We start from the raw sequence: 72,089 nt of genomic DNA on the forward strand, positions 1-72,089 counted from the left end.
ATGCCAGTCTATTTTTCAGTTCCAAAGATTACAAATCTATGAAGATGATAAAACAATAAATATGTTATGTACAAAACAAATATATTAACCCTAACCCTAACGAAATATTTGTTACTGTTGTGGTTTATGAATTTTGTTATTCGAACAAAAAATATGAAACAAATTAGATATCTACATCAATTATTATAGAATTATCATTTACATTTGCAATTTTTTGGCGGCTGCACTAGGTTAATGTTATATGCCACCAGGAACGTTAATAGGAGTGGAAGGGTGATACCCCTTTAAATATTTTACTTTGACACTTTCTAAATTTGTTTATGTCCTGTCGATTGATCACAAAAAAGTGGCATTTTACAATTCGGTATTGCTTCATTAATTAAATTTGAACATCTGTCGATGAATCTAGAAATCTGACGACCAATTGTCGGCTCTTTTGTTTCTTGCAAACAATCTTTATCAAAATTACTGGTTGGTGGCAGTAAAGCAAGTGCTACAACAATATAAAACATGATGAGCAAAATATTATTTCTACATTTCTTTTCTAGGCTATACAGTGAGTGATTGGTGATAATTCGTGCAATATCATTTTAGACTCTCTTCCCATAATACGTGGGTGCGTATGGCACCAAACTTAGTTGATTTGTCTTGTCAGAAAATGGAACATGCAAGGGACGTAATTTTTTTTTACCTCAAAGAAGCAGAGAATTAGTTTTCTTCTTTTTTCTTAAACGAAATACTATTTCCTTACAGTTATAAGGAAACACAATAACAGAAAAACACTTATGATTAATTTCAAACCATAAAAATCAAATGCTCTTTGAACTACTGCTTCCTAATTGAGCAATTTTTAATTTCATAAATACGTGATTTCTAACGTTTCTGCGATGCGTGGTTTTAAATTCAGGACATAAAACATGACTTACGTTGTATATTGCTTGTCCTCTATTCAATAAAAAAGATTGGCCTTGTCGGCATTTTTTTTCTTGGAAAATTTAGAACTTTGTTCAAAATTTACCCCCTCCCCCCCCCCCCCCCTTCCCTTCGGCTAGGGACGCCTCAGTGTGCCAAGAATGTACTAAACTCTATCAAAATTACTCGTTGGTTGGATTAAAGTAAGTACTACAACAATTCTATGAGAGGAAATTAGCGAAATAGTATTCTATATTACCTTTCTAGGTTATACAGTGAGTGATTCATACAATATCTTTTTACATTTGCTTCGCATAATAAACGGGTACGTACATGTAAGGCACCAAGCTTAGTTAATTTGTGCTGAAGATTTTTTTTCTTTCTTTTCTTCTACAACACAATTTGTCTAGTCACAAGAACATGCTCATAGACGTAGATCTGTTTTACCACAAAGAACCAGAGAGTTAGTTTGACAATAAATTTTGAAGGAAACACAAAAATAAGTTTACACCCTACGATTGTTTTTAAACGATAAAACTCAAATTGCGTGTTGAATTATCGCTTCCTAATTGAGCATTTTTAAATTCGATACAGGATCTTCTACGAATTCTGCGAATTGCGGTTTTAAATTCGGGACGTAAAACGTGACTAACGTTGAATATTGCTTGTCCTCTCTGCAACCCAAAAGACTGGTATTGTCTCCACAAACGTTGCCCTAATTCTGCGCATTATTTACGTGAATATCAATTAATGTTTGTATTGGAAATGACATATATCAGCCCTGACAAATTGTCAAAGCTGCTCACAGGGGCAATAACCACATGACAGTCATAGAACACAAATGTTTAGAAATTCGAGAAAGCGTCTAGCTTTAAACCTCAACAAAGCTTGACCTCACCCAGTGTTGTGCCTGGTGTAGTACCTGTTGTAGTTCCTGATGTTGTTTCAGGTGTTTTGCCAGGTGTTGTTACCGAGGGAAAAATTAAAATATACACCTATATTCGAGAGTTATGCGCTTAATTCACGTGGTTATCAGATGTTGTTTGGCATTAGATGTGACATGTATCAGGTCTGTAAAATTGTTAAAGCTGCTCTCGGAGGCATTACCCCCGGTAAATTTAGAGAAACCAATCTTTATGAAAATAATAGGATGTCTATCTGTAAACCCCAGACAAAGCTTGATCTTACCTGGAGTTGTTCGTGGAGTGGTTCGAGGGGTTGTCCCTGGTGTTGTTCCTTGGGTTGTTCCCGTTGTTGTTCCTGAGGGGGAAAATAAATGTTATATTCTTAAATAAGGATTATAAATGTATGTCAAAAATGGAAAGTTAACATTGAAAGCACCTGTAAAATTACTAGATTATGGCAAAAATGTACAAAATAATGAGTGAATCAGCACTATGGATTACAGTATGAATGGTATGTCGAAATAAACAAATGGCTCTACACAATAAGAACATGAAGCCTCCACTTTTAATCCAGATACGGTATACTGGCAGTACCCCGTTTAAAAAACACTTCTTGGTGTCCAAATTTGCATCACTATTGGTGCACGCTTGCACCACGGACGAAGTCTGCCTAAGAAGGATGCAGTATAGAACAAATAGAGGTGCAAATAAGCACTGTGAGGGTAACATATGTACGAGTTGGACCCTAAAACTTTCATATATGCACCCTCCGGTGCGCTGTTTCCACTAGATTCAACATTTTTACCCTAACGTCTTGTCAACACATGTTACGTGCACCTGATTTTGTTTTGCCATTCATTTAAATGTAAACTGGTTTTTATTTACCTTGACTAGCTTTTGCTATTTGTTGGCTCTATTTACCCGGTGTATAGTTATTGCCATGGTGAAATGCAATGTTTATGTAATTTGGGTGATAAGTGAAATCAAAGAAAGAGGCGCTATATTTCAGTTACACCGCCAAACTGACACCGCTCCGACTGCAAACCGACTGACTCCAAACTGACGAACTCCAGGCCATTCGATCGAGGTAATATGATTCTATCTTGGGTCTGGTGTCGGTTTAGTTGATGTGACTGAGGTAAGAGTTTAGAAATAGTTTAGACAGCCATCAAGTTACCTGTCTGACATGTGGCTCCTCCAAAAGGGAAAGAACAGGAGCATGTGAAGGTTGTATCACCAGCAGAGTAAGTACAGGTTCCTCCATTGTCGCACGGACCCGAATCGCAAGGACCCGCTACATAGGCAATTATGTATACCAGAGATTAATATTACGTAATGATAAAAGTGGATGATATTCAAGAGGACGCAGGCAGGGACCACGGAGAAATTGATCGCTCACAAGAACGCTGATTCGGAAGGGAACTTGAACGAATTATTCTTTCTCAAGTGTAGCTAAGAATAAATCGGTTACACCATAACTGAGAACTTTAAAACAATGTACTTGATACTTGATATGATAAGCAAGGCCGGGACTATACAAGTTAAAATTCTTTTAGAATGTTCTTAAAGAAATGTGAGACTTATTCCATTATGATCATCGTTTCAATGATCAGGTGTATTTGTTTATTTTTTTTAAAGGCTTATCCTTCCTTATCTTTAACAAAGTCGAAAATGGAATGGAATATATTCATGTAGTCTTTTAATTCGATCTGCTTCCTAGTCCTGGGCAAAACGATGGCTGTGTGTATTATCTACTAGTAACTGTTATTCATATTATATTAAAACAACACTACTGATTGTAAACCGTTGATGGCTATCGTGTTTCAGATGACAATTTTGTTATCATCAACATCATCATGTTTCTTAACATCGATATCATCTTCATGTGAGACATCACGAACAGTCTTACATTTGTCTTTAACATTTCAAAGTTTAATCAAAGTTTTACAAATTATATTTTAAATTAAGTATCTTCATGTACATCGGCATTATGAGTACCACTGAATTAAAACTAACGGATATAAATAAGATTGAATTACTTGTGCATAGGATTCCGGTGTATCCTTCCTCGCAGATGCAATTGATACCACCTCCTACAAGACTCTCACAGTTGCCATTAGCACCACATAGATTGCCACCGTTCGTGTTGCATGCGTCTAGCATACAGCACATTTTTGTTTTGATCAGAGTACAAGTATGTTAAAAAGGTGCATGTACACACACGCCATGCATAGAGAGAGAGAGAGAGAAACAAAAAGTATAAGAACAGTAACATTGTTAGCGAGACAGAAGCAGACATAAACAAATGGAATTACCAAACAAATAACACTGAGTAGCAAAGGCTTGGTCTACTTTTCAGTTCTCAGGATTACAAATCAGTTTAAACCATAAAACAAAACATGCACACAAATATTAATTCATTAATAACATATATTAGTACATGTTGTGATCAATGAAATGTGTTTTCGAACTAAAAGTAAAAAAACAAATAAGATATCTACATTAATAACTATAGAGAAAAAGATGTATATTTGCCTATTTTCTTGCGGCTGCACTAGGTTATTTAATATGCTACCAGGGGCGTCAATAGAAGGGGAAGAGTGATACCTCCTTCGAAGATTTTATTTAGGCAAATGTTCGACTTTTATGTTCTGTCAGTAAATCACAACAATTTGTTGCATTGTAGATGTCGTTACTGTTTAATGAGGAAATCTGACGACCAGTTGTCGGCATTCTTTTTTCTTAAAAAATTCGGAACTTTGTTCGAAAATGCCCCCCCCCCCCTCCCCCTTCGGCTAGTGACGCCCCTGTATGCCAAGAATGTACCAACTTTATCAAAATTACTCGTTGGTGGGATTAAAGTAAGTGCTACAACATATATTATATGAGAGGATATTAGCGAAATAGTATTTCTACATTTTCTTTCTAGGTTATGCAGTGAATGATTCGTACGATAAGGGGTACGTAAGGCACCAAGCTTTAATAGATAATTTGTGCTAACGATTTCTCTTCGTTCTACTACAAAATAATATGTCTAGTCACAAGAAAATGCTAATTTGTGAAACATACAAGGGACGTACATTTGTTTTTACCACAAAGAAACAGAGAATTAGTTTGACAATTATTTTTGGAGGAAACACAAAGACAGGTAGACACCTACGATCAATTTCAAAACCATACATACATCATACAGGATCTTCTAACATTTCAGCGAATTGCGATTTTTAAATTCATGACATGAAACATGACTTAAGCCCCAGTCCCATATAAAGCCGGACCAGCACGGACGAGCACGGACCACTCCGGACCATCCCGGACCATGGTCTGGGGTGATCCGGGATGGTCCGGGATGTTTTGTTAAAAAAAGTGTGATGCTTTTAAGCTACAGTCCCATATACGTCCCGGACCGTCCCGGACCATCCCGGACCCCATCCGGGGTGATCCGGGATTCGGTCCGTGTTGACACCGTGTTGGCACCGGGGTGGTCCTGGATGGTCCTGGATGGTCCTGGGCGGTCAATAACTCACTCCCGGACTGCCACGGATCAACACGGACCGCCCCGGCGCCACTACGGATGACCCCGGACCCAGCACGGTGGCTACACGGATCACCCCGGATCAAACTATTGTCCCGGACCGTCCCGGACCACCCCGGCAGTTTTTGACCGTCAAAAACATCCGGGGTCGACTCCCGGACCGCCCAGGACCATCCAGGACCATCCAGGACCATCCAGGACCATCCAGGACCACCCCGGTGCCAACACGGTGTCAACACGGACCGAATCCCGGATCACCCCGGATGGGGTCCGGGATGGTCCGGGACGGTCCGGGACGTATATGGGACTGTAGCTTTAAGCTACGGTCCGTATTGACACCGTGTTGGCACCGGGGTGGTCCTGGATGGTCCTGGATGGTCCTGGGCGGTCCGGGAGTCGACCCCGGATGTTTTTGACGGTCAAAAACTGCCGGGGTGGTCCGGGACGGTCCGGGACAATAGTTTGATCCGGGGTGATCCGTGTAGCCACCGTGCTGGGTCCGGGGTCATCCGTAGTGGCGCCGGGGCGGTCCGTGTTGATCCGTGGCAGTCCGGGAGTGAGTTATTGACCGCCCAGGACCATCCAGGACCATCCAGGACCATCCAGGACCACCCCGGTGCCAACACGGTGTCAACACGGACCGAATCCCGGATCACCCCGGATGGGGTCCGGGATGGTCCGGGACGGTCCGGGACGTATATGGGACTGTAGCTTTTAAAGCATCACACTTTTTTGAACAAAACATCCCGGACCATCCCGGATCACCCCAGACCATGGTCCGGGATGGTCCGGAGTGGTCCGTGCTCGTCCGTGCTGGTCCGGCTTTATATGGGACTGGGGCTTTACCTTGAATATCGCTTGTCCTCTCTGCAACCCAAAAGACTGGCCTTGTCTGGACAAATGTTGCCCTAATAGTGCAGATGAATAAAAGAAAACAAACCATCTCATGTGAAAATATAAGGCTCTCGACATTCATCTCCATTAATAAGTAAATGAAGGGTGTCTGTTATTTTAGATATTTGAAGATGCAATAAACATGATTATAAATACATTAATGATTCAAATAAAAGAACTACCATACAACACAAGGAAAATGGTCATTCCGATGCACTACCGTTTATTATTGAAGCGAGTGATATTTTGATTTTGTAGTTTGAGGCACTTTACGGCGCCTTGTCGGAAGGGGGCATCTGTTGTACATTATTTGATCATACAAATGTTGCTCGTATGTCAAATTATCTGGCAAAAATTGCCTCGTGGTCGATCTCAATATAATAATACAGTGTACTTCACTCACATCTCCAAACCTACTACTCCACCCTTACTCCAAACCGACGGAATCTTGGATACGGAGTAATTCCATGTTTTGTTCGGTCTGTTGTCGGTTTGGTGTCGGCCTCATTGGTGTAAATGGCGTAAAACCCATCTCAAAACTTCAACAGTGGCCCAAATATCGCATCGAACAAGGGCACAACTAATTTCGAAAAAAGCACCATTATGAAATGTGCGAACATATTAGTTACGTAATCGCAACATGAGTTCTACGGGGCATGACAAAGGGTATTAAAATTGCCCTTGAGTTGATTTTTCGAAAGTCTTTAAGCAAGCATGGCATTGTAGGTCTACTTACGTCACATAGATATCAGTTCCGTTGACATTAGGAGGTGTCCAGTTCAATTGAAAAGTAGCCGGTTTGTCATCACTACTAGTATGCGTTACAGCCGAATTAACACCGTTACACGCCAGCGTTTGAAAACCCGTGGTGCCCTCTAACGACCATACACCGATGATTTGATCGGTGCCAGTGAGACGAGCTTGCAACAGAATACCCTTCAAAGCTGGGGAGCCGGCGTTACTCGAAATTGTGACTGAAAAGAAAATAATACTGACACGTAATACAATAGCAACATACAAGTTGCTATGTCAGACATGCTGTAGCATCACCAGGAAGACAAAGGCAATGATGATGTATTGTACATATCTATGGAAGCATGCAATTCTGTTATGAACGTGTGCTAAGCTGGGGGAAATTACATACCATTTCTAGAACATTAGTTTATTCTGACATGTCTGACATAGCAACTTATATGTTGCTATTGTTTGTGGTATTGTAACAGGTGGTCAATTTTGGCAAAGTTACATGTCACTTTCTCAACTTAGCTCATTGATGACTGACAGATGATGTCACAAGGGGAACGAGATATGGAGGTTTTTGGGGGTGGAGCTTAGCAAGTTTGAAAAACAAATGTTTAAAAAAATATTTAAAAATCTATGAAACAAAATCAGAAGTTTAGATATCAAAATATGAGATGTATGCAGGACTGCACATCAACAGGAATACACTTGTATTTCGATGCCATGGGCCCTTTAAGCTTTCTAGCATATCTCAATTACATGATTATTCTCGAGGTGCTCCCATTTTCCCCGATAAAACCAGAAGGATTTTACAATCCTAGACTAAAGTTTGACATCACAGGCTTTTTTTTTAGTCCCATGTACTTATATTTGGTTTAAAGTAATTTCCTGTTCGATTTAGTCTGGAAATTGTCTATGATATTCGATGAATTTGAAACCTCACAACACATAATTATTCCCCTCTACAACACAATCAAACAGTCTTAGTCTTGAATAGGCCAAAGAGCACGGCTCAATGACTTCGCCAATCGTCATGACAAAAAGGATTATTTGCTTTCTATTATTGAAATCTAGGTTGTTGTATTTCTGTCTGAAAGACATACATTAATGATACGCGACGAGGGAGGTACAAAAACATCCCGTTCACATAGACGCTCGAGACGCAATTCATATGGCAAATGTTGGTGTGGTGTGTGCGTGATAGGTACTGAACAAGATCGACGAAGCGAATAAACTAGACATTGAAAAGCTTTGGAAATGTTTCTTGCCCCCTCAAGAGAAGACTCGGTGGAAAATATGTCCGATACTTGTCTAGAAAATGCGTTTGATCCTCTTTTCTCGGTGTGATCGACCATTAACTAATGCTACACGAATACATATATATTGTTTTAATGAATTCATGTGATGCAGATTTTTTGTTTAAAGTGGTTTAAAATAATTCTCCCACCTTGAAGTTCTTAAATAATCACAACGTTGATATACTAAGTAGTTCAGTAAGTAGTTGTGTGTGTAGGTGCATGCCAACATGCCAATTTAGTTTTGTCTCATGAATTCTATATCCTTATTTTATATTTTTAATGTGAACGGTTTACAGGCTTGGTCTGGTGAGATTTCGTGAAGGGATCAAAACACATTATCATTGTTGTATTTCACATTAACATGCATTAAGTTAAATATATCAACAGTGTGCGGCATTAACAAAGCTTCCTATTGAATGCTTACATCTTCTGATGTGGTTTCCTTATTTGCATTTATATTTAAGAACATGTTTTCAGACAACGTGGTGAGTTTGAAAGACACCAATGTTACAGATATGCATTAATAGTAATACTAATATATGATGTAGACTTTACATTAGAGGCGAATCAGAAATCGAATCTGAACAGATCAGGAAACAAATAATATCTCCTCATATATTTCATAAGAAATCATTGAGCAGACTAATTACCGAAAGTGCGTGTTTACTCATTTTGATTTTTTTTCTAAATGCCACAAAAGCAAAATGTCTACAATTCTACAAGATCTTACTAAATTTGATAACAATTTCACTAAGATCCATGAACAGCATATTACAAAATCGTAGTTGAGTGGGTCAAGCGCTTGACGTCAAATGCAAAGGTCGTGGGTTCGATCGCCGAGACGGCTCTAATGTCCTTTGGCAAGGAATTCATCTACATTTGCCACTCCGTACCCTGGAAAGAAATGTGGAACTGGTAGATTACGAAAGCCTTTGTGTAAGTAACTGCCATATACTCTAACGGTGACCATGTGGTATGAATACTTCAAGAGATTTTCATCTCCGTATATTTTGCAATGTTTACCGTATTCATGATCACTTTATATTGGTTGTTTCATCTTAAAGGGATTGGGTAACTTTGTCTCAGATTCTGACAGAAAATCCTGGATTGAGCTCATGCTGCAATCATAATTATGAACCTTTACGTCAGTCAGGAACCCCATGACGTTTACAAGCCGATCGCCTGTCTAGTTATCAAGATATTTATGATCGGAAATCGAATTTTTTTTTTCGTTCCTAACAGTTTTCAATAACACTACAGTCTATTAGAGAACATGATTATGGAAAAACCGGTCACTTAAAGATTTTGTTTAGGAACTACAATTTTATTCCATATTACAGACATTGATACCACGTAGAACCATGCATCTCAGATTTAACATTGTTAAACGATGCCTTTAAGAAGGACGTCAATATGAATTTGAATATCGATTTCAATATTCGATCTATCATACAGAGGAAGCAACCCAAGTACTTATTATAGTATACAGGACATAATAACTTCCACGATTGACGCTCAACAAAATGTTTCTAATTACACAACAGTTTATTTCGTTTCTAATTACGCAACAGTTTATTTCGTGTCTCATTACACAACAGTTTATTTCTCTGATCGTCATCTCTCTCCTCCTATAATTTTGGGAATATCCAATTGGCATCAAATTGATCGTCCACTGGTTGCTTACGTACAAAATATGTCCTTGCTTTCTTTGCAGTCAGTTAACAAAAATCAGTATAATCGTTGTCGTCATCATCATCGTTATCAACGGCATCGTCATTTGGTCTGATTTGAGCTCTAGTATAGTATTTAAATCAATGTAATGATCAGATATACAAATATATCTCACTGGCCACCTCTATATTATATCTTCTGTCTGTAGTGACCATGTATTTTGTATCCCTTAAGAAAGAATTTGGGTTACAGAATATGTTTAGAAAGGCCACTTGTATACATTGACCACTTAACTTATTGGCTTCGGTGGCCTCTATAGACAAGTTTGATTGTACTAAGGTATTAGAAGTGGTCGGTAATACGAATGGGACAGAGTGGTATGAATTTGTCGTTTAAGCCCATCTGTACTAGTTTAGACCTCCCACCAAGGTCAACAATAGGTGATTATCTCATCAAATCAGCTGACAATTAACATAAGAAAAAAGGGGATCATGGGGGACCAATGGTCACCGATTAATTAGGCATTGTGTGCTATATAGCGAGCGCAAGTAGCTTTAAGTAGTGCAGTGGAGCTTTAAAGTGACGTGAGGCAAAGAGAAATTACCAGTCATCTGCTCTCCTGGTTGGTAGAATGCAGGACTCACGGAGATGGTGTAGGGACTGACCGACGTCTGAGAACTGGGTCCATGATTCGGTGTCATATCACCACAGGCCGATGTAACAACTCCCGTTGGGTACGCGTTGCTGTTTTGAACCTGACATAAGACGAGAAAGGAATATATTCCGATCATAAATGATAGAAGTGTCATCACGTTTCCCGCCATCTTTATCGTCTTTCTCTTCCCTCCAGGATGGATACACAAGTAATCTGAATATTACTTCATTCGTAGTGATTGTTCTTGTATGAATCTCAAAAATCTTTGAAGAGCAACACCTGTATAAGGCTTAAACTATAATCAAGACCAGTTGAATAAATCTATTCCAGTCGCTATATGAACCTTCTTTGAGTGTTCCACAAATTAATCAAAAAATGGTTTGAAAGAGTCCACCAGGAGTGGTTCAAGTTAAGTCTAGAATTGACTGGTCCTCTGCCAAAATAGTGTTTGCTCATTCCGTTACTTCCGCAAATACATGAGTGTACACTCCTTTATGCTTTAGTGTTCATACCGAACTGAACTAAGCTGTGGGATCGGCCTGGCACGGAACTCTTTTTTTTTTCTTTCTCAACCCTTATGTATTGTCTGCTTCATATTTTGGGCATTGATCATATTTATTCAGATATGAATAACTGTAAATACTATGCGGGTATGCCCGAGGGAGAAAGGCAGTGACCGTATTGTACACTTGTCTACAGTTTTTATAGCCAATGAAAGCTCCTGGCAGCATTATGCAGTATAATAAGACTTGGAAATAGATACTAGACAATGAGAGTTCTACAAAAATCAAGCAGTTTGATAGTAACCACATTTGTAATGCTAATTAGAGGGAGGCTTTTGATTCTTGTATTGGAGGTCGTAGAGTCGATCCTTGCTCAGTGTTTGCATCCCTGGACAAGGCCTCTTACCCAAATTGTCTCTCTCGATGGTTACCAAGATGGTTTCTAAAGTACTAGCATTTCTATTGTTAGATGCGAGTATACTCTCCAGTGTAGAAGATACGAGGATCCGTTGTTTCTGTCTGAAATGGGTTCTTAAGAAAAGCACGGTCATGTATAGAGCCGCAAAGGTCAGCTTTGGGTTGCAACCCACGAGACCGCTATCCCACTAAACCGACAGTCCGTTTGATGACTTTTCTGAGGGCTCATTCAATTTCTCAGTAGGCCTAGTACTAATTGACCGATGGGCCACAAGACAGACATGGCACGGACCGACATATGAATCTCATGGGCCTTCAGACAACAGTTGTTGCAGGGTCCTAGTTCAGTTTAAAGACCGGATATTAGGAGTTCCCCGTTTCGTTGATGTATTTCAAGTACGTGAAGTAAATAAAATAAAATAGGCAAAGCAGAAGCGGTCCTAGAAGATTTGTTTTCTTGAACTTATTTTTCTATTGTGGTCTCGCTTAAGATCATTCATTAAGAAAATTATATTTTGAAGTAGAAGGGGTGGGAGGGGGGGGGGGGGGCTTGAGCTGCCAACCACACTCTTGAATTGCTACGCAGTCAAAGCCACCCTACACACTAACAAAGAAAGGTACCAATTTGTACCAGACCTCTGCTACAATAGCAGAACCCTAAAGTTGGGTGCAGACATTTGCTAAAAAAACAGCACCATAATTCGGGGTGCAAACTTGCCCCCTAGAGGGAGCAGATGTGCGCCCTTAGGTGTACACGTCAAGTCCGCCTGCGTCATTGTTTAACCTAGGCAAGCCATCATGTTAATTAATCAAAGCAGATCGGAAAGAGGTCACAACCAATAAGACTTGTATTATTTTTTGCTTTGCCTCACTATTTATAAAGGCAAAGGTAGGAAAGAATATTTACTGGGTTTCGAGCCCACTACTCGTATGCTGACTTTACCGATTGAGCCAACGATGGGTTGATGAAAGATGGGGTTGCATGATTGGTATAACCCTAACCCTAACCCCGACAGAGATTGATAGTCTGTATAGAAGATGTCCTGACTTCAATCTGTTTCAAATGATATTGAGCCCATTGCTTTTTGTATGATTATATTATGAAAAAGAGAAAGAAACTTTTATCTTTGAACATGTTTAATCTTGTTCTTCGAATATCGACACAAAGTTGAAGATATTTTATCATTAGCCTTGAAACAGACTACGCCGGGTGCATAATGCGCACCCTCCAATTTATCGCACCCATAACCCCCCCTCCCCCCCCAAAAAAAAAATATATATATTTGGTTGTCCTCGACCGCCCGCTCGTCATTTTCTTTTGTTTGTTAATTTTTTTTGGAGGAGCAATTTTAGACGCCAAACATTTCATTTCATGCATTTTGCAATGATCAAAATGCTTCCCGTTGCCAGTTTGGTCTTTTTTGAAAGCAATTCTGTCTTACAAACTTTCCATTGTATAGACTTCGTACCCGATGAAACTACAAAAACTAAAATTACTAAATAAAAATGCACTGCACACGCAATGAATGTTATATTAACACTAAGAAAGTAGCGTGAGAAAATATTAAAATAAAACTTATGTTTGATATTTTCCGAAATTATTTCACAACAACATCATTAATATTGATTTAAATATTATTTAAAGCAATGTTTGCTGCATTCAGCACGAGGAAATTGGGTTTACTAATATTTTGACGTATATATTTTTAACCTTGCAAACTCGCACTTGAACGCATGCACGCACCCGTAGCGCTGTTTTGCTTGGCAATGAAGTTGATATTCATTGTACATATGTTAAACAAGATGATATTAAACTAGTCTTCTACCATATTACAGTATTTTATTGACTTTATATGTTGAAATGCTTGACATCTCAATTATTTTTTAATTCTTTATGGACAAAAAAAATCCGCCCGCCCGCCCCTACTCAAGAAAATCAATCGAGGACAACCAAATGATTTTTTTTGTTAGCCTAAGGGTGCACATTTACGCCGCTTGTCAGATACTGCAGCCTTAAAAGAGCAGATCATCACCCTCTGCAAAATACGCATAGGGCCTATGTGGGTGAAAATCTGCCCCCCCCCCCCAATTGCACTCTTATTTCTTAGTATATGATCACAACATTCTTTTAGTTTCGACGCTACCATTCTTAAATTGAACTAGAACCTTTTGGGCGTACATGGAAAGCATTTTTTTTTTTTTTTTTTTTTTTACTGGATGTACCTACTACCTACCCTCTAAAACAAATAAAACTTGAAGAAATAAACTTTACAAAAGGGGTATCACCTATAATCAAGATTATCCCCCATTAATACAAAACCAACCATTCATAAAAATGAACAGTGATGGCCGGATGAGGGTGAAAATTGGTATACATACACACATTCATTTTATTGAATAGACAGGATGGGCTTTACAGATGAGGGCAATGGCGTAGGGTGTGTCTAGACATTGATTGGCGGCTCTTACTTAAAAAAACAGTACAATATAACAGGGCATGTATGCGGAGGTTTGGAAGGGGTCGTAGCCTTTTCTTACAGTTCACCTTTCTCCCCTCACGCCCCTTCTCTCTCTCTCTCACTTACTCTCTTACTCTCTCTCTCTCTCTTACTCTCCCCTTTTCTCTCTCTCTTACTCTCCCTTTTCTCTCTCTCTCTCTGTCTTACTCTCCCTTTCTCTCTATCTTTCTTTCTCTATCTTTCTCTCTCTCTCTCCTTCTATCTCACTCTTCTTTATGACACTTGATTGGGGGACGTGCCCCCAATCCCTGTCCCGTGGCTACGCCCCTGAATGCTCGTAAGATGAGACGGTAGCTTAAACGCAACCTTACACTATATTCATAAAAATCTAGGGATATGAAGAGGGGGGGGGGGGCGAACTGTTTTTTTGTTTGTAATGTGAATTGTTTATGAAAGGTTGGTGTGTGTTTTCATGAATGATTCACACAAACAGTTCATAGCCAAGGGACTCCGCACACCGTTCAGAACATGTCTAAAGGGGCATTGTGGTTTAGTGTTGATGGCTGCTAATTTGAATGTTCGTGTTGCCGGGAGTATTATTTAAAAAAAAATCAAATCTTATTAAGGGGTCATATTTCTCAATTTTTTTCGGCCTGATAGCACAACCAAACCTGTGAACAGGACAGTTATGTAAACGCACTGGCGCCTGACCATGATAAAAAAAGAAGTCTCCAATGTTCCAGAACCAATGCCAGTATACCATGTTGACCTCCTGTTGTACTTGTAATATTGTTAATGTACTTATGATCGTTTTGATAAAATATACAGATACGACAATGTGTTGAAAATATAATGTACTTACAGTCTCGAGAATACAAACAAACCGCCAACTTGCTTTAAAAAGAAATTACTAACAATTATATGTTTATCAAAATGAAAAGAGAGGAGGAAAGAAGTTTTTTTGTCGTACTGTCTGTCTGATCAATATAACTATTCTTATATCTCATGTTTATAATATATTGTTTATATTATATATATATATATATATATATATATATATATATATATAATGGACTTATCCTTATATATTTGTTTTTGTTTCACAGATATAAAAATATAATACCGATCACTTTTGCTCTTGAATAACTTTATTATTAGAGAGGAAAACTCACAGATGTTACAAGCATGAGGTTAACATTAACGGTGAAGATTTTAACATATACGCAATAATATATAAACTAACTTTAATAATACCATACATTCAGATAATATATACTCGATATAATGAAAGAGCAAATGTTTTTGATTAATAATTGAAAACTTTTAATTTGAAATATTTAAATGTAATGGTAAAACAATGACCTAGTTGTTAATAAAAGTGTAGGCATTTATTCACGAAAGAAAACGTAGTTCATGATAGACTACTGCAAAACTAAGATATTAGAATTAGAAAATACACAATGAGAAGGCTTACAGCTTGAAGGATAACTTACTAACCTTGTAATCAGCATGATGACATTGTGATTGGAACTGTCTGGATGATATCAGAATTGTTGATTTGATTGTGAATATAAATCATTTTGTATTGTAAGTTTTTTTTAACCACCCAAGCAATAACAATTTAACTATTATGTGGCTCGCAATTTACAAACAATACAAATCACTATCACATATTTATAGGAATATGGAACTGAATGATCACGTGGGATAACAAATATGTTCCAACGTTAATTAACTTATATTCAATCATTTGAAATTCTGGTCGGATTTTCTGATACCCTAAACTATCCAAATAATATTGGGAAAAGCATTTATTTCAAAGATGATTTGTTTTCTTTCTTCAAATCAAAATAAGGCCTCGTACGTGCTCAGCTTATGTTCCAAAGAGGAAGTGCTATAATCTACGCTTTAAACACACACGTATAATGTACAGGTAATAGAATCGAGTAAGCATCACCATTCAAAGTTGGCTCCATCTGAAATAACATGGGATTAATTAAACAAGTAGGCATTAACAACCCTAGCAAAGAAAATACATGAAAAGTACAGGGTATTTGTAATATTTACAGTAGCAAGACAGCATGCAATAAGCACATCATTTACATACAAAGTGAGCTTTTGAATGTCAGTGTTTATTTGCATGTTGACAGAAACTAAAGATAACACAATCCTCGACGTGTATGGACTATATTCTAAGAATTTCTTACAAACTACTTATGTACTGACTAAGCTTATACATGTGTTCATTTTTTTTTGTACGACACGATTTAATATCTCTATTTTATAAACAGTTAGAAACACATGAACACATATCTTCTGTTGAGGGCCAAAAAGGAATAACTCATATAGTTGTATACGGAGCTAACGCCCTTCTAGCTCTTAACAGCTGATATGGTATCTAAACGAGTTTCTCCATAAAACACCACAAATTGAGTCTACTTTGTTTCCTAAACAACCCTTTAAAACTTCAAATTATTGTCACTTTGGCATACGTTACTGCCTAATCACATGGTCATAACATTCATGAGGAAAACGCAAATTGCGGTTGCCACAATGAATATGTTGTGGGTTAGTTTCTGTCCATCTCCGGGCGTTGTTGGCACAGGAGCTGGAGTGGTTGCAAGGGCTGTAAGAAAGATCAAAAGGATGAAACATTATGCAATGGTGTATCCAGGAATGATCAACACGGGGCGTAATGTAGTGAAGTCGGATCATCACATTGGTAGTCCCCTTACAGATTAAAAGAGAAGCAAACATGTATTTCCTTATTATACACGGTCATTGTGGATCCGTTATTTGCTCCGGCGACAAAGACAAAAACTATTTGGTTGGGCTCGCGATTGAGTTTTAGGTTTGGTTTAGATTTTGGATTAGGGTTAGGGTTAGGTATGAGTTGAGACCAGGGTCGTATAAGCTCTGCCATTACTGTACTTGGGCAAATGAGAATATTATCTCTGAAACGAACAACAAAAATATGTATTTCATGCTACTTTTATTTTGAACATTTATCACTATTATAATGTTCTTTTACGTTATAATAACGTAAAAGAACATAGGAAATATGGTAATATTCCATAAAGAAGGCATGGCAAATACCTATACAGTTTTACTGAAATTTTGGAAACACAGCAATGGCTTATTACGTCGTCTCGAAAAGATTTACGTGGAATATGCAATACGGTTCCGAAAGTGCCCTTGCGTTGATTCTGTCCCGAAAGTCTTTGTGATTATATATAAAGTCATTATATCTTACATGTTTCACAGAGGGTCCCAGTGTAATCGGCTGGGCAGGTGCAGGTATATGTCGTTTGACCGGGAGCACCGGTACAATTTGCACCGTTCTCACAAGAGCTCGCTACACATGGGCTAACAGCTAGGAAATTCAACAAGCAAAGATTAAATAGAAGATTTAATTCTTGTAAAGATGGTACAACTTTCTGGGAGCTTTCTCAATCTTTGTATGTCAGTATCAAAGAGTATCATAGCAGAAAGATCGTCTTAGAATCATTGCAGTCATATCACGAGAAAATGATAGCATGTGATTACAGGGATCACTCATGTTCAAGAGGCAATGGGTTAAATCGGAGGAACTTGGACTGATGTCTCATTATCGCCTCTGCGAATTTACACGATACAGACCGAGCTTAGTTCCACTAGGATTAACATATCAAATTTGGCAATAGTTATAAATAGAATATCTGTTCTTCACATTAAGAAGAAATAATTTGTTTTCACTAGTCACAAAATGTTCAATCCTAGTTGTTCAAACGTGTGACACAATATGACAGCTGCTCTGAAAAAAATGAAAGCATTGTGAACGAGTTCGCCGTATAAGTCAAAGAATTATGCATGCACATAGTAAATCTATCATTTTGTATAAATATACCGTAGCATGACGAAAACAGATTTAATTATACTTTCATTGATTCGACAATCTACCGATTTCTTCATAACATATACAAATTCTACTGCAAAGGTAGTTGTGCTTACAATGCTTTCAGATATAAAATTATAATGCAACATTGTTTTTTTTTAGTATGTTATTATGTCGATGTTGGGGAACTTTCTAATGTCAATACTTATATTTGAATTTCAAGATTGTTATTGAAAATACAACTGACAAGATTGTGGGTTTTGGTTTGACCATGAACATTATGCAGTATAAATGTGAAGGTTGTTGAGGGAAACATGTAAAGAAATATATATGAACCAGGTTAAAGTAATAATAAGAATATGTCAACATGAAAATGGCTTTTTAGTTTACTGCTTGTAATACAGACCTGTTTCGCAGCGTTCTCCCGATAATCCAATCGGACACGCACAAGTGTAGTTTAAAGAGTTAGGCACAGGAAAACAGGAAGTTCCATTTGCACACGTGTTATTAACACATGGATCTATCTCTATGAATACACAAAGCAAACGGTTTGAAAGTAAGATTGTTACATATATATATTATACGTATTAGGTCTTTGCAGTTTAGACGGACTATTGGAACTTGAATTGATATTGATGAAGAATATGAATACATTTCGAATCGTTAAGACTATAACGTATTAAAAGTTTAAAATAAATGCTGCTAATCACACATTTATTACATGCAGGTATATTCAAAGCTTAGACATATATAGCGGTATGGGCAGGAAATTATAATTATAATAGCACACTGAGACGGATATATCCATACTACTTATAATCACAAGAAACGTCATGGGTAAGACTATGATTAACGTAAGGATAATAAATGTATGTACAAAAATGGACAGATAACATTGAAAGCACCTGTAAATTTCAGGATTATGGCACAAACGTACAAAATAATGATGAGTGAATCAGTACTATGGAAGCAGTTGGTATAGTTTGCATGTGATGTCGACATAAACAAATGGCTCTGCACAATAAGAAATGAAGCTTCAAACTTTAATCCCGATACGGTAAAATAACAATACCCCCCTAAACCACTGCTTGGCGTCCAAATTTGCACCACAACTGGTGTAAGCTTGCATCCCGGACGAAGTCTGCCTAAGAAAGTTGCAGCATTGAACAAAAAAGGTGCAAATTAGCTAGAAGAGGGTAATCGATGTACTAGTGGTACTCTATAACTCTACATGTTGCACCTTACATTGTGCTGATTCTCACTACCGTGTGAGTCAAAACAAGTTTACACTCAGAAAATTTTCATTTATTTTAAATGTCAGCTATGAACGAAAGGTTATCATTCACTGTCGCTCATAACGTTAGAATGTATTTTTTTAACCCCAATTTATGGAATTAATATGACAGTGATTTATTCCTAATAGATGTAGATAACAGAATACATTCTCAGAATTTATTGAATTATAACTTGCCAGTGTTTGTTTTGCGTGACTGCTATTAAAAACATGTGTATGCTAATATGCTTATCAACTAGGGGACCTACGCCCTTAAGCCATAAACAACAGTAATGAGGATTCAATGCCCCACAAAAGGGCACTAATATAGCACATCGACACGGTTTTGATCGTGGGGCCTCACAGTTACGAGGCCATTGCTGTGCCACTAAACCATGACTGTACGCAGCAGGGGCTAGGGTAGGGGGCAGATCCCACAAATAAAAAAAAACACAACGAAAATGCAATAAATTATCAATAATTCATTGCATTTTACCCCGGTCCCCAACATAAGAACATTCTCTGTACGGCCATGCATTATGGCTCAAGGCATGGGCACACAGGAGATTTGTTTCTGTTGGGGACCGGGGGGGGGGGGGGAATGCAAGTTACCTGTCTGACATGTGGGTCCTGCAAAAGGGGGAGGACAGGAACATGTGTAGGTTGTATCATCAGCAGAGTTTGTACAGGTTCCTCCATTGACGCACGGATCCGAATCGCAAGGAGTCATCACTACATAGGCAATTATGTATACCAGGGATTAATATTCGCAAGGATAAAAGAGAAGATTCAGGACGATACAAACATGGACTACGGAGCAATTGATTACTCACAAGAACGTTTTGCACAGATCAACTGTTAATTAAAAGGTACATTTCGTTATTGCTTAAGTAGGAAAATGTGAACATCTGTCGATGAATTTAGAAAATCTGACGACTAGTTGTCACCTATTTTTGTTTCTTGAAATATTGGGAACTTTTTTCGACGATACCACCCCCCCCCCCCCTTCATTCGCCTAGTGACGCTCCTGTATGCCCAGAACGTACCAAACTTTATCAAAATTACTCATTGGTGTGTTTAAAGTAAGTGCTACAACAATTCTATAAAAGAATATTAGCGAAATAATATTTCTACATTTTCTTTCTAGGTTATACAATGATTGATTGGTGATAATTCGTATATAATAATGGGTGCGTAAGGCACCAAAATTAGTTAATTTGTTTGTCTTGTCACAAAAAACATGCTAATTTGTGAAACATGCAAGGAAAGAACATTTTTATTTTACCTCAAATAACTATTTCCTTACAGTTAAAAGGGAACACAAAAACAAACAAACACTCATGATTAATTTCAAACCATACAAATCAAATGCTCGTTGAATTATCGCTTCCCAATTGAGCATTTCTTTGTTTCATAAACACGGGATCGTTTAACCTTTCTGCGATTCGTGGTTTTAAATTCAGGACATAAAACATGACTTACGTTGTATATTGCTTGTCCTCTCTGCAACCCAAAAGACTGGCATTGTCTGGACAAATGTTGCCCTAAAAGTGCAGATGAATAATACAAAAGAAACCATCTCTTGTAAAAATATGAGATCGCAACCTCCCTCTCCATTAAGAAGTAAATGAAGGGCGTCAATAATTGTCCATATTATCTTACTTATTGCTTTAAGTAAAACAAATAATTTTCATTGGGTAAATTTAGTATTTGAAGATGCTTATAAACACACTATTAATCCAAATACTAGAAATGCACTACAACACATGGAAAATTGTCATTCCAATGAACTACTGTGTATTAATGAAGCGAGTGATATTTTGATATTGTCTGTTAGGCACTTGACCGTACCGCGCCTTGTCGGAAGAGGGCGTTAGTTGCAGATTATTTTGATTAGAGAAATGTTGGTCGTATGTCAAATTATCTGACAATAATTGCCCCATTGTCAATGTTTTGCACTAATATTTCACCTACACCTCTAAATCGACTCGTCCACCCTTACTCCAAACCGACGGAATCTTGGATACGGAGTAATTTCATGTTTGGCGTAAAACCGACCTCTTAACTTCAATAGTGGACCAGGGTCCCGTCTTACAAAGCGTTGCGAGTGATCCAAATCAATCGCAAGTCCCCCCAATCAATCGCAAGTCTGCAATCGCCTATCTCTTATGTACATAGTTTTGATCGGTATCAATCGCAAATAAGTTGCGATTAATATCAACTCTTTGTAATACAGGGCCCAGATATCGTATTGAACAAGGGAACAACTACTTCCGAAAAATCAACATAAAGAAATTCCAATGGTCTTGTACGTCACATCTTGAAATGTGCGAACATTGCAATGATATACTAGTTAGGTAATCACAAAATAAGTTCTACTGGACATGACAAGGGGTAATGAGCAAGTATTGCATTGTAGACCTACTTACGTCACATAGATATCATCTCCATTGACATCAGGAGGTGTCCAGTTCAATGGAAAAGAAGCCGGTTTGTCACCATTACTAGTATGCGTTACTGCAGAATTAGCACCGTTACACGCCAGCGTTTGAAAACCCGTGGTGCCCGCCACCGACCATGTACCGATGATTTCATCGTTGCCAGTGCGACGAACTTGCAATAGAATACCCTTCAAAGCTGGGGTGTTGGCGTTCCTCGAAATTGTGACTGAAAAGAAAACAATACCGATGCAATTATTTTTAAAAAGCTGATTTTTTTTCTTCTTCATTTTCAGTATAGTGAAAAATAAGCACACAATACAATTCATCTCAAAACACATAGCTGGGACTAATGCAGCATGATGCATGAATTATACAGAGTGTCTATAAAAAAGGGAAACCGGCAAAAACGTTTTAACTGTTTAATAGCTCATTCATTTCATTTGCATGAGGTGTCATACGAAAGAGAAGGTTACGACATTTCACGTGATTTTTTTTCTTCATGTGTATATGATTACTTTTATTATCCTAAATGCTCACTCAAACTTGCACTTTGGGCATGCAAATAAATGTTGGTACGACCACTTTCATTGTTTCAATACAATCATGCGCGAATTATGAATGATAAGTAGTGAATCTAATTAAAGAAGAGAAACAATTTTTTTTGTTTACATATATATCTCATCAAGGAAATTATAAGTTGTAATAACGAATGTCTGCCATAAAATCCGGTTTGCTTTTTTTCCGGGACACACTGTTGTGTGAGGCCTTACTTTAGGCTGGTGTCTCTAAACGATAGATATAACCATTGTGAATATTGTGACAAAAATAATCGTTTTCGGTGTAAAGAATGACTTTTGTTAAAGTTCAAGGTGAAGCCAAGGTAATAATATGATTGCAAAGCCCTCAGAAAGAACAGTATTAATACTGATGAGGCTATCCTGGGTACACAAGACATATTATTACTACATGTATTATTGTTATTATTACCATTAATATTATTATCATAAGATAATTTGTGAGCTTTCCCACCGATCTTGTTTCAAATGTGGAATGTTAACCTTTATAGTTATCTGGCATATCCCGATAAAATGATTATTCATGAGGTGCTCCCATTTTCCCTGATAAAAATAGCATTTTGTTACGATCCTAGACTAAAGTTTGACATCCCGGGCCTTTTTCTAGTCCCATGTACCCATATTTGGTTTGGAGTGGTTTCGTTGTTTAATTTTGATTTCCTGTTCGATTTAGTCAATAAATTTGCTATGATATTCGTTGATTTGAAAACCTATTATATATTTATTCTCCTCTGCCACGTAATGAAACATTTGGAATAACGTCTTGAATAGGCCAGAGAGCACGGCTCATTGACTTCTCCAATCGTAACCACAAAAAGGATTATTTGCTTTCCATAACGATCTATTGAAATCAAGGTTGTTGTGTTTCTGTCTGACAGACATACATTCATGATACGCCACGAGGTTAGTAAAAGCCCCTTATATAATATTAGATGGACGTGAGTGTGATACAAGAATATATTCATTTCGTTTTCATTTCGTTTTTTTCCATTTCCAAAAAAATAAATAAAGTACATGGGATTGCATTGTACATAGTAAAACAATGAAACTTAACAATATATTTGTAATTGGTCCACAGTGTACAAAGGCATATAAAACAGGTTGGTCATGGAGGGGACTGCTGAAAAACTGGGCTTGTAGATTGCAGCCCCCTATAACTTATAGTTGCAAAAATAGTATGTCAATATAAATATTGCTAGAGCTATGACAATATTGGACGAGTCACAGACGAGTCTAGTATTGTCTTGGCGAGAGCATACGAAAACAAAGCCATACAATACTATTATTATTGTCTATATTAGTCTAACTAGCGAAATAACAATATTTTACTTAATTCATTAAATAAATATATTTTTATTTTATTTTTTTCTTCATATTTTTCAATTTAAAAAATGACTTTGTGTTCTTGTGATATCACCATGATATCAATATCGATAGTTGAAGTTCCCGGATGACTGAGCAATACGAAAACAAGCTTGGTCAGTCATCCGGGTACTGCGCTAAAGACATTGAACACATTGATTTATTGTACTACTTGGAAGCCTTTCATAGATAATAATGAACAAGATCGACCGAGCGAATAAACTAGACAATGAATAGCTTTGGAAATGTTTTTTCTCCCCCAAAGAGAAAACTCGATGGAAAATGCGTTTGAACCTCTTTTGTCAGTGCGATCGACCATGAACTGTTACTACACGAATTAATGAATTCATCTGATGCGGATTTTTTTTCTTCCTCAAAGCGGTTTAAAATAGTTATCCCACCTTCTTAATTAATCACTATGTTGATATACAGTGCGTATCAAAAAATAGTTAACCCAACTTTTGTAGTAAAAAGGTCATAACCTGTATGACCTTGAATCATAGTTAATTGTAAAGAAGAATTAATACCCTGGCTAATTACACAGTTTTCATAATGGTGCTGCCAAGAATGACTGAAGTACTTAATAACAGGCTTTTCAAAAAGTATTGTCAAAATCCTCTTTTACCAAGTTTGCGCTGAAGCAATGAATATGGGTCAAAAGCTATATGTGTGTGTTATCTCATTCACAAACAATTGCTCCTTTATTTACATTTATTATGAGGCATTTGAAGGAGAAAAGTGTTAACACCAACTCAAACCCAAAGTAAAGTGTATAATATTCTCTTCGTTCTGATTACAATCTTGCCTTCATTCGCATGCCTTGTTTAAGGTAACCCTGCTCATTGAGTGATACAAAATGGATAAAGCTTTTCAGGGATGCTTCCTTTTTTATATGAAAGTCTGTTGTCAATTTCTTTGAAATTGATCATCAGAAATGTTCTTTCTTGTCTTGGATTTTTAGTAATCTTTCAGTTTTGTTTCGCTATTTGAGTTTAACACCTTATGCTTCTTACGTGTGTGAAATGGTACAGTAGACAAGTGAGCAGAGAGAACTGAAACATCATGAGACAAGAAGTTATAGTAAGCTGTTTAAAATAATTTAAGGTTATCCTGTCGACTGAAACACGTTTCTGTAACAGCAGATTTACATTCCATCATTTTAAATAATAAAGCACTGAAGCATGAGGCACAATTAAATTTTTAAAAGGATTTAATAAGGAGCTTCAAAAGTGGGTTTAACTTAGATAACCCATTTACAGTACTTCAGTATTTTTAGGCGCATGCCAAATTTACATTTTAGTTTTGTCTCGTGACTTTATTCCTATATTAATTTTGAATGTGAACGGTTTACATGCCTGGGGAGGTTTCATAATAATACGTGAAGGGATCAGAAGATATTATCATTGTTGCATGTGATTAACGTGCATTGAGTAAACAGCGAGTTCGATTTGGTCTGATCTCTGCTCTGGTATGGCATTTAAATCAATTTAACGATCAGATATACAAACCTATCTCAGTGGACTCCTCTATATTATATCTCCTGTCTGTAGTGACCGTGTATTGTGTATTCCTTGAGAAAGAATTTGGGTTACAGAACATGTTTACTAAGGCCACCTGTATACAGTGACCAATTATAAACTAATCGGCATTGGTGGCCTCAATAGACAAGTTTGACTGTACTAAGGTCTTATAAGTGGTCGGTAATACGTATGGGACAAAGTGGCATGAATTTATCCTTTAAAATGACGTGAGGCAAAGAGAACTTACCCGTCATCTGCTCTCCTGGTTGGTAGAATGCAGGACTCACGGAGATGGTGTAGGGACTGACTGACGTCTGAGAACTGGATCCATGATTCGGTATCATATCAACGCAGGCCGATGTAACAGCTCCCGATGGGTACGCGTTGCTGTTTTGAACCTGACATAAGACGATAAAGGAATAGATTCCGATCATAAATGATAGAAGTGTCATCACGTTTCCCGCCATCTTTGCCGTCTTTCTCTTCCCTCCAGTATGTGTACACCAGTAATCTGAATATTACTTCCTCGTTGACTCTAGTATATGTTCGTAGTGATTGTTCTTGTATGAATCTCAAAGAATCTTCGTGGAGCTACGCCTGTATAAGGATATCAAATATACCCAGGACCAGTTTGATAAATCTATCCCAGCCGCTATATAAATCTTCCTTGAGTGTTCCACAAATTTATCCTAAAATGGTTTTAAAGAGTCCACCAGGAGTAGTTTAAGTTAGGACTAGATTTTACTCATCCTCTGCCAGCATAGTGTGAACTCTTGCCATTGCTTTCGCAAATACAAGGGTGTACACGCTGTTATGCTTAAGCGGCTATACCGAATTGAACAAAAGCCCTCAGCTGTGGGATGGGCCTATCACGGAACTCTTTTTTGTCTTCTCAACCCTTATGTATTGTCTGCTTCATATTTTGGGCATTAATCATATTTTTTCAGATATGAATAAACTGTAGATATTATGCGGATGTGCCCGATAGAGCGAGAAACACGGTAACCGTATTGTACAATTGTCTACAGTGTATATTACCAATGAAAGCTCCTGGCAGCGTTATGCAGTATAATAAGAAATGGACAGAGATGATAGACAATCGTTATTCTACAAAAACCAAGCAGTTTAATAGATACAATGTAGTTAATGCTATTTAGTCGAACTATATTTGTACTTCTATTTAGAAGCTGAAAATAGGTCATTATAATTTGATACCCCTCACAGAGGTGAAAAACGGCAAGACTAATTTCATACGATTTTGCGATTGATTAGACGGTAGCATATATCTCATAAGTCTATACAACTCAACACCTTCCATGTCGGAGCACCCTGGCATCATTGATAGAGGCTTTTGATTCTCATATTGGAGGTCGTAGGGTCGATCCTTGCTCAGTGCTTGCATCTCTGGACAAGGCGTCTTACTCAAGATACTAGGATCCGTTGTTTCTGTCTGAATTTGGTTCTTCAGAAAGGCACGGTCATGTATAGAACCATGTAAGACCGCTATCCCACTAGACCGACAGTCCGTTTGATAATGTTTCTGAGGGTTCGCCCAAGTTGTCAGAATGCCTAAGACTAAGAGACCGATGGTCCACAAGACCGACAGGTCACGGACCGAGATCTCATGGGCCTTCTCACAACACAACGGACAAAAAACTCGTTGCTTGGTCAAGTGGTTGTTTGGTCATAAACACGTGATTTACAGAGGTAAGTGGAATCACGTTACTCCAGTCGCGTGATAAATTGGTGGTTTTTAGGTTAGATGAAAACGTGAACAGGAGTACATTTTTTGTTTAAATGAAAGCACGTGTCGATAACGTTTAATTTTAGTTCAAAAGGCACCATACTCTAAAATCACTTAAAATACACTCCCAAAAGAGGTTACTTTTTAGTGTTTTGTTTATTGGGTATATTCTTTTTTCAACAAAGTACTTGAAGTAAATTACTTACAGATAGGGGCCAAGCAGGAGCGGATCTAGAATCTAATCTAGATCTAATTTGTTTTGCATCCATTTTCCTCATTCGACTCACTTTAATCCACATATCAAGAAAATTATCTTTTGGTTTGGGGAGAGGGTGGCTTGACCTCTTAAATCCACTCTGGAGTTGTACTTGGTAAAGATAAGCCACCCTTTATGATCACAACATTCTTTAAGGTTCGACGCTACCATTCATAAACTGAACTAGAACCTTAAAAAAGGGTAACACCTATGGTCAAGATTATTCCCCCTAAAATGCAAAACCATGGCCTGGCGACATAAAAATGAACAGTGAAAGCCAGATGAGAGAGAAAAAAGGTACACACACACACATTCAATGTACTTTTCGATTGCACGTCGACATAGTAGACTGCTACGCGTGACGTCCTTTTAACACACTGCCACATGTAGCGGTCTACTATGTCGACATGCAAATCGAAAAGTCCATATTTTTGCTGACGCACAACTGCATCAATAGGGAATTTTCGATTTGCGTGGACACGTGACTGTCTTTTAAGGCACTGGCAGTCACGTGTGACGTCCTTTTAAGGCACTGGCAGAGTGACAGTGCCTTAAAAGGATGCCACACACAGTCCACGTTCTCGTCGTGCAATCGAAAAGTTCCTAATGACTGCCGCAGTTGTTGAGTAACGTGGTAGAAAAAGTGAATGCAATCTGAACAAAGAACACAGTGTGTCATATAAAGGACACATGCGCTAATAAACGTCAATAGCGCAGGGGAAACACGTTAAAAAGGACGCACTCCGCGGATCGGGCATCATGGTTTAACTTTTAGGACCCGTATCGTCTTCTTTTTAGCGGATAAATTCTTTCTCATGGATATTGAAGACAAAAAGCGGTTCGAACTTCTTCTCGTCGCCTTTTCGTCAGCTGCCTGTGACCGGAGTCGATGAACCTGTCTGAGTGGATTGTGATTACATGAATGACATGTTCTACTGTACTGATCAGGGTAAAAGGACCATCATCAAGGCTAAACTTGATGGTTCATTGCAGGAAACAGTGATTTAAGAGTTTCAAGGAGTGGGATGCAAGTCATCAATTCATCTATTTCGTAGTCATTAAGGCTTAATACAAATCAAACTTATACGATTTTAATCGCCTGTTGTGTCACCAATTAAAATGTTGAAACATGGCAATGACGTATTTCATAATCAGAACGTTTTTCTTTGGGTTTCTTTGGGGGTACCGACATTGCACCTTTTTTTTAATTTTTTTTTTATTTTAAATCTTTGCGCTCGTGTTCCATTGAATCAAGACAGAATTTTGTTAACGAGGTGAGGTGATCTGGTTTCCTTCTTCTCGTCTTCAAATTGGCAATAATTGTCTTTCATCCTTATCTATCTATCTATCTATCAGGCTATAGTTCATCCAGACGTTGTACAAAGCAGTCCTCATAACATTTCCATTCTCTTCTGTCTCTAACTGTCCTGGTCCAAGCGGCCGTTCCCATGTATGGTATTAGGTCATCTCTCCACCTTCTCGGTCAGATGAGCTTATTTTGATACCTCATTTGTGACATTGGCAGGTCACTTATTTTTTTCTCTCTCTTTCTTTGTTCTTCTCTGTAATGTACTTTTTCAAAAAGTGAGGGGGCTCGAGCCCCCGAGCCCAGCCGTTTTGCAGACCATGACATAAGGGCTTCTAAATAAGCATATTTTTCGCCCGACTGTAATTTTGGGAATTTCGAATTTTCCAACAAACGCATATGACTTACAAACAAAATGGGAACAAATACTGGAAAATCATGTCATTACAGCAACATTTGTAAATCACTGGTATCGAATAAGAAATAACCCCCCCCCCCCCCATCATCAGTACGCCAGCGTTCAGGGGCTGATGTCTTCTCACCCCTACAACAAAAAACACACACGCTTTCCCATTCTCTCACAATATGTCCACGATGCGCGTATCGCTATTATAAAAACCTCCATTGATAAATATAGGTGGCATGCGCAATATTTAGGAAATTAAATTCATGTTAACTTTCCTTTTCTTTGAATTGAATTTTGTATGTGATTTAATTCAGGTTTTTATTATTGTTATGTTCTTTTAGGATAAATATACACCCATCTTTACTCCTTTACTGCTTTTTTGGGGGGAGGGGGGGGGGCAAAAATGCGCCCCCCCCCCCCCCACACACACACACATCTCCCTGCCACCTCACTTCCGGCGCCTATGTGTAAACAGTTAGAGCCAATTTTAGAAGAAAAAGGAGTCTGGTGACAGGAAAACTTTGAAGCAAGTTTTCAAACCATGACTACTAATGTGTCTTTGAATCATGATATATGGCCCTATTATTACACTAACACATCACGTAGTCCCCATAATTCAAACAAATGGTATTCAGTTGAGATGATTGTTCGAAATTCTTTGCTATCATGTTTTGCGTGATTCGTGTATTGAATGTGCCTACAAGTTATAGCATGAACACAACTAAAGTCAAGTCATTCATTCTCTTGACAAGGACAGACTTGCTGCATGTAAACATCTAGTATTATATTAACAAAGGTGTCATCAAACACTAATTTAGAGTCAATTATACCGAGTGTAGTGAGAAACCGATGAACTAATGAATTAACATCTGAGATGTTAGTTTCGATATTGGGCACATTAGCATTAATCAAAGCTCATTTGTGGATAAATTATCTTAGTTAAGTATTGGTTTGGTTTTATTTTCTGTATAAAAAAATATATGTACATACTATATAATAATAATATGGATGAAGCGTCATCAAAGTCGATCGGTCGATCGTGTGAAATTGTAACATCAGTTTTTTTCATATAAAAGACGAAAGGATATGCGAAGTAATTCTAGATTTCTTGCTTTTGATACAAGAAGAGCAAATACAGGACTATAAAAGAAGTATAATATAAATACAAATAAAAACAGTAAGGGCACAAATGAAATGTCTCCTGTTTTACTTCTTGTCATTTTTAGTTCTGACGATTTGACCGTTAAGTGTACATGCATAAAGCTACATATTATGCCTATAGCTGGCATTACAATTCAAAACATATTACTACAATTTCTTGAATATATTGTTCTGCTTTTTATCATCTTGAATATCGAACTTACGTAAATGAAACAACGTCAATATCATATGTTGTGTACCATCATACCATGCTCATGAAAAATAGCCCCGAAATTCAATAACCTGAATATGAACGAGTCTATGTACACCCTTTTATCTTGGATAGATATAATAATAATAATAATGACATGTTCTTTTATAAAATAATCTGTCTTGCCCCCATGAAAGGGTCCCTAAAATGTTATATTTAAGTTATTATTATCATTACTAGTATCATTATCATTATTATTATAATCTGAATTGTTATTATTATCATATCATTATCATCATCTCTTTATCATCATCATCATTACCATTTCCCGATCCGATTTGCCTCTCCCCTGAGGGGAAAAACGAGACTATCGATTCCACTCTCCTATTTCCCTATGACATGTAACCCCCTTCCCTCTCTAGAGAGTGCACAAAGTCTTGAACACGTCACGTGTCTTATCGTTACACACTAGTCGTTAATTTGCTGACGTAGGATTACGTCATTAACAGGTCTAGTCTTTAATTTGCCCGATGAGGGCGACAATGCACAAGGAAAGGATTATAAAATAAAACATTGAACTATTTGATTTGATTTGATTTGATTTGATTTCTGCATTTTTCCTAATATAATATAACTGAATAACAAATAACATATGATGATGAACGATGATGATGAACAGCATTTGTATAGCGCCATTTATCTGCAAAAGCATTCAAAGGCGCCTGGCTCCCTCAATATGTCACATATTATTCGCAATGTTGCCGGAAAAAATAGGTTTTGAGTTCAGATTTAAAGGTATCAATGTTGTTACAATTTCGAAGTTGGACAGGTAGAGAGTTCCAAAGATGCGGAGCAGATGAAGAGAAGGCTCTATCCCCGTATGTTTTTAGACGGGTACTGGGCACTTGAAGAACGAGTCCCGCACAGCGTAGTCCTGGTCGTAGCTGACGTACACTGATGAGAGCAGATACATAGCCAGGGGACAAGTTATGTAGAGCCTTAAATGCAAGCAGCAAGATCTTATACTGCACTCTGCAGTGCACTGGCAGCCAATGAAGCTCATGGAGCGTAGGCGAGATGTGGTCAAACTTCCTGATTCCCATCAGAAGGCGAGCAGCAGCATTCTGGACCGCCTGGAGACGTTTGATGAGAGAGTTGCAGAAATCCAGCCTTGAGGTTATTAGAGCATGAATGAGGTTTTCCGCGGCACTTCTGGTGAGACAGTGTCTGATCTCTGCAATCCTGCGGAGATGGTAGAATGCAGACTGACAGACACGCGAAATGTGATCCTTCATGCTCATAGTTCTGTCGAAGACTACTCCAAGATTTCTAGCCTTGTTGTTGGGAGATACAGCTTCCTCACCGACTAGAATAGGAGTACCAGTGATCTTATTTCCCATGTGTGGTGAAGACAAAAGGAGATACTCGGTTTTCTTTTCATTTAGCTTCAAGAAGTTGCGTCTCATCCAACATCGAATCTCTTCGATGGCAGCACTGATGGCTGCAGCTGCACGTTCCTCAGCGCCTCCAACTTTTGGATCAAAAGTTAGGTAGAGCTGGGTGTCGTCTGCATAGAAATGTGCGCTAAGACCATGTCGCTGTATGATAGAGCCAAGAGGGGTGATGTAGAGTGTGAAGAGCAAGGGACCGAGGACAGAGCCTTGCGGAACTCCGTAGCTAAGGGTGGTATCAGGTGATAGCTTGCCATTGATGACCACAGCTTGTCTTCTGTCGTTGAGGTAAGACTCAAACTATTGGAGTGCAGTTGCTTCAATTCCAAAATCTTCTCTAAGTCTCTCAAGCAGAACAGCATGATCGATGGTATCAAATGCAGCTGACAGGTCAAGCAGAACTAGGGCAGCTGCTTTTCTGCAATCAATTGATGTTAGGATGTCATCCGAGACCTTCAGTAGTGCCGTCTCCACACTGTGATTCTTTCTGTATGCAGACTGTAGGCACTCATGTAGATCATTGCCCTGCAGATAAGCTGTCAGACGACTTGCGACAATTTTCTCAGTCACTTTGGCCAGAAAAGGCAAATTTGATACTGGGCGATAGTTAGCCAGATCGTTGTGATCAAGTGAAGATTTCTTCAATACTGGGGTAACATATGCCAGTTTCAGACAGTCTGGGAAGACTCCATCACGCAGTGACGCATTAATCAGACACGAAATATGCAGAGCTAGGAGGTCACCGTGTTGTTTAACAAGAACTGTAGGCACCGGGTCAAGCGAACATGTCTTTGCAGAGGTCTTGTGAATTATCCGCTTGACTTCCTCTGGACATGTAGGATGTATCAATGTCAGATGGGCATCACAATCACGTGAAGGCTGTCCGTTTGGGAGGACCTGAGTTGCTGGCATACACTCCCGGATTTTCTCAATCTTTCCGACAAAGAAGCGAGAGAAATCAACAGCAAGGTCATCATCAGTTAAATGCTGAGGCATTTTCTTTGACGCTGAGGTTTTCTGATGAAGAAGTTGGCTGATTATACCGTACAAGGCCTTCTGATCACTGCCACACTCCATAATGAGGTCGTTCCAAAACTCTGACTTCGCCACTTTAAACAACTCTTTGGTGAGGTTTCTTTGATCCTTGAAAAGTTGTTTATCAACAGAGAGCCCCGTCCTTCTCCATTTACGCTCAAGTTGACGTCGCTTTCGCTTAGCGTCTGCTATTTCCTGGTTATACCATGGAATGGCTGGATGATCAATGATGACACAGGATCGCTGTGGAGCATGTCTGTCAAGGAGTTCTCCCATAACCACGTTGTACTTATGTAGTAATGTTTCAGCTGTTAGTGATGCATCAGATGATGATAGCTCGGACTTCTCTATGTCTGAGCTGAACGTGGTGGAATCAATTGCCTTTATCTTGCGAAACTGGATTACCCTCTTGACTGCCTTTGGCTTCCTCAAATGCAGCTTACAGTGAATAGCTGAGTGGTCGGACAAAGATTCGCCTATCTCTACAGTCTCCAAGCATTCTTCGCCAACCCGTCCAATAACTAGATCCAATGTATGGCCAGATTCATGGGTAGGCCCAACCACATGCTGCTGAAGGTTATGATCATGCAGTAAAGACATAAGCCGGCTTGTCTCATTAGAATTCTCATTCTCCCAGTGGACATTAAAGTCTCCAAGTATGAGTAATTTACCAGTGAAGAGAACATACTTATCCAGAAGGGAAGAAAACTCTTGGATGAAGTCACTGAAGCTTGACCTATTTTTCGACGAAGGCGGAGGGCGATAAACAATCGCTAATTTTAAAGTAGCATTGTCATAACTCAGGTCGCATTCCGTTATCTCAAAGGTTCTGGGTTTGTCATGGCCAAAACCCTGGGCCTTCACATGGAGGCTGGACTTATGAAGTAGAGCAACCCCGCCACCCCTGCGATGTTCTCTGGGAACACTGATGAGACTGAAACCCGCAGGTGTGATATTTCCGGCAGCTACACACTGAATGAAAACATATAAATGTAAGGTATAATACAACATAAACAAACAATAATTTCTTCATGTCAATTTAAAAGAAAAACATAATATATGTACATATAATAACGAAACTTAATATTTCAATAACATATTATCATAAATTTTAAGTATTATCCGAACTATTCTGTTGGAAATGTGCAGGAGACCGCAATCATAAGCAAAGCTTGACAAGGATGCCTCAAAAAAAAAAAAAAAAAAAATTAAGATAAAACTTTGAATGAAAAATTGTTTAAATCTGTAGGTAATTTACTTCAAATACTTTGTTACAAATAGAAACAAGTAACTTATTCACGTAATTACATCAACGACATCTCAACAGCCAGATCACGAGATCCTACATTTTCGGTCTACAGACTGAACCAGGGCTCCATTGCACAAGACTTACCATTGATGGTAACTATGCCATCAATGGTAACTACCATGGAAACCTGGATTTTGATTGGTTATTGAGCCCTGTTACCATGGTAGTTGCCGTTGATGGCAAAGTTACCATCAATGATAAGTTTTATGCAACGGGGCCCAGGAGCCTGCAGCAACTGTTGTCAAAAGGCCCATGAGATCTCGGTCCGTGACCTGTCGGTCTTGTGGACCATCGGTCTCTTAGTCTTAGGCATTCTGACAACTTAGGCGAACTGTCAAAAACATTATCAAACGGACTGTCGGTCTAGTGGGATAGCGGTCTCGTGAGCTGCAACCCAAATATGACTTATGTGGCTCTATATTATAATGACCGTGCCTTTCTGAAGAACCCGATTCAGACAGAAACAACGGGTCCTCGTATTTACTACACTGGAGAGTACACCGGCATCTACATGTACAAATTGAAATGCTAGTACTTTGGGAACCATCGAGAGAGATAATTTGGGTAAGACACCTTGTCCAGGGATGCAATCACTGAGCAAGGATCGACCCTATGACCTCCAATATGAGAATCAAAGGCCTCCCTCAATGATAAAGGCCTACCATGGTGCTCCAAAATGTAAGGTGTTGAGTTACACATTGTATATACTTATGAGATTCAGCTTCCACATAGAAGTACAAATATAGTTCGTCTAAATAGCATTAAGAACGTTGTATCTATCAAACTGCTTGGTTTATGTAGAAGTACGATTGTGTATTATCTCTGTCCATTTGTTATTTTACTGCATAACGCTGCCAGGAGTTTTCATTGGTTGTATACACTGTAGACAATTGTACAATACGGTTACCGTGTTTCTCGCTCTACCGGGCATACCCGCATAATATTTACAGTTTATTCATATCTGAATAAATATGATCAATGCCCAAAATATGAAGCAGACAATACATAAGGGTTAAGAAGACAACAGAAATAGAGTTTCGTGCCAGGCCCATCCCACAGCTGAGGGCTTTTGTTCAATTCGGTATAACCGCTTAAGCATAACAACGTGTACACTCATGTATTTGCGAAAGCAACGGCAAGAGTTGACACTATTTTGGCAGAGGACGAGTAAATTCTAGACTTAACTTGAACCACTCCTGGTGGTCCTGGACTCTTTCAAACCATTTGTGGATTAATGTGTGGAACACTCAAAGATTCATTTAGAGACTGGGATAGATTTATTAAACTGGTATTGGTTATAGTTTGGCCTTATACAGGCGTAGCTCCACGAAGATTCTTTGAGATTCATACAAGAACAATCACTACGACCATATAGTAGAGTCTAGGAGGAAGTAATATTCAGATTACTGGTGTACCAATATTGGAGGGTAGAGAAAGACGATAAAGATGGCGGTAAATGTGATGACACTTCTATCATTTTCCTTCTTCGTCGTATGTCAGGTTCAAAACAGCAACGCGTACCCATCGGGAGCTGTTACATCGGCCTGCGGTGATATGACACCGAATCATTTCGTCAGTTCTCAGACGTCGGTCAGTCCCTACACCATCTCCGTGAGTCCTGCATTCTACCAACCAGGACAGCAGATGACTGGTAAGTTCTGTTTGCCTCACGTCACTTTAAAGGATAAATTCATGCCACTTTGTCCCATACGTATTACCGATCACTTCTAAGACCTTAGTACAGTCAAACTTGTCTATTGAGGCCACCGAAGCCAATTAGTTAAGTGGTCACTGTATACAGGTGGCCTTTCTAAACATGTTCTGTAACCCAAATTCTTTCTCAAGGGATACACAATACATGGTCACTACAGACAGGAGATATAATATAGAGGTGGCCACTGAGATAGGTTTGTATATCTGATCATTAAATTGATTTAAATGCCACTCAGTGTCTCTCTAAAGGCCCGGTTACACAGAGGGGACGCATGGGGTACGCACGGCCAGTGCATTGACAATTTGCAATTTTGGCCAGTGCGTTGTCGTTCGCTAGGCGTGCGTCATCATACGTTACTCGTTCGTCGAGCGCGCTGGACCCACGCTATGCATTCGTCGTTTCGCTGTGTGCGTCGGGATTTTTTTGAGCATGCTCAAAAGTGCGCGCGGAGCTCGACCCATGAATGTACATGCCAAAGGCACGCTAGACATGCGCTGAGCGCGCTAGACCAGCGCCAGACATACGCGGAGCACACGCCCTGTATACACACAGCGTTTAAGGGCCGGTCACACAGAGGGGACGCATGGGGAACGCACGGCCAGCGCATTGGAAATTTGCAATTTTGGCCAGTGCGTTGTCGTGCGTCCAACTTTTGTCGAAGCTACAGCGAGCTGACACCAAATGCATAGCACGTTGCTAGCGCGCTGAGCGCATACAGTGCGCATACAGACCGTACACAGAGCGCACATGATAACAACTTCCCCGAATGCACAGCGTATTGCTAGCGCGCTGGACGAATGGTCCATTCGTCCTCGGTCCATGCACCGCGTTCTCACATATAGGTGGTCACACATAGACGACGCACGGCCCACGCATTGGAAATCGGAAAAGGCCGTGTGCCTAACTTTTGTCATGATTTTGGAAAAGCTAGCGAGCTGACACAAAGTGAACAGCGTGTAGGTAGCGCGCTGTGCGTATACAGGGCGTGCGCTCCGCGTATGTCTGGCGCTGGTCAAGCGCGCTCCACGCATGACTGGCGTGCCTTTGGGGTGTACATTGACGACGAATGCATAGCGTGGGTCCAACGCGCTCGACGAACGAGTAACGAGTGATGACGCACGCCTAGCGAACAACAACGCACTGGCCCAAATTGCAAATTTCCAATGCGCTGGCCGTGCGTCCCCCATGCGTCCCCTCTGTGTGACCGGGCCTTTAGAACCGTGCTGGTAAATTGTATTTTTCCATCGGTTGCTGCAAAACTGTGGAACTAACTACCTACCGTTGTGCAGACGACCTCATCTGTTGACCAGTTCAAGAAACTACTCAAGTCACATCTATTCTGCTAGAAATTACTTTATTACCAGCCTAAATATACTTTACTGATCTCTGAGTAGTGTCTAACTTTTGTTTTTAAGTGGCCCAAACATTGTCGTGTGTGTGCAGCGCTTTGTAACTGCGAGGAAAATGCGCTATATCAAATATCTTTTGGATAGGATGGATTGGATTGGATACTAGTGCAGAGATCAGACCAACTGACGACGCCGTTGATGACGATTATGATGACGACAACGATTATAATGAAGCTTTGATCGCGCCGCTCATTGTTGATCGAACTCGCTGCTCAATGCATGCAAATCACATGCAACAATGATAATATCTTCTGATCCCTTCACGTATTATTATAGGCTTGTAAAACGTTTACATTCACAATTCATATAGGAATAAAGATGTCATGAGACAAAACTAAATTGGCAAGTTGGCATGCGCCTAAAAATACTAAAGTACTGTGGTAGCTCATAATTGAAAAGTTATAACCAATATGACTTTGGAATTGCTTTCATGCTGAAGAGTAAATTATTTTCTATCGAAAGATACCCCATTCATAATCATTTTTGGGACGGGTGAATAAGCACAAGGGACCTTTTAGAAAATGTTGTCAAAATCGCCTTGTTCCAAGTTTGGGCTTAAAGAACCGATGTGGGACATGCCATATGCATGTGCTTCTTTGGTCTTAAATCCTTTTAAAAGTTAAATTAATTGTGCCTCACGCTTCAGTGCTGTATTGTTTAAAATGATGCAATGTAACTATGCTTTCACAGAAACTTGTTTCAGTCGACAGGATAACCTTAAATTATTTTAAACAGCTTACTATAACTTATGGTTAAGTTCTCTCTGCTCACTTGTCTACTGCGCCATTTCTCACACGTAAGGAGCATAAGGTGTTCGACTCAAATAGCGATCAAAAACTGAAAGGTTACTAAAATCCAAGGCAAGAAAGAACATTTATGATGATCAATATCAAAGAAATTGATAACAGACTTTCATATAAAAAGGTAACATCCTTGATAAGCTTTATCCATTTTGTATCACTCAATGAGCAGGGTTACCTTAAGCAAGGCATGCGAATGAAGGCAAGATTGTAATCATAACGAAGAGAATATCATAAATTTTGCTTGTAATAAGCATTTACTTTGAGTTCATTTCTTCAGCCCAAACTTGATAAAAGAGGATTTTGACAATACTTTTTGAAAAGCCTGCTATTCAGTACCTCAGTCATTCTTGGTAGCACCATTATGAAAGCTGTATGATTAGCCAGGGTATTAGCTCTTCTTCAAAATAAAATATGATTCAAGGTCATACAGGTTATAACATTTTTACTACCAAAGTTGGGTAAACTATTTTTTGATATGCACTGTATATGAACATAGTGATTATTTAAGAAGGTGGGAGAACTATTTTAAACCGATTTGAAGAAGAATATATGTCTGTCAGACAGAAATACAACAACCTAGATTTGAATAGATCGATTCGAATATCATCGAAAGTTTATTGACTACGTCGAGCAGGAAATCTCAATTAAATAACAAAACCACTTGAAACCAAATATGGGTACATGGGAATAAGAAAAGCCTGTGATGTCAAACTTTAGTCTAGGATCTAAAAATTTATCTGGTTTTATTCGAGGTAAATGAGAGCACCTGAAGAATAATCATTTTATCAGGATATGCCAGATAACTGTAAAGGTAAACATTCCACATTGAAACAAGATCAGTGGAAAAGCTCACAAATTATCTTATACTAATAATAGAAATAGTAATATTAACAATAATACATGTAGTAACAATATGTCTTGTTTACCCAGGGTTGCCTCATCTGTATTATTACTGTTCTTTCTGAGGGCCTTGCAATCATACTATTACCCCGGCTTCACCTTGGCCTAAAACTAAAGTCATTCCTAAACTGTAAAATATTATTTTGGTCCATATATCCTCAATGGTGAACTCCATCATTCAAAGACACCAGTTCAATGTAAAACCTGGCAGTACAGTGATTCCCAGAAGAAAAAAGGCAAAACCGGATTTCATGGCCAAAATTTCGTTTTTTAATTAATGAATTCCTTGATGAGATATATATGTAAACAAAGCTCTGTTTCTCTTCTCACATGCGATGCACTACTTGTTATTCATAATTCACGCATGACTGAATTATAACAATTCATGTACCAAATTTTATTTGCACGCACGAATTGCAAGTTTGAGTGGATTTCTTTAGTGGTAAACGTAATTATTTAAAAATGGAGGGAAAAACATCACGTGGGGATTTATAACCTTCTATTTCGTATGGCACATCATGCGAAAAGAAATGAATGAGCTAACCGTAACAAAAGTTTTTGCCGGTTTCCCTTTTTTTTATAGACAATCTGTATAATTCACGCATCATGCTGCATTATACCAAGCTATGTGTTTTGAGATGAGTTGTATTGTGTGCTTCTTTATTACTAAACTGAAGAAGAAGAAGGAAAAAAATATCAAGTTTTAAAATAACTGCATCGGTATTGTTTTCTGTTCAGTCACAATTTCGAGGAACATCAACACCCCAGCTTTGAAGGGTATCCTGTTGCAAGCTCGTCTCACTGGCACCGATCAAATCATCGGTACATGGTCGTTAGAGGGCACCACGGGTTTTCAAACGCTGGCATGTAACGGTGCTAATTCGGCAGTAACGCATACTAGTAATGACGACAAACCGGCTACTTTTCAATTGAACTGGACACCTCCCGATGTCAACGGAGATGATATCTATGTGACGTAAGTAGGTCTACAATGCAATGCTAGCTTAAAGACTTTCGAAAAATCAACTCAAGGGTAATTTCATTACCTTTTTCCATGTCCCGTAGAACTTATTTTGTGATTACACAACTAATATATCCGTGTCATGTTCGCACATTTTAAAATGTGACGTACAAGGCCTTTGGAATTTCCTTATGTTGTAATTTGGGAAAGTAGTTGGGACCCAACGAGGCCGAAACCAAACCGACAACAGACCGAACAAAACATGGAATTACTCCGTATCCAAGATTTCGTCGGTTTCGAGTAGGGATAGAGGAGTAGGTTTAAGGTGTGAGTAAGGTATTAGGGCAAGATATCGACCACGGGGCAATTTTTGCCAGGTAATTTGGCGTACGACCAACATTTTACTAATCAAAATAACCTTAAAGTGACGCCCTTTTTCGACAAGGCGCGGAACGGTAAAGTTCCTTAAAGTGCCGGTTCACAGAATATTACAAATATGGCAAATAACGTATCACTACAAACTGGTCAGCTAACAGATTGCCATCGTACAAGTTTTAGGTCAACTACATATCGGATAATTTATAAAAATACAAATAAAACAACCTCCATAGCGTCTGAGATATGCGGGAGATTCGCCAGAAAAATAACGATGTTTTAATGTATTTAAAAATATGAAGCAATCCTGCCATAGCAGACGACATCCCATTAACAATGAACATATTTGCAATGCTATTATTTCTCAATATTTTTAATTTTAATGAGTTTAGTCTTTATAAATATGATGGAATTTTAAACCATTCAAAAAGGGATATGAAACCGATTCTGAAATTACTACATTCTTTCGTTTGTAAATACACCGGATAGGGATTAATGAACAATTAAAGAATCCACACTTTCAAATTCGAAACCCCCGGAATAATAGCATGGACGGCATTTGTTCCCTCTTGAAACTCCAAACAAACCGTGGTGTATGCAGCTGAAAATACAATTGCGTCTTATATTATTTACAAGTGACGGATTCCTTTATTTTTTGATCGCTGCATTTTTCATTAAAATAGTACAGTGCGCTGGGTTTAGAATGAGGCAATAGATTAAACATTTAGCCTGACTGTAGTGAAGTAAATGAAATAACTGAAGAGAAGATGACAAAACAGGCACTGAAAATGTGTGAGATGGCATGGGACATCGTCCCCTGGTGCAGATCATGTTCAACATGTGACGTCAGACAACTCAGCAGCGATCGGAAAGCTCTTCAGGTGCTATGCCGGGGCTGTATTTAAGTGTTTTGTAATTAATAAAAATCATTACTTCGAATGTTTCCAAGTATTGAATTTGTATAACCTCGTCCAATCAAAGTTTTACCTTTGCAATAATGACAATAAAGTTAGTTTTTAAGATTAATGAAACTTCCCTTTAAATACAATATCAAAATATCACTCGCTTCAATAATAAACAGTAGTAAATTGGAATTACTATTTTCCTTGTGTTGTAGTGTGCTTCTATTATTTGAATCATTAATGTATTTATAATCTTGTTCATAGAAATTTACCCAAATGAAGATACAAACTTTCACTTTAAAAATATAAGTAAGATAATATGGGGAATGATAGACACCCTTCATTTACTTCTTAATGGAGATGACGGTTGTGATCTTATATTTTTTACAAGAGATGGTTTGTTTTCTTTATTCATCTGCACTATTAGGGCAACATTTGTACAGACATTTCCAGTGTTTTGGGTTGCAGAGAGGACAAGCAATATTCAACGTAAGTCATATTTTACGTCCTGAATTTAAGAACCGCAATTCGCAGAAATGTTAGAAGATCCCGTATGTATGAAATTTAACATGCATTGAATTGTATGTTTTGGAATCAATCGAATGTGTATACATGTCTTCGTGTTTCCGTCTAATTTTTCAAACCAATTCTCTGGTACTTTGAGTTAAGACTAATGTACGTCCCTTATGTTTCACAAATGAACATGTTCTTGTGACAACGTAAATTGTGTTGTAAATGAAAAAAGGATCGTTGGCACAAATTAAGTAAGCTTGGTGCCGACAACTGGTCGTCAGATTTCTAAATTCATCGACAGATTTTCCTCATTAAACATTAACGAGATATAAAAAAGCCATAATTTTTGTGATTTACTGATAGGACATGAAAGTTCAATATTTGCCTATAAATTAAAATCTTTAAAGGGGGTATCACTCTCCCCTCCTATTGACGATACTGGTTGCATATTAAATAACGTAGTGCAGCAGCAAGAAAATAGACAAATGTATTTTCCCCTATAATTATCAACGTAAATATCTAATTTGTTTTGTATTTTTAGTTCGAAAAACACATTTCGCTATTCCCAACATGTACTAAATGTCTGTTATCAATATAGTTGTACATTTATGTGCATAAAATATGTCTTGTTTAATCGTTAAAATTGTAATCCTGAGAACTAAAAAGTACAGCTTCCTGTACTTCTAAGAATAATGTTTAGTATTTAGTTAGTGCTAGAAAATTCTACAACTCTCTCTGTGCATGGCGTGTGTGTAAATGCACCTGTTAACGTTATATTACTCTATGCAAAACAAAAATTTACTGTTTGCTAGTGGAGACATGCGACACGTACGGTGCCAATATATTTTTTTTTCTGCATTCTTCTGCACTTTTCCAAATATACTATAACTGAATAACAAAGAACATATACAAACAATAATTTCTTCATGTCAAAATGTTTTTTTTTTTACATAATATATGTACATATAATAACAAACTTAAAGGTAATACAAAGTTTTGGGAAATTTTGAAATTTGGGTGGATAGTGAATCTTTACAATTTTGGTATATTTGGATGCCCCTGTGGATGTATTATAAGCACTAAAAAAATTAGCCCCTAAAACACTTCTGTTTTCGAGAAAAATTGAATATAAAAATTTACCGGTGCTCCCGGTAAATTATGATAAATTTCAAATAGCGCCTATGGCCGTATAATGTTAGCTGCGACCATGAAAATATCAGAATATGTAGTTGGGATATATAATTTCCAAACAGGAATAGCTAATCGGTCGATTTTAGTCAAGAAACATTGTTTCCTAGCTAAATTAATATCTTGACCTTGAGAGGGAGCTATATAACATAAAGAGTTTATTATTTATAATTTCATAACTTTAGACTAGATTTCGACCGCGACAACGATCAATGTATATTGTACGAACGCACATGCTTCCAATATGTTAATTTGAACCAAATTCATGACCCCATACCAAAACTTTGTAATACCTTTAATATTTCCATAAAATATTATCATAAATTTAAAGTATTATCCGAACTATTCTGTTGGAAAAGTGCAGGAGAACGCAATCATAAGCAAAGCTTGACAAGGATGGCGGCCTCAAAAAAAAATTAAACAAATCTTAAGGTAAAACTTAAAATGAAAAAGTGTTTATATTAACGATCTTTGTGTATGAGTTAGTGAGTGTGTTGTGCAAGCATATATATATATATATATATATATGGTGCTAATGGTAATTGCAAGAATCTTATAATAAAGGAGTTGGTATCAAGTGCATCTGCGAGGATATACCGGGACTTTATGCGACCACTATAGTAAATTAACCGTATTTGTGTTCTCTGAATTTCATATGGTTATTGCCCCTGTGAGCAGCTTTGATACAAAAAAATTCTGACCTGATACATGTCATTTCCAAAGCCAAACAGCATTTGTAAACCAGGTAAATTCAGCACAAAATTATTGAATATAGGTGTATACGCATAAATCATTGCATATAACATTTATTTTTTTCCTCAGCATCAACACCGGTTACAAAACCTGAAACAACACTAGAACCTACAACAGGTACTACACCGGGCACAACACCAGGTTAGGTCATGTTTTATTTGAGATTAAAAGTTAGACACCTTATTGCATGTTAAAGGATTTGTGTTCTCTGAATGGCATATGGTTATTGCCGCTTTGAGCAGCCTTACAAAATTGTCAGACCTGATAAATGTCATTTCCAAAGCCAAACAACATTTGTAAATCACGTAATTTCAGCACAAAATTCTTGAATATATGTGTATACGCATAAATCATTGCATATAACTTCTTTTTTCCACAGGAACAACACCGGTTATAATACCTGAAACAACACCAGAAACTACAACAGGTAGTAGTACACCAGGGACAACACCAGGTAATGTCAAGTTTTGTTTAAGGTTCATAGCTAGACACCTTATTGAATTGTAAAGGATTTGTGTTCTCTGAATGTCATATGGTTATTGCCCCTGACCCCCTGTGAGCAGCTTTACAACATTGTCAGACCTGATACGTGTTATTTCCAAAGCCAAACAGCATTTGTAAACCACGTTATTTCAGCACAACATTCTTGAATATAGGTGTATACGCACAAATCATTGCATATAACATTTACTTTGTTTCCTCAGGAACAACACCGGTTACAATACCTGAAACAAAACCAGAAACTACAAGAGGTACTACACCAGGCACAACACCAGGTAACGTCAAGTCTTGTTTACGGTTCATAGCTAGACACCTTATTGAATTTCAAAGGATTTGTGTTTTATGAATGTCATATGGTTATTGCCCCTGTGAGCAGTTTTGAAAAATTGTCAGACTTGATACATGTCATTTCCAAAGCCAAACAGCATTTGATAACCACGTAAATTCATTACATAATTCTTGAATATAGGTGTATACGCATAAACCATTGCACATAACATTTCATTTTTTCCTCAGGAACAACACCGGTTACAAAACCTGACTCAACACCTGAAACTACAACAATTACTACATCAGGCACATCACCGGGAACAACCCCTCAATCAACACCAGGTAAGGTTAAGTTTTGTTAGCGGTTTAAAGATAGACACCCAATTGTATTCATAAGATTTGTGTTATATGACTGTCATGTGGTTATTGTCCCTGTGAGCAGTTTTGAAAAATGTTCAGACCTGAAACATGTCATTTTCAAGGCTAAATATCAATTGATAACCACGTAAATTGTGTTATATATTCTTGAATATAGGTGTATATACAATTTTATGTAAAGGAAGTTTAATGATTAAACCGAAAGTAGTTGCAGCTTGTATAAAATAATGAAAATGACAGTCTGATTTTCGATCTTTTGCTTCATGGTATCTTTCTTTCAGTTGTGACCTGTCCACTTCCTGTGGAATTCTCTGACGAACTGTCTTCTTTATCCGGAAACTGTGTTGCTGGAAGCTCCATTGAATTTAATACAACCTGTACCTTTGAATGCCCCATAGGGTATACTTTGTCCGGTAGTGACGCTATCACTTGTCAGAGCGATGGAATTCTCTCGGCATCTCTGCCTAATTGTAATGGTAAGAGTTATGAGAACGAGTTTTGCTCCTTGATAAAAAACAAAAATAAAAGCCTTTAAATCTCAGACACTAATACTGACAACATTCTTATAGCCATAGTGTATCTACCTCGCACATGTCTAATGGTAAGATGGATCAGTCATTGAACGGTGGAACACATGGTTTGTGGTATGAATACCTGCCTCGATTCACATATGCCACTCCAATGTAACAGGTAATTTCATTAGTACGCCAGAGCACCCAATGGAAGCTCAGGTAATCTGATGTTTCATATGATTGAAGTACATTTAATTCAAATTTAAAGACCTTCGAAAAATTCAACCAAATGTGTGAATATTACATTTCGATGTTATGCAATCCAAACATAATACACCAGTTTACGGTTGTGTGCGCCATTTTAAACAAAGCCAATGACCTAGAGGTCATGTATTTATGCGTAAATTAAGATTGCGCCCATGCAAATTACGATGACATCACTGCCTACGCGTTGCGTTGTGCGCGCACATCATCATTTGCATGGGCGCAATCTTAATTTACGCATAAATACCACTGGTCAAATGTTATTGGCTTTGTTTCAGGGCCAATGACCCGAGGTCAACTGTCTGCGCATGCGCACTGATACAATCGTAAACTGGTGTATTCTACATGACTACAACCAAGAATTGGAACTGTCCTTGGGTTGATTAATGAAAAGACTTTGTGAACGTTTCCTATTTATTGTAGCCTGGCAATGCGAACGCATGTATCATTGTTATTATCATATCTTGTCTTGGCAGTTGTTATGTGTATCATCCCAGCTTTCCCGGCAAACCTCACTTATGAAAATAATACACAATGTGGTGCAGAGATGAGGATAGACTACAACACATCGTGCATGTATGGATGTCAGCACGGATATGAACTCATTGGTAGCTCGTCTATTACGTGTCAATCTAGCGGGGCGTTGTCCGCTGATCTACCAACTTGTGAAGGCATGTCAAACGGAAAATTCTTATCAGAAAATGCACATGATTAAGTTCAAACATCTTCGTGTTCTATTAACATAATCCAGGACTGACTGTGATAGTTCTTAATGTGTTTTTTTTTTAAATCATGTGTGCGATGTATATATTAGTTTGTTGCTTATTTAATTTTGAGTAAGAATATGGAAATTGTTAATTCATGCATAAATCTTTATGATATTGATTGAAAATTGTGTTGGGAATTTTCAAGGAAAAAGAGTATAGTTATTTGGATATCGCTATGGTACTGTTTTTAGCGCTCCTAAATATTCGATATTATTATAATCATTAACCCGTTGACTCCTGAATTATCAAATTCCCATAGAAATAACACATGGACCTCCAGGTTCCAGTAAACAATGGGTTAAGAGAGATGTCTTGTGTACTATATACACAAGATGAATATTACGTAAAAGCACCTACTGTGTTACATAATACTCTTTTTAGCGAAAGGATCACAGTTTGAGTTGTTTGAGCAGGTTTGGATCTGGGGGGCGGGGGCCTTGCCACCGCCCGCACCCTTCCCCGTCAAAAGAAAGAAAAAGGAAATGGAAATAGGCGAGAAAGGGAAAGAAAAAAGATGAAGAAGAAAAGAAAAGTGGAAAAAGAAGGAGATCATGGGGGTGGGCCTAAAGGGCCTTGCCTTTCCACCCCCCCCCCCCCCGGCAGCAAAGAAGGGAAGGGAAAGTGAAAGAGGAGAGAAATGAGAGGGGAAAACAAAAGGGGAACAAAAAGGAAGGAGAAAGTTTGGGGAGGTCAGATTTTTCTCGCTGGATCGGGGGCTGAATTGCTCTAGCCCTTGCTTCCGGGGGCTCTACCCCCTGGACCCTACGCCACTTATTGACCTGCCAATGTCACAAATAAGGTACCAAAATATGCTCATCTGACCGTAATTTAACGCCTTAAAACCATAAGCTTCCCGGGGCTCTGCTCCTGGACCTCATCTAGGGACCTAAGGCGGGCCCCTGAATGCTTATCTGACCGTAATAAAATGCCTAGAATCCCTGAGTTTCATGGGGCTCAGCCCTCTGGACCTCACGCCAATTAGTGACCTGCCAGTGTCATGAATAAGATATAAAAAAAATATGCTCATCTGACCGTTATTTAATGACCATACCCCTGATCTTTCGAGGGCTCCGCCCCTTGACCACCCCCTCCCAGGGTTTTTCCCCTAGACCACACGCCAAATTTCGTTACGTTCTTCATGACTGTAAAAACTTTAGCCTACCCCCACCCACCTTGAAAAACGTTCAGTGGGACTGCATGTGAGAGTGGTAATGGTCACTGCTGGTCTCCATTACATACCAATATTTGCCTCGCATGATTTCAAATTGCCTCCCCCCCCCCAAGAAATCCTGTATTCGCGCCTGAGATTTTAACACATTTGTCCCTCTCGACCCCGGTGCAATTAGGGCATTGTTAAAACTGATGAGGCTACTCTCGGTAAAATTATATATTCTACCCGTAAGCTAAATTTGCATTAATGTGTACTCATCTCTCATTATATATAGTTCCAGTCATTGACGTATGTCAAATGTTCGCACCCTGCCCAAGGGTCTCAACATGTACCGGGGTTATCGGTAGCTACTCATGTGAGTGTAACGCTGGGTACGTTACTGTAACAGATGGAATGACCACATTCACCTGTGTGAACATCAACGAATGTACCGGGTCACCCCCAGTGTGTGCAGGCGCGTAGCCAGAGTTTGATGTTTGGGGGGGCACATACATGTAATCGATCGAGGTCAAAAAAAGGGGTCTACAAAATTTCAACCGATCCTGGAAATTTTAGGGGGGGCACGTGCCCCCCCGTGCCCCCCCGTGGCTACGCGCCTGAGTGTGTGACAGTAACGCATTGTGTAGCGATCTAAGTGGCAGCTACTTCTGCACCTGTATGGAGGGATTTACCGGCAATGGGACCTATTGCGAAGGTACAGTAATTACACAAAGTACAGTACTTTTTGCCATAAATATTTAAGACCACACCTCTGTAATAAATGATCTTTACAGAGTGACACAATATGTTATGTTTCTGTTTCAGGAAGAAAACAAAATCAGTCTTAGTGAAAATAAATTGATTGATATGATGGTATCAATACTCAAATATGCACCTTGACGCTTTATATCTTAATTTCCCATTCACATACAGTCAATTCTCTTCAGGAATTGGATACGTATTTCTTTATTAGCCCCCCCCCCCCCCCTCCAAACCAAAACATAATCATTTACTTTTTTAATTTTTATTCTATTTTATTTTGCATTTATGTAAGTACACATTTTTTCGATAACAATAATAATATAAAGTACACAAATTATTTTTCTGACAATGAATCATAACGGCAAAAACGTATATATATATATATATATATATAAATAAATTGTTATTTTAAAAACGAAATGATAAACTGTCGTAAAAAAAAAAATCAATATCCTTAAACATTATAACCTTATATGCGGTAAAAGGACATTCATTGTAAGCAGATGGCTTGATAACACGACAGCCCGTGACAAAACTCATGAAATAGGAAAACAAACAAAACAAAACAAAATAAAAATGGACTTTTAGAATGAATAGGAAATGGTAAAATTTTCTCCATTATATGTATGTCAGCTTAAATCAGTATCGCAGTAACAAATGTCCCCTGAAATAGTTTTCTATATATTTTTGGAAATATGACAAAAGAGAGCTAACAAATTTGGTCTACATTTTGTTGTTTATTCCCATATCGGCCCTACCCACTTTTATATAAAGTGCATGTGATCTCCTCAGAAACTGTAAATTTCTTACCATTTTGATGATTCCAGAAACTCACAACATACACTGGTATACTGTGATCATGTGCTATATACAACTTTTCCGAATCTTTTATAGGCGCTCACATGCCTGAACTAACTCAAATTTATCTTTAAATTTCATGGTTTAATTTCACCCACAGCCATTGAACCTTGTGCCCTGTCACCTTGTTTAAATGGAGGCACTTGTACCACCAGCGACGATGGAGCATCATATGTTTGCACGTGTGCAGAATCGTACATTGATGTTAATTGTAACACTCAAGTTAGGGAGCAAGGTAAGATAGGTGCGGGCGTGAGCGTATGTGTGTGGGTGCATATGCGCATGTGTATGCCTTAGATATACAGTACCCCCACAAAAAAATCAATAAAATCAACAAAAATTCAACAAATTGAAAACAAAGGGGGATTATGAAAAAACTATGATCTATATACAAAATAGTTTATTGCTTCTCATAAAGTAGAAGTAACATGCTTTCAAATGATACCATGATTGCGCTTAATCATACCTTCATTGAGCGAAATTGTTTAAAAAAATGGCATGTCAATATCAATTCTGTTCCGTATATCCACACACATTGAACATAATTAACATGGTTCAACCGACCGTTAAAGGCATCCACACATAACTCGTTATATTTCTTACCATGTTGATGATTCCAGAAAATCATAATATAAACTTGAAAAACTGTCATCATGTGCTATACTGTAAACCTTTCCAATCTTTCTGAAGCAATCAGATGTCACAATAATTAGTTAGAATAGCTTTCGGCTCCTGGTCATCTTCAGTTTTTATTTTGCTGACAAAATAGTCGAAGCAAAACACATATATGTGTATTTAATGTTGTTAGGGTGTGTGTATGTGTATTTGTGTATGTATGTAGGTTTCACATGTATAAATGTCTATGCATACTTTGATTTATATTTCTATTAATATGACACCGGATTTAGTCTTGACAAATTGTCGAAACGTATCAGTCCTTCAAGACCAAGCACACTTCATGAATTTATATCCCATACTTTTGAATAAACATTACTTCACTTAAACAACATCTACTCGTTATTACAAAATATTGTATAATACATACAAATACAGTTTTCTTTATTTATATTAAATACTTTTGAATAAACCATGCTGCTCGTGAACCATATTAACCCTTAAAGGCATCGTTTAACAATGTTAAATCTGAGATGCACGGTCCTACGTGCTACCAGTCTCTGTGATATGGTGTAATATGGAAGCCCTACAAACACATATCGAGCTTCAAAGTGATCAGGAAGTGCTTCAAAAAAGTATAAAATCTTTGAGTGACCGGTTTTACCACACTCGTTTTCCCCAATAGACTGTAGTGTTATGAAAACCGTTGTGCAAAAGCAAACTTTGGTTTCGATTTCCAATCATAAATATCTTGATAATCAGAAAGGCGATCGGCTTGTAAAACTCATGGGGTTCCTGACTGACCTAAAGATTTATAATTATTTTTGCAGCATGAGCTAAATAAAAGATTTTGTTTCAGAATCTGAGACAAAGTTACCGGATCCCTTTAAGTATAGATTATTTTAAGTTGTCTGGCCGGTTGGTTGAAGATCTAACAAACTGCTACCGTAGTGCCGTAGAAGAGTACAGTCAGCGACGTGCACGGGTGGGAGAACTGCAGATATGTTCACTACATTCAGCAGTTGCTTCCCCTACTGACAACACGCCTTGCCAGCGCGTCAGTATATGGCAAAAAACCCTCATGACAATTATGGAAATACAACAAGGAGGCCGTAAAGTCCATGGCCATAACGGGCGCAACACTCAGAGTTGCAAATTGACCAGTAAACGCATTGAAGAGGATTCTTTTGATGAATTTTTGCAGTCAAAGCCAAATGGAAGCTGTAAGATGGAGGGATGCAATAAAACTGGCCAAAAATCTGAACTAAATATTTGTACATACAATGTTAGAACCTTGAGAACCGAGGAAAGTGTAGAAAGTTTGTTGGATGAACTAGAGGGATTGAAATGGGACGTCATCGGGCTTGCTGAAACGAAGAGACAAGGACAAGGATTGACAGAACTTAAAGGAGGCACATGTCTCTACAACAGGGGAAAAAACAGATGATGACAAAAATGCAAAAGGAATTGGATTTCTAATCCATAACAAATTTAAGGACTATGTGAAAGGAGTTAAAAGCTATTCAAACAGGGTAGCAGCCATGAAAATACAACTGACGGGAAAGGATGAAATGTGCATCATACAAGTGTATGCACTCACAAGTGATTATGATGATATAACAGTGAAGGAATTCTATGAAGATATCAATAAGGCCATTACAGACAATTCGGGTACCTACACAGTACTTATGGGTGACTTCAACGCGAAAATCGGACAACGTGAACAAGGGGAAGAAAATACCATGGGATCATTCAGCTACGGAGAAAGAAACAGGAGAGGTGAAAGGATGATAGAATTTGCAATGGAACATAAACTTAAAGTGACCAATACATACTTTAAGAAACACAAGAGTCGTTACTGGACCTGGAAGAGTCCAAATGGAGTTACTAAAAACCAGATAGATTTCATACTTAGTAACCAGCGAGGGATAGTCAAGAACTGTGAAGTCATCACCAATGGAAATATTGCAAGTGATCATAGAATGGTCAGAGTCAATATCAGCATCAACAAGAAACTAGCCAGGCTTAGATTCATTCAAAATAATAGGAAGACACGGATTAACATCATGAAGCTGAAGGAATGAAGGAAAAGAAAGAAGAATTCTAAAGAAAACTAAAGCTTCACAACCGATTTGATGGATTAGAGTTGGAGGATATGGATATTGATGAGCGATTTGATATGGTGACATCAGCAATGCTAGAAGAAGCCAAATCTGTAGCCCCAACTGAGAAAAGAAAGATAGTAAGATCGGAAGAAGACAAAGAAATACAGGAACTAGATCAAAGAAGAAAGGAAATACGACTGAAAGATTCCAAGGCAACAACAGAAAAAGTGGAGTATGCAGAAATAGTCAAATTGGTGAAAAAGGAACGACGCCAAAGGAACAGACGAAAAACTTCTAAACTCATTTTTAGAAACTCTAGAAAGCGGAAGGGGACCAAAAACAATACAAAAGATGGCAAGCAAAAAGTCTAGAATGAGCAAATTGAAGCAAAAAGATGGAAATATAACTTCTGAGAGATCGGAGATACTAGAAATATGCGCCGATTTCTACCAGGAACTTTATGGTTCAACAAAAAAACAACCGAAGGATCATATAGATATATCATCCAGAAAATCAGACATACCACCAATACTACAGAGAGAAGTTGAGGAAGCTGTAAACAGTATGAAGGACAACAAGGCACCGGGAAATGACGAAATAATAAGTGATATTATCAAACATGGAGGGGAGGAGACAATCACACAGTTAATGAAACTATTCAACCAGATATTGGAAAAGAAACATATTCCAACCACTTGGAAAGAGGCAACAATAATTCTTTTATACAAGAAAGGTGACAAAGCTGATGTAAAAAACTATCGCCCTATCAGCCTTCTATCTCATCTGTACAAGATCTTCACCAAAGTAATCCAAAATAGAATCAAAGATATATCGGACACAAATCAACCCAGAGAACAAGCAGGGTTTAGAGCTGGATTCTCAACAACAGACCACCTACAAGCTATACATCAACTCATTGAGAAGGCAAACGAGTACCAACTTCAACTATGGATTCGTAGACCACCAGAAGGCGTTTGATTCCATCGAACACACAGACATGTTTAATGCCCTACGAAAGATTAACATTGAAGAAGGGTATGTGCGCATCCTGGAAGATATTTACACCAACGCAGTAGCCAGAATTTACATTGATAATGATGTATCAAGGGAGTTCAAGATCCAGAGGGGAGTCCGACAGGGAGACACATTATCTCCAAAGATATTCACAGCCACTACAGAGGAAGTATTTAAAAAGTCGCATTTAAATGGAGGAATAAATATTGATGGGGAAACACTTAATGATCTAAGATTCGCTGATGATGTGGCCTTGATCTCAACATCAACCAAAGACTTGGAAGACCAGCTGACAGGTCTCAACAGGGAGAGCAAACATATTGGCCTAACTATGCACAAAGAGAAAACTAAATATATGACTAACTATGACACAGATGAAAACATCGAAATAGAAGGTCGAACGTTAGAGAGAGTGAGCAGTTACAAGTATCTGGGACAAACTTTGAAAATGGAGGACACCACAAAAGAAGAAGTTATGATGAGAGTAAAAGCAGGATGGATGAACTTTGGAAGATACAAAGACATGTTGACTGATAAAAACATACCCATGTCACTAAGAAGAAGAATGTTCAACCAATGCATTCTAACAACTATGACATATGGATCAGAAACATGGTCATTGACAAAGGATCTAGAACAGAAGCTTGTGACTACTCAACGAGCTATGGAGAGAAAGATGTCGCATTTATCTCTGCGAGACAAAATCAACCACAAAGTCATACGCCAGAAAACAAAGGTTAAAGACATCATGGAGAAAGTCAGAGAATCAAAGTGGAGATGGGCTGGGCATGTAGCAAGACTTAACGACAATAGATGGACAAATCGTTTAACAGAATGGCAACCAAGGATGGGAAATAGAAGAAGAGGAAGGCAGAAGAGAAGATGGAGAGATGACCTAACATCATACATGGGAACGGCCGCTTGGACTAGGACAGCTAGAGACAGAAGAGAATGGAAATTTCATGAGGAGGGCTTTGTCCAACGTCTGGATGAACTATAGCCTGATAGATCGATAGATTTTAATGTTGCATAAAAATAAAAATATTTTTTAATCTATAATATTATATCACATTTTTAGAACCTCTGGCGACTCTCACCAACCCGCTGTCTCAGATGGTAGATGTAGAGGAGCGGGTCACCTTCTCCTGTTCCTTCCAGAACGCACAAAGTTACAGGTGGTACAAGGATAGCGTCCCCATCCCGGGCAGTGAGAACAGGTCCCCGTTAGTTATCAATCCAGCTCTAGCCGAGGACCAGGGATACTATTACTGCACTGCTGTCGGGGAGGATGGCACTACTGCGTCCACAGATCGAGCTTTGCTGACAGTCAACGGTTAGTTTGTAGTTGGCGAAAAGTAGCATGTGTTTGAAGAACCAAATACGACTTTCAACTCTCCTAGTCTTATCTCCTACTTATATCTTTCTCATAATAATAATATGTTTAACTTCCATTCTTTCAAGCTGTGGATTCTTGGATGCATCATGTCCTGTCATGTACTTAAAAATGGCCTTCAACTTTCACCTGGGTGGGCTATTTGTAGGCACCTGTACATTATGATGAACAATTACTCACAATACCTTCATTCCCTCACACCAATAAGAAAATAATATCTTGTTCTAAGTCAGGTTTACCTTAAAGGAGATGTAATCCCTTCATTGTAACATACGTCATTATGTAGAGGGCATTTAAAGCTAATGTAAAGTTTTGGGAATTTTCGACATATTTGGATGCCCCTGTAGATGTATTATAAGCACTAGAAAATTAAGCATCTTAAACACTTCTCTTTTCGAGAGATTGAATAATCAAATTACCGGTGTTCCCGGTAAATTTGAAGATATTTCAACTAGCACCTAAGGTAGCTGCGACCATGAAAATCTCAAAACATGCAGTTCTGGTATACAGTTTTCAAACGGTAGTAGCAAATTGGTTGATTTTAGTTTAGAAACATTGTTTTAAAGCTAAAGTAATATCAGTCTTGAGAGGGAGCTATACAACATAAGTAGTTTATTATTTACAATTTCATCACTTTAGACTCGATTTCAACCGCGACAACGATCATTGATTATTGTGAAATCGCATATGCTTCCAATATGTTCATTTGAACAATATTCATGACCCATTAGATACCAAAACTGTACGAAGTTATGATGTATTTGCCCCCTCTCTCCGCTCTAGCTCTAGCTCTGCAGCTGGCATGCATGCACTCAGCACTATCATATTTGGCGCGCGCGCGAGCATGCATTATGTAGACACAGTACATGCGATGCACATCGATATTTGGCGTTCTAAAAGTCAAGATGCCGTACCGTCAGACTTTTTTGGGAAAGCCGTTGGGAAAGAATTCCATCCTTTCCTGCTGCAAAACACCACGATTTTTTTTCTTCCAGAAATGGGCAGCAGCCGTGAAAGTACAGAAGTTTCTAAAAAGAATTTGTTTTTTAAATCCTATAACTAGTGCCGGGTAACACGGCCTTTACAGTGACCACTTCGACGAAGTTGACTACGGGAGGATATGCGTGCAACTCGTAAGGCTTACATACAGGGACCAAGCCTCGAGATATTCTCATTTCCTGAACCGTAACACCGTTTCGAATGCATATAGCTGCTGACCATCCTTTATAATTGTTAGTGTAATACACTACGAGTACAAAACTATGATTTTTTATTTTTCGATGATTTAAATAGATATGCGATAGTACGAAATCTACAAACACATCGAACCCTCACAAATATCAGTAATAACGGTTTTAGAGATGGGTAATATCTAAAACTAGACATACGCATGCATTCGTGCTCTGATCAAGCTCCCACGCGTACGCCCGAATCCCTGCCAACCAATTTTGAAAATTTATGAATCGACTCACATTAAAAAGAGATATTTATTTTGTTACTATCATAATAATATGACAAATATAATTTATCTATAATTAAAAATAATATTTATAATTTAAAAAAAAATCTTTTTTTTTTTTGAAGATTTAATAAGACATGCAATTATACTTAAACGTATGATTGATATAGTTTGCCAATCGTACATCCATAGCGCATTTAAGACACGATCTCCGGTGGGGACAAAAAGTATCGCGGCAGCCAGATAAAAAATGATGAATAAGATCTAATATTTTCTTAGTGATTTCAATTGACTGATATTAAATTATTCAAACCCACTCCTTTTACTTCACAAAAGTGATTCGATGGGGTAATGTAACTCCATTAATCGTTTCTATCAAAGCAAGTGCATTTTTGTAGATGCCCCAGGTGTCAATCGTGTTTCTGATACTCCATTAAGTTATTTATATTTTGTTTAACCTGTAGCCTAATGTATATGATAGTAAATTATAACAAAAGGTTTCTATTGCTTTTAAAAAATTCGTTATGGCTTTTGTTTCATTTCCAGGAGTTGATAACTATGTAGTAATGGCGTCATTTTTGACAAAGACTTTCAACAACAGTCTTTTGGATAGAACTTCCTCATACTTTCAGCAGCTTTCAGAGGAATTAATAACTTTTGTGAGTATGATTATATATTATCTGATCTGCTGACTAACTTCCTGCTCCCTGTCATTCTAAACTATTATCTTTTGTCTAAAAATGTCTTAAAGTTAAAGTTACCATAGATAGTCTAAATTGCATTTCAATCATCTACAAATATTTTTATATCATTTATCTAAAAAGAATTCATCATTTATTCATTCATTTATTCAGATGCAATAGATATATACAAATATACAATTTTTAGCCGGACATTACCCCCTGAGAGTGACATGTTTCATTTTACTTGTACATGGCGTTCCAAATACATCTGTGCTTTGTTGCTTTTTGTCTCTTACTGTCAATAATAATAATAATAATAATTACAGTGCTTATATAGCGCCTAACACTTACTTTGTCAGAAGTCTCTAAGCGCTCTACAATAATGCTGGCTTTAGCAGTGCAGCTGTTACGCGCGCCGCGTTTCAAGGAATAAATTCCTACCAGGTACCCATTTACTTCACCTGGGTGGAGTGTGGCAAATGTAGATCAATATCTTGCCAAAGGACATTAGTGCAGCGGCAGGACTCGAACCGCGGACCTTGTAATCGACAGTCCGGCGACGTATCCACTCGACCACAACACTTCTCTGTCAAGAATATAATAACCAATTTTCCCACAAGGAAATACATTTGAATTAAATTTCGTTACATTCAAATTTACGTTGTATAGATTAGGTTGACTGGCCGGCAATCGAATGATATTCTGTGTTGCTTTCAGATCCTGATACCTCTTCAGAATAACTTTGAAGCCACCGTTGCAGTTGGAGTGAACATCTTCTCACCTGGAAGCGTGATTGCAGAATTCGGTATCTATGTATACGATGGTTCAATACCCGATGATGAACAACTGTCCATCATCAGTTCTACAATTACAAGCCTTGCTGAGGGGAACCCTACTTTCCTTGACCCAGCTTTTGTTCAATCCTTTAGTACAGGTGAATTTTCTCATTACAGTCAAAGTTTCCTGATAACATGATAGTCACTAGTACTTTAACGAAATCAACTCAAGGGCAATTGCAATAACCTACTGTATATCTTAAATGAATCATGTCTGGATTAGGTAATACATCATTGTAATTTTCGCGCATTTCTAATGCTGATAGACAGGGCTGTTGATTTTTTTTTCAAATAAATGCTCTTGAAGTTGCCATCGGTTGATTTGCGATTGGTACTGATGTGTATGTTTTTTCTGTAATTTCAAGCTATTTTCCTTTTGTGTTTATGTGAAATTAATTGTTGCTCTGTCTTCATACCATTTAATTTAGTTGCTAGAATTAGCATTTAGGGCAAGTTGAATTTTTTAGCATCTGATATAAATTTATTAGATATAATTTCTACGAATCTATCAATTTTCATTACATGCAAATTAAAAACGGTCCATTGGTAATAACCTCCTTTCTACTTGTGTGTTGCCCAGTCACCATGCTTTCAATACTTCCAATTTCGTAAATGAATTGTACGTGATAAATGAAAATAAGACGTACGTGTTACAGGTAACTACAAAATAGATGAAAAATGATAGCCACTAATAACCAAAAGGTCGTTAACTCTGAAGTACGGGTACTAATAATTAACGCCCTTTTTGTTATGAGTAGTTGAAAGAATATTTTATGTTTTATTCATTTCGATATGGTTCACAAAAACATGCATATGGCCGCACGGCTGTTTTCAGCAAGTCCGTGTAGAACAGAAGACAACATTACCCAAGCTGACATCAATAACAATTGCATATTATTTACAAAGAAAATAAACAAATTATAACAAGAAATTATTGTAGCGTATATAAATTGTCCGCCTAAAATCATCTTCTATTATGTTGATCTTGACAGTGACCTGTCCATCCGGGACCGTTGTGACAGCATATGGCTATGTGGCAATGTTTGATAGGGGTGTCATAAACAGCAGAGCTAACTCAACCGATAAAAAATGCCCTGATTATACCGTCAATCGTAAGTCATGTTCATTAACTGATAGTTCATGTTCTTGTATTTTGTTTGCTTGTGAAAGAATGGCTATATTGTAAAAGGTTGTAGTTGACCGGTTCACATTTGCTACCAGATAGTAGGAAACTTTACACAGTTTATTGAGGAATGTAAAGTTAATAACCTTCTTAACTAAAAATAGGATAATTGAATGGATCGTTTTTGTTTAAATGTGTATTTTCCTATTTATGTAAATCATCGCCTGTAAATAACACAAATTGCTATCGCTAAAGCATGGATCATAAATAAGAAACTTTTATGTTTCCACAGGGGACCATCGAATAGAAGCCATTTGTGTTGGTGACACCATTCGCCCTTGTGTTTGGTTACCCCAGATGAACTGTGGAAGAAACCTGACTGCTGATGAACTTTTCAAGATCATACAAGAGGTTCGTTACGATCTATTCCTGTCAGAAACGCAACCTAGCTATGATTCTTTGCCAGAATATTAAAGGTGAAAGAGAAAGATGTTGTTAGTGCAATATCAAATGGTGGAGGTGTTGTGGTCCAGTGGGTAAGTCTCTGGACTGTGAAACAAAGGTTTTGGAGTTCGAATCCCTGTCGTAGCACTAATATCCCATGGCAAGACATTAATCTGCATTTGGCACACCTCACCCACGAAACCCGGTAGAATAAATTCTTTGAAATGCTCAAGCGCTGTAATGGCTAAAGCCAAGTTAATAATGATGGAGCACCAATGAGCGGCAGTTTATCAGACATGAGCGCTATACAAAACTTCACTCTCACTATTATTATCATTACGGACAAATCGACCAGGTGTTCCCCGACATCGAAGGGGTAAAGCCTTGCATGAAATGAAAATGAAATTGGCGCTTTTTAGTGTTAACAGCTGTGGCGATTAACCAGACCTCCCTAAACAAAATCATGTGCTAAATATTCTCCACATTATGTTGTCATGTCGTATTGTACATGTCATGTTGTACCAGCAAAGCGAGAGCAGGAAGAGCGTTTCGTTATCTTAACCATATTTAAAGTCTTCGCGGGTACACCTTAAAGTTAAAGCGCCATGTAATGATCACGCATTGGAAGAAACTCTGATCTGATCTCATTTTTCTTTCAGTTCAGTTCAGTTCAGTTCATTTATTTTCCACAATAATAAAAGTACAAAGATGTACATTACATATAACAGATATATACATGTATATACAATAACAACAACAAATACCAAAACAAAATGTGAACATTTACAGTAACATTGATAAAGAGCATAAGTGATTGATTAAAGTGTAATGATATAGAACATGTTATTATTGCGGAGGGAGCCAACTGGAAGACAGGAAAATAGTCTTAAGTGCGTTGGCACCCATCATGATCAATTAAATATAATCTTAATACATTAAATAACAATTGAATAATTGCGTTAAACAAAAAAAAAAAAAAAAAGCAAAGTAAATTTGTATATAAAGAAAGAAAGGACGGGTTAAGAAGCTCTACTAACGTTGTAGTTGATTACGGTATGAATTTATCAAGTGTTTTTTTAGTTTGCGTTTGAAAGATTGGAGTGACACTGAGTTTTTTATTTCATTTGGTAAAGAACTCCACAGTTTTGGGCCGGTAAAAAATAAAGTAGATTTTGCATAGGATGTACGTATTTTGGGGAAATGAAAATCATTAGAAGACCGAGTTTGATAAGAGTGAATACTTGCATTTATAGGAAATAGATCAGTAATATAACGAGGGAATAAGCGATTTTTACATTTATACATGAACATACCAGTTTGTAGCTTACAAATATCGGATAGGCTTAATACATTGAGCTTATGAAATAGCGGAGCAGAATGAGAGTTATACGAGGATTTTGATATCAGGCGAATGGCTTTTTTTTGTAGTTTAAAGACTCTATCAGAATATGACTTAGGACAGCCACCCCAATTTATATTACAGTATGATATGTGGGGTAGGAAAAGGGTATTGTAAATAGTAAGAAGAATTTTTTCGGGTAATAAATTGCGCAGGCGATATAGGATACCAACAACTTGAGAAATTTTAGAACAAACATCTCCTAAATGATATTTCCAAGACATGGATTCATCTATATGAACACCTAAAAATTTGGTATGATTTGTATGTAATAGTTGGGATTTGTCCATATGGATTCTTATATCATCAATATTATAATTCATATTGCTAAAAACCATATAGTTAGTTTTAGACATATTTATAATTAACTTATTACATTTTAACCACTGATATACATTTTGTAATTCTTTATTAAACGTGGTATTAATAAGGGGAATATCTTTATGGGTAAAAAAAATACTTGTATCGTCGGCAAACTGTATAAAACTTAGGACATTTGATGAACACTGAATATCATTTATGTAAATTAGAAATAATAATGGGCCGAGGATAGAACCCTGTGGAACCCCGCAAACAACATTGAGCATATTTGAGTCTGTAGAATTAATTGTAACATATTGTTTTCTATTGCTAAGATAATTTTCAATCCATTTATGGGGAACACCTCGTATGCCAATATGATATAATTTGTGCATTAAAATATTATGGTCTATTGTATCAAATGCTTTTGACATATCTAAAAATACACCGACTGTTGTTTTTTTAATTTCAATGGAATTTGTAATATCTTGAGTGAATTTTGTAATTGCTAATGATGTTGACAGACCCTCTCTAAATCCATATTGAGTGCTATTTAATAAGTTGTTGGAAGATAAAAAATTGGAAATTCTACTGAAAACACATTTTTCGATTATTTTTGAGAAAACAGTAAGTACAGAAATTGGTCTATAATTCGACATACATTCTTTTGACCCCGATTTAAAAACTGGTATAACTTTAGCTACTTTGAGATTATCTGGAACAAGACCTGTCGACATTGACATGTTAAAAATTTGACTCAATGGTTTACAAATAAACGGTATTACTTTCTTAACTACTTTTACATCTATGTGGTCGAAACCAGAAGAAGTATCATTTTTAAATTTGTCAACAATGGATATAATTTCACTTTCAACAATCGGTTGAAAAAATATTGAAGAAGAACAAGGATTTGAAAGATATTTGGAGAAATGTTTATTACATGTATCATGGGGATCATCCAGTTTCTTTTGTAAATTGGGGCCTATCGAAATGAAATATTTATTAAATTCGTTAGCCATTTCCCTTGGGTGAGATATGTCATTATTGTCATTTACAATTTTGGAAGGGATATTTTTTTTAATTTTAGTTCTATTTAAAACCGTATTAATTTCTTTCCAAGTAGCCTTGGAATTCCCTGTAACGGCACAAAATTTGGATTGAAAATATCGTTGTTTTGTTTTTTGTATTGCCTTTGTGCATTTGTTACGGAATGACTTGTAAATTCTTTCATCAATTACTGTTCGGCGTGATATAAATTTTTTGTATAAAGTTTGTCTTTTTTTACACATTTTTTTTAGTTCTTTTGTGAACCAAGCCTTGTTCTTCCGATTGTTCATATTTTTTGATTTTTTGAGAGGGAAACACTTGTCGTATATATCTAGAAAAATATCCACAAAGTCTTTAAACATGTCATTTACATTTGTCACACGAAGATTCCAGTCAAAATCCCTTAAATGTCTACAAAATATTGCAATATTATAATCATTGACTACACGTTTAAAACTGTTTACATTGTCAGAGTTAGAAAATATACAACTTGGTGAAATAACGCTAAATATGGGCAAATGATCACTAATGTCTCCAAAGAGAATACCACTTTCCCTGACCGTATCAGGCTTATTTGTAAACATGTTGTCAATTAATGTAGCAGAATCTTTCGTTATGCGGGTGGGCTTATCAATAACTGGGTAAAATGAAAAAGAACAAAACATATCTATGAATTCATTATTGAAAAGATTGCCCTCAGACGATAAAAGATTTATATTATAGTCTCCAAAGAAATAACATGACATGGAACGTGGAATATGTTGGAGAGTATTTTGTAAAATATTCAAAAAATCATTAATTGGTTGACCAGGTGGTCTATATACACAGCCGATAATAACATTCTCATTGATTTTCAAAAATATAGCTTCACAATATTCATTGTTTATATTGAGATTATGCATTATACTGTAATTTAGATTATTCAAGATAAAAAAACCAACGCCACCACCGCGTCTATTTTCTCTTTCCTGACTGATAAAAGAGTAATTATTGAGTTGACATAGATTAGGATGTGATTTTTTCAACCATGTTTCCGATAAAGCAATAATACTAAATTGTCTATCAAAACCATTTAAATATAGAGATAGATTGTCAAAATTCTTCGTTAAACTACGACAATTTAGGTGTATAATTGATATATTTGTTTTACAATCAAATGCTGAAATACATTCATTAAATTTTCCAACTGTGAAATATGTAGATTCTCCAAAGATGTTTGTATTATTAGACATCACGAGATTCCGTCATGGTGTCGAGTAAACACACTTTTTACACATAGAATAGTGGAAATAGTAGAGCAACGTAAGAAAGAAATCATCATAAAACATATTACAGTATACATATTGGCATTAGAAATTTATAAAAACAATTTACAATATTAAAAAAGAGAGATAAGATTCCAATAAACTGAAACTATAAATAAGAGCAGAGTAGTCCTGGAATGCATCAATATCATCATTACTCGTGTATATTATATTAATTCGAATATCAGAATATCCATTATCCATTATTAAATATAGTTTCATCTCAATTTTAGAAGCACATTGCCAAATTTCATTATATAGTGATATACAAGCAAAGTTTGTTATCATCATCACTGTTGTTATTTAACTGATTGCCTCTGATTTCGGCAGGACGAAGTCACAGCGGAAAATGCAGAAATGATAGTTGAAGAAGTGGCAGAAATATCAACCATGACTGAAACTATCTCTACGGAAGGTCTGGAGATTGTGGCAGATATCCTCGAAGATATCACAGAAATAGTTTCTACTGATGTACAGGTGAGTATTGGATAATCCATTTTACGTCCATGACTAACATATTTAGATGAATGTTTTTTTTTATCCTCTGTTAAGAAAGCTGTAATGTTTCTTCAATTTCATGCTGTGTCAGGAAAACATTAACAAAAAGAGGCTGATGACATTACAGCTACACCGTATGCATATAGTGAACTAAGTTACGTAGCACAGCAACTTCAAGAGATAGTTGAGTTCTGGGAAGAGGTGAACAATAATTTGTGAGCGTTATCATTGTTTTTATGCAAGGGTGGAAGGACATCAGATAAAAACATGTTTCCTGAAATGTCTCTCCAAATGCCTTTAGATTCTAAATATGGCATGTAACATCGTACAAATTGGGACGGATGTTTACGCCATGTGTTCGTGTAGTCCCATATACATCCTAAAACAGTGCTTGTAACTTTACCAAGACTTGGCCCAATTTCATATCATTTTGATGATTCCAATACAAACGAATACTTATATGCTAGATGATCAACCTTTTCTAATCGATTCCACACCGTTTTTGTCACAATGCAATCGCATGACCAGAACTCAACTTTATCTTTAAATAACTTAGGTAGAGCAAAATACAAGTACAAAGCTCAGTTAATATGCGTGTAGAACCTTTGATGCGCGCAGTTACTAGACATTTACGCGATTTATACAATGGGTTCAAGAATGAAACCAATGAGAAGCGTCGAAATGGATCACTTGCGCGTGCATTGATGTTATTAATATGCACGGACAGTGCATTTCGGTGAAAACACCCGTCAATTTATCGACTTTATCATATTGTTGAACAATCTTATAAAACAAATGATACATGTTTTTAGCTCGTGTATAAGTGATGTGCACTGTACTTGGTTAAGTCACAGTGAGACGGACAATGAAATATGTGACTTAACCTGCGCGCAGAAGGTATTCATTAATGCACTCGCAAACATGTATTATTTGTATAAAAAACGAGAAAAAAAAGTTTACCGTATCATATCCGTACGAGTTATATTAAAAGTACATTGAAATATTAATGTGATGCGCTATATAAATGTATATTATTATCATAGCTATTATTGCTATTGTTGTTAATATAGGTAGCTGTACTAATATAAATATGCAGTTGAAATAGCAGAAAATAAACAAAAATTGATCCTTTAAAAACAGGTGACTGAGTCTATTGTGGATATTGCAAGTAACATTGCGGATCTACCAGAAGAAGAGCTAGAAATGGCTGAAGACGAGAGTGGTGCTCCAAGCCGTGTGGTTATATCCCTTGAGGCACAACTCGCTGTAGTTGAGGTTATACATGAAACTCTTCGGATCGTAGAGCCCAATATTGCCGCAGAGGTAAGCAACAAAAAGACATGTTTTAACTATACTGGGTAAAATCTTTGAGAAAATAATAAATAATCGTGTAATTGACTATTTGGAAGCAAATAATATCGTGTTTCAACATCAGTATGGTTTCCGTAAGAAACATAGCACTAAGTTATCTTTGATTAATCTTGCAAATACACTATTGAAATACTTTGATGAAGGTAGAACAACAGCTGGCATCTTTATTGACTTTCAAAAGGCATTTGATACTATAAACCACAGCATTCTCCTCAAAAAAATGTCACACTATGGAATACGTGGGTTAGCCTTGCAATGGTTTGAAGATTATTTGTGTAAACGATCACAGTTTATACAATATAAAGACAAAATATCTTTGAAATTGAATATACCATGTGGTGTCCCTCAAGGCTCCGTTCTTGGACCAACATTATTTTTACTATGTATAAATGACTTACCTAACTCCACAAACTTTTTCAATTTCAGATTATTTGCTGATGACTCAAATCTTTTTCATACTTTTAATCCTAGACAAAAAGAAATTGATTTAGAAATTGTAAGTGAAAATTTAATGAAGGTGCAGGAATGGTGTAATGCAAATGAAGTCACAATTAACCTACATAAAACAAACTATATGATTATGAAATCCAAAGGTAGATCAATAGACAAAAAGGGATATGTGAGAATATCAAGATCAGATATTAAAGAGGTATCTGTTGCATCATTTGTAGGAATTGAAATTGATTGTCACCTTTCATGGAAAGAACATATTCAGACAATAAACAAATGCATACGAACGAAAGTAGGTATTCTGTTTAAACTGAGACATTTTGTTCCCAAGAATATACTTGTGTTATTATATAAGGCTTTTATACAGACTCACCTCTCTTATGGAGTAGAAGTATGGGGGAGCACTTACAAAAGTAATTAAATTGTATATATATATAAGTAAAAAATGGCAATGAGAGCAATTACATTCAGTCCACTTAGAACAGACTCCAAAGCTCTTTTTCAAAGTCTAAACATTTTAAATATTTTTCAACTTCATGAACTTCTTGTATCAACATTTTTGTACGATTTGGTAAAAGGTTTTTTACCACACTCTTTAGTGGATTATTGTCAGATGATACAGCACAGATATGCAACTAGGAGAAAAGAAAATGGCTTACTTTATCAACCAAAATGTAAGACAACGCGGGGGCAATTTTGTATTTCGTTTGTAGGAACAAAGCTGTGGAATGATCTGCCAGATGAAATTAGACTCAAAGCATCAAGGTTATCTTTTCGGAGACATCTTTCCACCTACCTTCTATGTAAATGACGTGGGCTCAATCCCATCCCCCTTCGTATTTTCCTTTTATATTACTTGTCTTCCTTTTATATATGTATACACTTCCTTGTTAACGATTATAGCGGCCTTAAGCTTTTACAGGATTTGTGCATGTACGTACATGTGTATGATTATTTTTATTAATACATCCTTTTCATTTTTATGAACACATTAATGATTTTATTTCTTCAAAGATTTGTCTTCTTTCATTATAATGCTTTAACGCTTAAGCTTTTTTTATTTTATTTTTTCATTTTAGTTAAGAAAAAAAGTTACATGATATTGTATTATTTTGTTGTATATATGTAAATACAAAACAAACAAGTTTTACATTCATATGTAAAAACAAATTAACAGAAATTTTTTTTTTGCCAAAGAATGGAACTAGGCTCGACTAGCACTTGTGCTAACTTCTAGTTCCCATTAACAACTTCACCTAAACACAGTAATATTCATATTTATGTATATATCTTTTGTACATTTAATAGTATGCAGATGTATGTCTAAAAAAATATCGTTTTAAAACCATTACTGTTCAATCGACATTACTCTTATGTTATGTATACATGTATCAGTATTATTTTTTGCATTGTATGATTGTTCATATTATGTACTGTCATTATTGTGATGTGTTGTTGTTAATAAATTCAAATTCAAATTCAAATTCAAAATGTCTATAGTGAAATCATATAATATACCGTATTCTACTTGTATATTCATAACTTTTTATTTTTGTTTTTATGTCAATCATACTGTTTACGCAGTTATCATCATTTTGACAATAAAAACAAAGTAATCACTTTATTGAAGACGTATAACTATTTAAAAAAAAAATTATTTACCTCATCCAAAGTATTCGTTAAAATGGTAAAAGACTGTGAGTCATAGTCTATGACTACATCATTTCACCTTAAAACTACCAATATATTTTTATAGATTAGACAAGCTGCCCCTTTAGAGTTATCCATTGAGTTCTAAACCAACTCACAATAGATATATACATGTTTTTGTCTCAAGCATAAACAACATGAGGTGTCATAATCGATTTATGTTTTTTTAAACACTTGACTGGAGTTGCGAAGGTCCTGGATTCGAGCCCCGGGACGACACTCCTTTGGCTAAACATGTATCCACAGTTGCCACTCACATAAGGTTTTAAAAGGGTTATAGGTAGAAAGGAATTCATTGAATGTTGTGAGCACGAAAGCGGTACCCTGGCTAAAGCCGGAGTAATATTTAAGCGCCTTAAGCGTCTGGCTTGACGGATATGAACACTATATACATATCCAATATCATATTATTGTTTTGCGTTTCAGGTACTTGATGTGACTATGGATGAAATCAGCCAGGGTATAACCGTTTTTGTGTCTGCTACGTCCGATGGAGAAAGCATTTCAGAAGATCATTTTCAGGTGGCAGAAGGCGATCTGACACAAGAGCCAGGGGCGCTTGAAGCCCAGGCGACCCTCTTCATTCCATCGGTCTTAGCGGATAGGTTCTCCGGGGTGACGGGCCGGCTGGTCATCACAACACATTTGGACACGGCTCTCTTCAGGGACAATGGACTAACGGAGTTGAATCGGAATCGAAACCAGACGGGATTCACGCGAGAGTTGAATTCGAGGATCATAGCGGCGTCGATCAATAACGAAGCAATCGAAGACTTGGAGGAAACCGTGATGATTGCATTTACTCCTATCAATCCGGTGAGTGCATCCTAATACTAAATAACTATTAATTGAAGCGCCATGAACGTCAAATGCGACATACTTTTCCGCTTTATAAGTACCAACTATTGTTATTTTTGATTATTATTCGAAACATGGCGCTTGCTCAACTAAAATTTTGCTGGTGATTTCAATAACATAAAAAAACAAGTTGAGAAACAAAAATATACGAAAAGATAGAGATAGAGAGAGAGAAAGAAAGAAGGAGGGAGAGAGACACACATAGAGGTGTGGATGCGTGTGCGTATGTTTGTTCGTATGCGGGGGGCACAATGATGAGAAATGTGGCAGTGATTCAATGTAAATTAACCTCTTTCATCTGATAAGAATTTCGCAAATATACAAAATGATTACATATCGACACACAAATAAGGATTAGAGGATGATGTGTTTAGTGACATAGCAGTTCGGAGTAATTGTATAGTAATGGGGTTGAAATTTGCACGTTTCACAAGACAGTACACTGTTAGAACGGTGTTTAAAATATCACTGTTTAAAAGAATGTTGTTTAAAAAAGTAAACAACGTTGTTCAAAATCGAAAAATAAGTGCTCGATTGGCTTAAACAACTATCTATTTAAAAAAAAAAAAAGATTTAACTAAACAGAGTTGTTTAAAAAGTCCCGGGGGCGTCGTTGATATTTTCTCGATACGCGATTGCAATTCGCGCACACACATGCAACATGCACAAAGTACGTACATAATACATGCATGCAAGCATGCAGTGCTAGTGTGCAGTGCAGTGCAGACGAAAATGGCGGAACACGGGGCAAGGCGACGACTTGGTTCTTCTCGGCTTCGCCGATGGGGTTTAGGTGAAGTTATAGAGACAAATAATAATGTTGTCTGTCACTGCCATGAATATGATGAACAAATGTTGAAGTAAATTGGCAACGAGCTCTGCATGTTACAGTGTATAACTCGTTGTGATTATTGCAGGAGTGGTTCCAGTAGGTAATTTCACAAATTCAAACAACCAGATAATAACCATTAAACAGTTCTGTTTAAAATTCAAGCAACTCCTTTTAAACAACCTAGTTATGCAGTAATACTGAATAAACAACAGTTGCTTAGTAATTTAAACATTATTGTTTAAAATTTAAACAACTTGCTTTAAACAACCGAGTTGTGCAATTTTATTACTAAACAACTGTTGTTTAAAAGGTTTCCTAATTTTTAAACAACTAAGACAGTAGTGTTCAAAATGTAAACAACCTTAATTTGTTTAATTTTTAAACAACAGTTGAGCGATTCACCGGTTAACTCGGGGTTGTTTAAAATTTTAAACAACTAGTTTAATTTTTTCTAACAGTGTATTATGCAATGTACATTACGTAACTCCTGAATCAGATATTTTCCAGTGGCAGAAATGGTCTTCTTTTTTATTTGAGATATTTATATATATTACCCAGCCCTGATAATTGTAATATTTTATTTTCATTTCAAGAATGGGACAAATGCCACGTGTGTCTCTTATGACTTTGATAATAATCAATGGTCCACGCGAGGGTGTGAGAAAACAAGTAATGGCAGCATAGACAGAATTACTTGCGAGTGCAATCACCTTACCAACTTCGGCATTCTCATGGTTTGTATCACCTTTGTCTGTTACGTACTTTGCATGAGATTTGCGTGTAACGTCTGTGGAAAAGTTACAGCAATGGCACAGGGAAGCTAAACATCTTCATCTCAGTCATTCTTTTCCATATTCATGATATCAAAGTGTTGTTTTTTATTAGATTAGTTTGTGAATTGTGTACAATTGATTGTTAATTGCTAGTTATTTGCATTGCATACCATATTAAACAAACCCCATTTATAGAATGTATGAGGGAACTAGAAAAGCAGGACTTACGTTAAGGCATGCCCCTCCCCGTTCCGATGTTCTGAACATATTAATTCGGCTTCAAAGCACACAATTTTTTTTTCTACATCAGGATACGACAGACAATATGCCCCAGAATAATTTCAAGTTTAATGCACCGTAAACGCCACCTACGTATTAACAAGACGGAACATGTATGAAATATAAGACCGTAAACGTTCTTAATTTTCTTGCAAGACCCTTCTAGCTTTAATGCCCAAGCTTCATCTTCCTTCCATGAATACCAGCTCCTAAAACCTTGGTCTTCACATGGTTGACAAAAAAATCTCTGTCAGATAAGCAGGCACGTAGCCAGAGTTTGATATTGGGTGGTGGGGGGGGGGGGGGTGGGCACATACATGTACTCGATCGAGGTCAAAAAAGGGGTCTGAAAAAGTTCAACCGATCAAGAAATTTTAGGGGGGGCACGTGCCCCCCCCCCGTGCACCCCGTGCCCCCGTGCCCCCCGTGCCCGCCCCCCCCCCCGTGGCTTCGTACCTGCAGATAAGAGGCGCCTTTTTTATTACGTGAAATAAATTGAAACTGGACGCAACAACGCGCAGTTCCTTCGCGTATTCACTGAGCTCTGTGTTATAAGCTACATAAATGTAAAGTGTATTGCACATTAATACGTCAACCTCCCCCCCCCCCAACAAAACAAGAACAAATCCACCGAAGATTGCTGCGTCATATCTCATCGAGGCATGATGTTGAGATGAATTTTAGTAGAATTGGCTGACGTCCCGTTTGAATATATATATATATATATCTTTAACAATTTACAGGATATCTATGGATTAGAAGGATTGTCGCCACAGGCAGATTTCATTCTGGAGATCATAAGTTATGTTGGTTGCTGTATGTCAATATTAGGCCTTGTCATCACAATCCTCACATATGCTTTAAATAAGTGAGTATCATTTCTATAATCAGGGATAATATGCATATGGGCAAGTATAAGGTAACTAATCTTGTGATGTCCAACACGTTACCAATTGGTATGAAATCTTAAGCATAAATTGAAACCAAAGTAGCAACTTACTTCATCTTTGGTCTCAGAAACCTAAAGATGAGCAGACAATTTAATACAGTAACCAGTTATACAAAAATCTCAGATGTGCTCGGTAAACGTAGGTTAAAAGTACTTGGACTTGCCCGTAAACGTAATTTTGATCATTGAAAAATGCTACTATATCAAAAAAATGTGAAGAGCAGCTGTGTCACGATTTTGTTTTAAATTACATATAAACACCGTCCCATAATGAAAATCCTTTCTTGTTGTCTGTACTTGATGCCCTTCAATTCGTGTTTTCTACGTAATATGATCAACATTTGGGCGTAGGAAATACCATGGAATCTTTTAAAGGGTACGTCGTCCAAGCAGATTTTTGAATAAACACTCCCAAAAATGTCAAAAAGACATATTTGCTGTGGTTCCAAGAGTCAATATTTTGTGCGACACAAAGAGACAGCATTACCTATGTAAAAAAGGGTTATAGTATATATATATATATATATATATATATATATAATTAATATGGTGTTGTCTTCTGTTCTAGGAAACTTCGTGATCGGAAACCCAACCAGATCATTCTGTCCCTCTCCAGTTCCCTGCTCTGTCTCTACATCGTCTTCCTGGTCATGATATCTGTTGACACAGAACGAGGTGTGGAAGAAATTCCTCCTCTGCCTTGCAGTATTCTAGCTGGCTTCCTCCACTATTTTACCCTGTCATCTCTATTCTGGATAGGCGTCGAGGGCTACAACATGCATATTCTCTTCGTTCGAGTTCTCAATACGTATCTACCCCAATTTATGAGGAAGGCTTCACTAGTTGCATGGGGTGAGCCACCATCCATTAATTATCTGATTTTTGACTGTAGATTGGAAGCCTTTTTGCCGAAATGTGTTACCAGCATGATCGAGAAGGCTTCCGAAAAAATCACCTGTTGAAAAGTGTGTACATTACAATGACGTGTACATGCTGAACTGAACAAGATTTCTAAAGGATATACAATAGGATATTGAAACTTTCCTTGAGTGGATTTCTCGAAAGTCTTTAGGATCGTGCTCAGCAAGTAGAGTTTGCTTTACAGCCTAATTTAAAGAGATTTTGATATTTGTTTTCAATATGTGCAATATGTGTCGAATAAAACCTAGAATTATCACCGGCCACAAGTCTAGTTTATCCTTCGTTATTTCTTGTAAGAATTGATGGTGATGATGATAATCATCACCATAATGCTAATGACGATAATGATGATAATGATAATATAGTAACCATTTTTTTCTTCTTGTATTTAGGAGTCCCTATGGTGATTGTTGAAATCACCGTAGGAGCAGCGAGGCAGTACTACGCGCAGACAGATTTGTAAGTTTTATCTCTAATCCAAGAATGTAAATGATAAATCAATCAGGAACAGTATGAAACAAACATTCACGCTCCTTTTGCTCTCATTTTAATTTAAGAACATTTTGCACTCACTTTATGGTTAAATATCAGTTTTGTATAACCTCTAAATTACCTCAAAACTGTGTATGCATTACAAACGAGTTTTTTAATTAGCATTGGCTGACTTGAAATGTTTTCATTTATTTGATTTATTGAGTTCTGCATTTTTCAAACAATAATAATTGTTTGCCCATATTACATTACAAAATGAAACAAAAGGCGAAGTTTAAAGAGTATGCCTGCATTACGTGATATTCTTGCTACAATATATGTAACGTGATCATTCTATTTCAGAAATGTCATGAAATAGTAT

At 37.4% G+C, this 72,089-nt stretch overlaps 3 protein-coding genes across 3 annotated transcripts; 1 reads left to right on the top strand and 2 right to left on the bottom strand.

Annotated features, from left to right (window-relative positions):
• Nucleotides 1–1,302: 1,302 nt before the first annotated feature.
• On the bottom strand, nt 1,303–10,794 carry LOC105440888 (putative defense protein Hdd11-like). The gene is made up of 8 exons (XM_030991277.1): nt 10,561–10,794; nt 6,983–7,220; nt 6,199–6,260; nt 3,857–3,973; nt 2,995–3,111; nt 2,453–2,487; nt 2,101–2,172; nt 1,303–1,350 (listed from the first exon to the last, which is right to left on the bottom strand). The coding sequence occupies exons 1-8, from the start codon at nt 10,778–10,780 to the stop codon at nt 1,303–1,305; spliced, it is 909 nt and encodes a 302-aa protein (XP_030847137.1). The 5' UTR covers nt 10,781–10,794.
• Nucleotides 10,795–16,236: 5,442 nt separating this feature from the next.
• LOC100891775 (fibropellin-1) lies at nt 16,237–25,956 on the bottom strand. The gene is made up of 7 exons (XM_003730154.3): nt 25,283–25,956; nt 21,567–21,804; nt 20,620–20,681; nt 19,750–19,869; nt 18,271–18,390; nt 17,244–17,363; nt 16,237–16,616 (listed from the first exon to the last, which is right to left on the bottom strand). The coding sequence occupies exons 1-7, from the start codon at nt 25,500–25,502 to the stop codon at nt 16,495–16,497; spliced, it is 1,002 nt and encodes a 333-aa protein (XP_003730202.2). The 5' UTR covers nt 25,503–25,956; the 3' UTR covers nt 16,237–16,494.
• Nucleotides 25,957–62,985: 37,029 nt separating this feature from the next.
• On the top strand, nt 62,986–71,277 carry LOC115926508 (adhesion G-protein coupled receptor G6-like). The gene is made up of 6 exons (XM_030991278.1): nt 62,986–63,072; nt 64,234–64,416; nt 67,051–67,440; nt 68,908–69,048; nt 70,110–70,234; nt 70,884–71,277. The coding sequence occupies exons 1-6, from the start codon at nt 62,986–62,988 to the stop codon at nt 71,275–71,277; spliced, it is 1,320 nt and encodes a 439-aa protein (XP_030847138.1).
• The last annotated feature ends 812 nt before the right edge of the window (nt 71,278–72,089 follow it).

Source organism: Strongylocentrotus purpuratus, unplaced genomic scaffold (assembly GCF_000002235.5).
Source record: "Strongylocentrotus purpuratus isolate Spur 01 unplaced genomic scaffold, Spur_5.0 spur5_scaffold_2, whole genome shotgun sequence".
In the NCBI taxonomy this organism is placed as follows: Eukaryota; Metazoa; Echinodermata; class Echinoidea; order Camarodonta; family Strongylocentrotidae; genus Strongylocentrotus; species Strongylocentrotus purpuratus.

What these genes read in the sequence shown, in the direction of transcription:
- LOC105440888 (XM_030991277.1), bottom strand. Translation starts at nt 10,780, where the DNA reads ATGGCGGGAAACGTGATGACACTTCTATCATTTATGATCGGAATATAT. An exon ending in GGAACTGATATCTATGTGAC is followed by an intron (nt 6,261 to 6,982) that starts GTAAGTAGACCT and finishes CTGCACTATTAG; the next exon opens with GGCAACATTTGTCCAGACAA. An exon ending in GGTGCAAGCGTGCACCAATA is followed by an intron (nt 2,173 to 2,452) that starts GTGATGCAAATT and finishes TTTCCCCCTCAG; the next exon opens with GAACAACAACGGGAACAACC.
- LOC100891775 (XM_003730154.3), bottom strand. Translation starts at nt 25,502, where the DNA reads ATGGCGGGAAACGTGATGACACTTCTATCATTTATGATCGGAATCTAT. An exon ending in GAGGACAAGCAATATACAAC is followed by an intron (nt 19,870 to 20,619) that starts GTAAGTCATGTT and finishes TTGCCTATGTAG; the next exon opens with TGATGACTCCTTGCGATTCG. An exon ending in TGGGACCCTCTGTGAAACAT is followed by an intron (nt 16,617 to 17,243) that starts GTAAGATATAAT and finishes TCTTTCTTACAG; the next exon opens with CCCTTGCAACCACTCCAGCT.
- LOC115926508 (XM_030991278.1), top strand. Translation starts at nt 62,986, where the DNA reads ATGACTGAAACTATCTCTACGGAAGGTCTGGAGATTGTGGCAGATATC. An exon ending in AGCCCAATATTGCCGCAGAG is followed by an intron (nt 64,417 to 67,050) that starts GTAAGCAACAAA and finishes TTTGCGTTTCAG; the next exon opens with GTACTTGATGTGACTATGGA. An exon ending in CATTTACTCCTATCAATCCG is followed by an intron (nt 67,441 to 68,907) that starts GTGAGTGCATCC and finishes TTTCATTTCAAG; the next exon opens with AATGGGACAAATGCCACGTG.